Raw genomic sequence first — 72,089 nt, forward strand, 5'->3', positions numbered from 1 at the left:
AAAATTTCATTAAACATTTTTTTTAATGAATGTTTGTATTTAACTTGGACCATTACTTACAGCTCGATTCATAAATGAAAGCCTTTTAAAATTTAGACAAGTGCAACTTTGGTAATTAATGAAAAAATTGTCAAATTTACAAAATCAGGTGATTGTGTTCACCCATCAATGTAAATGTATGTTTATGTAGAAACAAAATAATTAGGTTAATCACTGTCTGTCTGTCATGTATGCCTACTGTGCTGGAGTGAGGAGACTCGGAGATGTAGGAGATTCCAATAATAACAGAACTTTAATGAACAGGACACCATGAAAGCACATGTAGCACTGGGGTGAGATGAACAATTAATTAACAATTAAATGTGAACAGGAACACCAAAAATTGGCATAACGACACAACATGGAGCATGTGGGGGAGCAAAACATAAGACAGGAACAGGGTCTGACATTACTCCCCCCTCCTGGAAGGTGCGTCCTCACGCCTCACGATATCCAACAAGGAGGGAGGGGAGGGGGTGGATGGGCATTCTGGAGGTCCCTTGGGACAGACACAGGATGGCAGGCCCATGGCAGATCAAGCAGTTTGGGGCATCATTGCAGATCAGGCAGTTCGGGGCACCATGTCAGATCAGGCAGTCTTGGGAGCCATGGAAGAAAAGAAAAAAAAAACACATCTCTTTGGCCAAACATTCAAATAATGTATCTCATAGTTTTGGACTACAGTTATATCTGATCAAATGTGCATTATTATTATTTAGCTTGGGTTAAACTAATTAATTTTACTTGGTTGGAACAGTAGCTACGCTAATTATGTCTATATTTGTTTCTCTGTTTTGCTGATTTACACAAGCTTCAGTCTGGATCCAGAACACCTGAGAAGAGAAGATGTCACCCACTCAGAGGACCTCAGATGATGCTAAACCTGAAACAGCATACATAACTACCAAATTTTGAAACAAGTGTGATTGCATCATATATTTATTGCTGTTAATAGTGTTCATCATCCGTTTGACTACATCTTTAATATTTTTTTTCCAAAAAGTTCTGTGATATGCATATAGACTGACAGTCACAACTGATAAGCTACTACTAAATATTGTAGAAACTTATTTTATTCTGTAAAGTTTCTTAGCAATGATTTGTATAGTAAAAAAGCGCAATACAAATAAACTTGAATTGAATTGAATAGAAAATACAGCTTGTACAGTAGAAAAAAAAAACATTACGTCTTTGGTATGTCGTCACAAAACACGGAAACCCCATGTGCGTGTGAATAATTCTTTTTGTTTTTGGATCAGCAAAATGTTGTATGGAGCGCATGGGCTCAGATATTCAAAATAAATTATTCTACAGTTTAGAAAGTTGAACAACATGAGAATGCGTAAATGAAATAATTTTATTTTTTAGATTAACAGTTTCTACATAAATTTTAACTTGAGTCGTAACATAAATTGCAAGAATCCTGAATTACCTTTTACCGAAATGGTTTTGATATACTAAGCACATGAGGTTGATTTTTTAAGGAGTGTTCCCTTATTTATAGGAATGATCTACCAAGGTATTATCAAGGTACTTATGGGGATTTTCAAGTATCTTAGAAGAATATCTCTCTCACTAAAAGTCTGCTCTTTTTCTCTTAAAACAATCAGTGCTGCTTAGAAGCAATATATGATTATTAATGAAATATTACAAATAAATAAAATGTTTATTATCTTTCCCTAACACTAGTTCTATATGGATTAGTTCTAAAATATAACTCTAAAATATATATCTGTATTGATAGGCTTACTAAGAAGCATTAATTATGGGGTAGATCAGCATGTCTGCAAAGCTTCCAATGCTAACACTTAAGTCAGATGACTCACTGTTTCTTACATATTGGTCAGCTCTCTAATTTCGATGGTGGAGTCTGGGTGAATGAATCACTCTTTTGATTCTAAGGGTAAAACCAGTTTGTAAAAATGTCTGAAATTAATTTTTCAGTTTGATTCATTCTGACAGTTCATTTATGCACTGAATCGTCTGCAGTAGTTTCTCACATGGAAATAGTAACATGATATTTTATAAAATAGAAAAAAAAAGAATGCTGGATGAGGTGAATATTTATCTAAACCCTATTGAAAGTCTTGTATTGTTGGTCAATAACAAAGCAATTATTTGTTGTGTGTGCAACTTGTTAATGACTCAATGTTGCAGTTAAACATGATTTATAACTATTTAAATGTAAAACAAAAAAAACGTCAGGTCAGCTAACAGCCACAAGTGGCATGAGAATAGCACTCCTCTTTTAAAAGAACTCCAGGCTAACCAGGCTAACAAATTTATAGCAGAAATATGTTGCAAACATAAACACTGGGCGAAATTGAGAATGGGTTGTGAGACTTCAATACAGAGGAAAAATATTGCATTCAAGATTTCTAACTGGCATCATGGATGGACGGTTTTCATTGAGATTGTTGCCAGACACTGTGGGAAAACCTTGTTAATAATATATATATATATATATATATATATATATATATATATATATATATATATATATATATATATTTATATATATAAATAAATATATATATATATATATATATATATATATATATATATATATATATATATATATATATATATATATATATATATATGTGTGTATATATATATATATATATATATATATATATATATATATATGTATATATATATATATATATATATATATATATATATATATATATATATATATATATATATATATATGTGTATTGATGGCAGTTCATTGTGATGCTTTAAATATATATATTGGATTTCAGGCAATATTAATCTTCTTTTCACTTCTTCTTTCCTATTAAATTTACCTGCTCTAAAGACAATCCCAGGGGTCTGGACTGTTGTTTAGGTGCAGTTCTTAAGTGTAATTGTTGATGGCAGCCTCGTACCTGGCAGCAGAGAGTGCGCTGCAGAGATTCATTCATGCATTATTGTGTTGTCCTGCAGGGGGCAGGGAGCAGAGCAAGTGGGTGACTCACCCCTCAGCACACTGACTGGTGCTATGGAAGTGTGTCAGAAACGATCTGTCACATCTGGCCCTGTCACTTTCAATCACTTATACACAGACAAATGCGCAAATGCTATTGCAGGGAAAGAGGCTGCTCATTTAAAGCCACAGCATGAGAAGAAAGGGACCCCGGAGACACATGCACCACGCACGTCCGACACAGCCAGGTTCCCACTGACGGAAATGTGGTAGCCACATTCATCCAGATATAATGCATGAGGCAGATTGGTACGCACACTCTACACGCACAAACCATTTATTTAAAACTTCCCCAAATGGAGCATATTTCAAGTGTATTTCCAGCTATGTCCAAGCCAAACAGAACATTAAAGTGTTTTTTTTAGGGGGGGGGGGGGGTAATAATTAACCACAGTATTCAGACTTTATGTAAATTTGAATTGTGTAAACTAAATTTGTGTAAACTGAAATTGCATTTGTGTTAACTCCTGCAATTCTATAATTATAAGAAGAATAACAATAATTACCAAATTATGGCATCTTAGTTGACATGATGGTCAAACTTAAAGACATTCACCCCTCATTCAACTGCAGTGTTTTTTTTTTTTTTTTTTTTCTTATTTATTTTTCTGGAGACAGTCCAGAACATGGGCATCCATATACTGAAGGGTGAGAAAAACTTCAGCATTGGGTGTTTCCTTTTTTCCCCAGTGTCCTGGCTCTTGTTTCATGCTGTGGGTTGCTGAAAGATTAATTCAGAGACAGTTCAAGATAAAGGCAGAGGTGGTGCACAAGCGGACCAGAGACTGCGCTGATCATTGAAAATAATTATTTGCTGTGCAACTGGCAAACCCTTCCCTCCATTCATCTATGTCGAGAAACTTTCTTTGACAGGCACTGTGTGTGTGAAGACACTGGCATTGGATTACTATTAATGAAGAGAGGAATCTCACATCAAGATTTATGGATTAATCCCTTTTGGGTCTAAAAAATACCAAAGATCTATACTTGCTGGCGCAAGGTTGCAAGTTTTGTAATTTAAATGAAAGGGTTTAAAAGGTGACAAATGAACAAAGCACAGTTTCATTATGGACTGATTCTTATGTACATCTCTAAAGATTTATTGCAACAGAATACTTTTCTTAAAGAAAGGAGCGAACACTGAAATGATTAATCTCTTTTAATGCTGGTGTCTGAAACAGCCTTCTCTCTATTTGTAATTGCCAAGGAAGTATAGGCCCTCGTTTTTGGTTCGAGATGTTGCTACACTCTGGGAATGAAATTGCCAAAGGAACCTCTGATCTTTCTTTTTCTTTTTCTTTTCGCCTTGCTTTTCTTCAGATGTTTAAAACGACCAGAGGCTAAGTAACCGGCAGGCCCCAGTTAATGCTACCATTTGCTTGAAGTCATTTTCGGAAAAAATGGCAGAAATACCGGACAATAGAACAAGAAAACACAACAAATATAAAGGCTAAATTTTGAAACAAATTACACGCAGGGGCTGCCATGATGTATTAGGGTGTGGAATACCTTTATCCCCTCTGCTGGATAAGCACTTTAATGATCCTGTGCATAAACATAATTTGGAGTGTTGTCTACAAGAGCCTCGCACTGGTTAAGTTTTAGCCCCTGGCAAAATGGTTGCAATTATTCACAATAATGTTAAAGAATATGCAATTCTGTCTTCCGTGAAATGTCTCTCTCTCTCTCTGCTCATCATTAATATTAGACAATATGACAGTCAGTCATGTTGTTGTTAGAGATTGAATTGGGAACAACATCAATTATGCGTACATAGTCATGTTGACTGAAAGTAGACAAATGACCCTTAAAATTCCTTGAGACTTTGAACTCACACCCAAAATCTCCATCCCCCAAGTGCACTCACTTTTCTCCCCACTCCTTTGCTATAATTTGCACCTCCTGAAGGTAAGCAAACTCAGTGGAGTGCGAGTGAGATTGTGGTGGGACTCCACAATGACAGAAATGTTAGTCAAGTCAAGTCAAGTCAAGTCAAGTCACCTTTATTTATATAGCGCTTTAAACAAAATACATTGCGTCAAAGCAACTGAACTACATTCATTAGGAAAACAGTGTGTCAATAATGCAAAATGATAGTTAAAGGCAGTTCATCATTGAATTCAGTGATGCCATCTCTGTTCAGTTAAATAGTGTCTGTGCATTTATTTGCAATCAAGTCAATGATATCGCTGTAGATAAAGTGATCCCAACTAAGCAAGCCAGAGGCGACAGCGGCAAGGAACCGAAACTCCATCGGTGACAGAATGAAGAAAAAAACCTTGACCTCGGAATAAGAGAGAAACAGACTAATATCAGCGTAGATGCCATTCTTTTAATGATGTAGCAAGTACATCGGGTGATATGGGAAGTGTTCCCGGTTCCGGTTTACCTAATTACTGCAGCCTAACAATCCTTTAACGAATTTGGATTTTAAACTCATATTAGTATGCTATGTGTAAGCCAGGTTAAAAAGATGGGTCTTTAATCTCGATTTAAACTGCAAGAGTGTGTCTGCCTCCCAAACAATGTTAGGTAGGTAATTACAGAGTTTAGGTGCCAAATAGGAAAAGGATCTGGCACCCGCAGTTGATTTTGATATTCTAGGTATTATCAAATTGCCAGAGTTTTGAGAACGTAGTGGACATAGAGGATTATAATGTAAAAGGAGCTCATTCAAATACTGAGGTGCTCAACCATTCGGGGCTTTATAAGTAATAAGCAATATTTTAAAATCAATGTTTGGACCGGGCTAATATGATCATACTTCCTGGTTCTAGTAAGAACTCTTGCTGCTGCATTTTGGAGCAGTCTCAGTACTATTATATGGTCTAAATCCTGACTGGAAATCCTCACATATACCATTTTTCTCTAAGAAGGAATATAATTGTGAGGATACCACCTTTTCTAGTATCTTGGACAGAAAAGGGAGATTCGAGATTGGTCTATAATTAACTAGTTCTTTGGGGTCAAGTTGTGGTTTTTGGATGAGAGGCTTAATAGCAGCCAGTTTGAAGGTTTTGGGGACATATCCCAATGACAATGAGGAATTAATAATAGTCAGAAGAGGATCTATGACTTCTGGAAGCACCTCTTTTATGAGCTTAGATGGTATAGGGTCTAACATATACATGTTGTTGGTTTAGATGATTTAATAAGTTTATACAATTCTTTCTCTCCTATGGTAGAGAATGAGTGGAACTGTTCCTCAGGGGGTCTATAGTGCACTGTCTGATGTGATACTGTAGCTGACGCCTGAATGGTTACAATTTTATTTCTAATAGTATCGATTTTAGAAGTAAAGTAGTTCATAAAGTCATTACTGCTGTGATGTTGGGAAAAGTCAACACTTGTTGAGGCTTTATTTTTCGTTAATTTAGCCACTGTATAAAATAAATACCTGGGGTTATGTTTGTTTTCTTCTAAAAGAGAAGAAAAGTAATTCGATCTAGCAGTTTTTAATACTTTCCATCATCATTTTAATACTGTTACATCATCAAGTTGTTCTGAGGTTTTGGATATGCTAAGGAATTCGGATACATCAGGAAGATAACTTAAAAAGCATTTTTTTGTGGTAGAAGTGATGGTTCTTCCATACTTGTAACAAGAAGTAGAATTTACAATTTTGGCTATATGAAGTTTGCACAAAACTAAATAATGATCTGAGATATCATCACTTGGCTGCATAATTTCAACACTATCAACATCAATTCCATGTGACAGTATTAAATCTAGAGTATGATTTCGACAATGAGTAGGTCCTGAAACGTTTTGTCTAACCCCAATAGAGTTCAGAATGTCTATAAATGCTGACCCCAATGCATCCTTTTTTATCAACATGGATATTAAAATCACCAACTATTAAAATTTTATCTGCAGCCAGAACTGGATGTAAAATCACCAAACTCTTTAATAAAGTCAGTATGGTGCCCTGGTGGCCTGTATACAGTAGCCAGTACAAACATAACAGGGGATTTATCGTTAACATTTGTTTCTCTGGATAATGTTATATGAAGCACCATTACTTCAAACGAGTTATACTTGAAGCCTGCCCTCTGATAAATCCTGAAAACGTTGTTATAAATTGAAGCAACACCTCCCCCTTTGCCTTTTAGACGCGGCTCATGTTTATACCAGTAATCTTGGGGGGTGGACTCATTTAAAATAATGTAATCATTAGGTTTTAGCCACGTTTCTGTCAAACAGAGCACATCTAGATTATGATCAGTGATCATATTATTTACAAAAAGTGTTTTTGTAGAAAGGGATCTGATATTCAATAAGCCAAGCTTTATCATTTTATCCGTATTGCATCTGTTTTTTATTTGTTGAACCTCAATTAAATTGTTAATCTTAACTTGGTTAGGACGTTTTTTGTATTTTCAAGTTCGGGGAACAGACACAGTCTCTATAGCGTGATATCTAGGTGAAAGAGTCTCTATGTGCTGAGAATTAGCTGACCTCTTTGACGTGAGGCAGCTAGCAGACTGTCGGTTTAGCCAGTCTGTCTGCTTCCTGACCTGGGCCCCAGTTACCGTATTTTTCGGACTATAAGTCACACCTGAGTATAAGTCGCATCAGTCCAAAAATACGTCATGATGAGGAAAAAAACATATATAAGTCGCACCGGACTATAAGTCACATTTATTTAGACCCAAGAACCAAGAGAAAACATTACTGTCTACAGCCGCGAGAGGGCGCTATGCTGCTTAGTGTAGACTACAGGAGCACTGAGCAGCATCTCTGGCAGCATAGAGCGCCCTCCCGCGGCTGTAGACGGTAATGTTTTCTGTTAGTTAATTTCTCTTGGTTCATGTCAAATTAATTTTGATAAATAAGTCGCACCTGACTATAAATCGCAGGACCAGCCAAACTATGAAAAAAAGTGTGACTTATAGTCCGGAAAATACGGTAGTCAAGTATAAACACTAAGACTATTTGCCATATTTCTAGAGAGAAGAGTGGCGCCACCCCAGGAAGGATGAAGACCATCTCTTTTCAAACAGGTCCCAAAAGCTCGTCCAATTGTCTATGAAACCTATGTTATTCTGTGGGCACCACTTAGACATCCAGCTATTTAGTGATGACAATCTGCTATGCATCTCATCACCACGGTAAGCAAGGAGGGGACCAGAGCATATTACAGTGTCTGACATCGTGCTTGCAAGTTCACACACCTCTTTAATGTTATTTTTAGTGATCTCCGACTGGCAAAGTCATTAGCAACGTCATTAGCACCGGCATGAATGACAATCTTACTGTATTTATGTTTGGCATTAGCCAGCACTTTTAAATTTGCCAAAATGTCAGGTGCTCTGGCTCCTGGTAAACATTTGACTATGGTGGCTGGTGTCTCTACATATATTCACATTCCGCACAATAGAATCACCAATAACTAGAGCACTTTCATCAGGTTTCTCAGTGGGTGCATCACTGAGTTTGAAATACCTGTTTAATGTTTTGATCGGAACAGAAAAGCGGTGTTTTGACCCATGACTACGCTGCCTCACTGTCACCCAGTTGCCCTGCTGCAGGGGCTTTGTTGCCGGAACCGAACAATGTACAGGAATCCCTGAGCTTGACTCATCCAAAGCCGTATCTAGAGCTCTAACATTCTTACTGTCCTCAATTAAAGTTTGGATGCGTGTCTCTAATTCTGAAATCTTCTCTGTCAGCCTAACTATTTCCCTGCATTTATCACATGTGAATCCCTCATCAGCGACAGAGATAGATAAACTGTACATGTGGCAAGTGGTGCAAATAACAATAGCAGGAGAAGCCATTACTCACCGTGCTTGATGAAAGATTCTTATCACAGTTGTTTGATGAACTTGTGAAAAACTGGAGAGAGAGAGAGGAGAGGAGAAAAGAAAACAGCGATAGGTTCGAATGAAAACGCTAATGACAAGCTAACGAGTGCTAACGCAATGCAGGTGTACTGCACTCACGGATATAAAATAAAAGTGAACGATCAAAATTAATCTGATAAGGCCAGCAAGCAGGAAGCAGAGAAAACACTGTCCAATCATTAGTGATGATTAATTTTGTATGTGCCAGTTACAAAGCGAGATGCTTGGCTTAGATGACTGCTCTGATCACTGTATCTCGGGTACTCACATTCTCACATTCTTCAGACAAAAGGGGAGAAAAAAAGACAATAAATCTCCACTGATAACTGGAGATGATCACAAAGTATTCAAATGAAGCTAATTAATTGTGAATAATTATACAGTATATTATGTTATTGCATTTTAACACAATTCCTTTTGGTTGGTCATTATATAAAAAAATTTATATACTTTATGAGCCCTCTTGAACATACAGATTTTCTGAATGCTCCAATGTCTCATACTTCACTGCATAATGAAAATACAGTAGTGTGTTTGTCTGCTAAATGTCCTCAGAGAAATAAATTCCAGCATGCAGAACTCAAACTGAAGAAAAGGGTCAACCTCTGAAATGTCACTGCAATTATAATCCTTCACATAATTATCAAAGATACAGAAAAAAATAATAAATCTGTCTTAAAAGAATGCATGCATTTAAGCATTTAGCAAAATCTTTATGGTATTTTCTTCAAAGCCCAAGCAAAAAGTAAGACATTTCCCCTATTAAAATTGTTACATAAAGATTTAATCATGGGGAAAGCAGGTGTAAAAACAAATAATAAAATAAAAACAAAATCCTTGATCATAAAACATATATAGAATGAAGCAGGTATGTCTCCTCTTTGCTGAATGAGTGAGTTTGACAGATCGTTGCTCTCTTCTCTGCTCGGCCCTGTGAATACACATATCCTCATGCTCCAAATGTTGGCTGACAGCTTGCCCAGAGAAATGAAGTTGGTAGTTTGGGGCAATGGTAAAGAGACTGAGCAAATAGGACATGCTATGTACACCCAGGATAACAATGAACATATGCTTTGTTTTTCTGATGCCAGCACGGAGCATTCGTGGCCTCAAGAGACTCCTGAGATTCAGGGACCAGTTGGAACGAACAGCCTGCTGGCTATTTTTGCCTTTTTTGACATAACGTTGTTTCTATTTTGTTTACACTACTGTAACTATTAGACTGTGCTGTTTGTTACATTGTGAATAAAGTCCCCATCAAACTTTAAAACATGACCTGAATGTCTGACCTGACACACTAACTCTGAACAAATAATTTGGACCCATTTTATATATTAACAACTGCTAAAAAGTGAATTCCTTGATTCAATATAAATATCGAGTCATAATCAAATAAAAATTTAATCAAATCATAAATCCAGTATTACATGATCTTTATAGTAAATCTCATAGTAAAGCAGTAGCAAACATTATATGATACCTAATATAGCAGTTGTTGTAGAATAAGACTTCAAATGTTTCACACTGCTATTCAGACACAGGCCTTTGACCATGAGATCATACCACCCAATAATCTTCTGTCCATTATTGTGATTTAAAACTATACTCCACTGATCTTAGGTTTTTTTTTTTTTTAGGATTTATTTATTTTTTAAATTAGCTCATTTGGAAAAAAATACCAAGTGACAAATAAAAGATCTTTGAAATACTTGAAGGAATGGTGACTGGTTGTATATCAAATATTTGTGTGACCACATCTTTGGATTCTGGTTTGAATGACCTCTGCTTTAAGGTGTTGTTCTGGATTTTATATTTTTATGGATCTGTGAAGATCTCAGAAGTAGATCAAGGGCATTACTGTAACAAGGAGTCGGAGGCGTTCGGATCCATATGCAGCATTTATTAAACAGAATGGTCATACAGGCAGAGATCAGGAATGGCGTCAGGTGTGTCAGGGATAACCAGAATCGTAATCAGAAACAAGCAGGGATCGGGACAGGCAGCGGAGAATCAGAGTCGGAATAAACTGTCCAAAGGTCAAAACACAGGAATAATAAACACAGGGAAAACGCTCGGAAATGTCAGACTGGCTAAACAAGACTTCGCCGTGAGTGTGAGTGAGTGTGCTGCTTTTATGTGTGTGTGTAAATGAGGTGCAGGTGTGGCAAGGAAATTGGCTGATGAATGAGGTGCAGGTGTGGCAGGGTGATTGTGATGCAGTGACTCATGGGTAATGTAGTTCGGGTGTGGTGCAACAGTATGAGAGGTGCTAGTGTCCAAGTGACATCTGGTGGTTGATGGGTGGAATGGTCCTGAGTGGAGTGCCCTCTACTGAAGCTCATGGGCACTCCATCTAATGATCATGACAATTACAGCTCTGACGAGTTTCCCTTACCACCTTCCAGATTTGCACAGACAGCCACTATATATATATATATATATATATATATATAAATGTAACTCTACAGTTAATTTCTAATGTAGTTCTTATTTATTAATTGAATTAATTATTTTTGAAGCTTGAGAGCATAGTCATATTCACAGCACATAAAGAAACAAAACAAAAAAACCTTTACTGTAATGTAAGTTCACATTATGCAGTAGTTAAGTTGAACACATCAGCTATTATGTTGCTTTCATATATATATATATATATTATTCACTCAACCTCAACCCATGTTGTTTCAAAACCAGTATGAATTTCTTTCTTCTGCTGAGCACAATATATTTTAATGAACCTGGGTAGCCAAGCAGGTGGCGGTAGCTATTTTTTTCTTTTCTTTTTTCTCAATGCTATGGCCATAGTCAATGACTACCATCAGACGTTTGGCCAACTATAGGGATTTGCAATATTTATCATCTATGATAATATCATAATTGTTGTTTTAATATGCGAGCTGACATTATAAAGTATGTCACCTACTTTGCCTGTCTTTAGAGTCCAAAAGCATTCACTGTGTCATAAAATATATTTGAATGCAGTTAGAATTCCCCTTATAATTCATGCTATTAAAAAAAAATGTCCTTGTATGGGTTCATATATTTATAAAATATTATATAGTTAATTAATATCACACAAGCAAGAGTTTTTTTCTGAATATTAGGTTAAACTAGATTAAACACTCTCTGTCTGCCTCCTGAACAATCCTAGGTAGATTGTTCCAGAGTTTCAGTGCCCACAGTTGATTTTGATATTCTAGGTATTGTCAAATGATCAAAGTTTTGAAGGACTGTAATGCGATAAGAGCTCACTCAAATACGGAAGAGCTAAAACATTCAGGTCTTTATAAGTAATTAGGAAGATCATACAAATGTTTACGATGTTTAATAGTGAGCCAGTGTAGTGTTGACATCTGCTCATACATCCTGGTTCTCGTAAGAACTCAAGCTGCTGCATTTTGGACCTGCTGGAGTTTGTTTGTCAAGCACACAGAACAACCACCCAATAAAGCATTACAATAATTTAACCTTGAGTTCATGAATGTACTGACATTGAAAGCATTTTTAAGATGGAAAAATGCAGTTTTACATAGCTACATGGAGTTTACACAGGACTAGATAATGATCCGAGATATCATCACTCTGAATTCTAGACAATTTCAACACCATTAACATCAACTCCACGTGATAGCATTAAATCTAAAGTATGATTATGCCAATGAGTAGGCACTGACATGCTGTCTACCTCAATAAAGTTTAGAATGTCTATAAATCCTGATCCCAGTGCATCTTTTTCATTATCAACATGGATATTAAAATCTCCAACAATCTTTTTCATAATGAACAAATCGATAAATGGATATTAAAATCATCAACAATTCAGCAAATTCCTGCCAAAAATGATCAAATTCTTTGACAAAGTTTGTATGGTGCCCTGGCACTAGCCAGTAAAAAATGTAATTAGGGATTTATCATTAACACTTATTACACTAGTTGATGTTAGATAAAGCACCATTATTTCAAACCAATTATACTTGAAATCAGACCTCTGAGAAATATTGAAAATATTACTATAAATTGTAGAAACACCTCTCCCTTTAATCTTGGAGGGCAGTCTCATTTAAATTAATATAATTACTTTAATCTAGTGTAAGTTTCTGTAAAACAGAGTACATCAAGTTTCGGTTCGTGATCATATCATTTACAAAAAGCGTTTTTGTAGAATGGGATCTTGTATTGATCAAACAAAGCTTTATTATGTGTTTATCTGTATTTTTTTATTTGTTGAACATCAATTCAATTGTTACCCTTAAATTGGTTTGGACCTTTTATTTATATATTTATTTGCTGCATTTGCTAGTTCGGGGAACAGACACAGCCTCTATAGTATGATATCTTGGTGAAAACATCTCTGTGCTGAGAATTAACTGATTTCTGTGGCGTGAGGCGGCAAGCAGTCAGTCAGTTTAGCAAGTCTGTCTGCTTCCTGACCTGGGCCCCAGACAGTCAAGAACCAACTCTAAGACTATTTGCCATATTTTTAGAGATAAGAGCGGCACCACCCCTGGAGGGATGAAGACCATCTCTCATCTCTTTTCAACAGGTCAGGTCTGCCCCAAAAACTCCAGGGCCCGTATTCATAAAGATTCTAAGAATCCTCTCAGAAAACTCTTAACTTAGCTTAAAAACTTTTACGTAGGAGTCTTAGCTTAAGAGTGATTCAGGACCGATCTGAGAGCAACTCTGAGTAAGGAAAAGATAAAAACTTTCATTTTAGTGAGGAGGCGGGGTTGACCCCGTTGCTATGTATGACACAATCTTTTGTAGACTGTGATTGGTTGGTTGTCCAAGCACTTTGAATTTACATGTGTCATTTTTCCTTTTTGACAGTTCTCTTTTTCTCTCTCTCTCTCTCTCTCTCTCTCTCTCTCACACACACACACACACACACACACACACACACACACACACATTATATGTGTGTATATAAATCCTTTTTTTTATTTACCATGGTTTTAATTTCCTATAAGGTATTTGATTGGCTTAGAATGATAAAAATTGTTCCACTCTTTCCAATTACAGTGATTGCTGTCCTATTAAGTGGCGGTTTGAATGTTGATTTTAATGTATCAAACATGGAATCAAAACCAAGAAGGGCGAGAAAGCCAAATTGGACAGAGGAACAGTGTTTACTGTTAGCACAGTTAGTGGATGAACAAGAGGCCATTCTTAAAGGAAAATTCGGGCCGGGTGTCACAGCAAGGGACAAGAAGCAGACATGGGAGCGTATAGCACAAACTATTAGTCAAGTCAAGTCAAGTCACCTTTATTTATATAGTGCTTTAAACAAAATACATTGTGTCAAAGCAACTGAACAACATTCATTAGGAAAACAGTGTGTCAATAATGCAAAATAATAGTTAAAGGCAGTTCATCATTGAATTCAGTGATGTCATCTCTGTTCAGTTTAAATAGTGTCTGTGCATTTATTTGCAATCAAGTCAGGGATATCGCTGTAGATGAAGTGACCCCAACTAAGCAAGCCAGAGGCGACAGCGGCAAGGAACCGAAACTCCATCGGTGGCAGAATGGAGAAAAAAACCTTGGGAGAAACCAGGCTCAGTTGGGAGGCCAGTTCTCCTCTGACCAGATGAAACCAGTAGTTCAATTCCAGGCTGCAGCAAAGTCAGATTGTGCAGAAGAATCATCTGTTTCCTGTGATCTTGTCCTGGTGGTCCTCTGAGACAAGGTCTTTACAGGGGATCTGTATCTTGGGCTCTAGTTGTCCTGGTCTCCGCTGTCTTTCAGGGCAGTAGAGGTCCTTTCTAGGTGCTGATCCAACATCTGGTCTGGATACGTACTGGATCCGGGTGACTGCAGTGACCCTCTGATCGGGATACAGACTGGATCTGGTGGCCACGGTGACCTCGGAATAAGAGAGAAACAGACAAATATTAGCGTAGATGCCATTCTTCTAATGATGTAGCAAGTACATCGGGTGTTATGGGAAGTGTTCCCGGTTCCGGTTTACCTAATTAATGCAGCCTAAAAATCCTTTAACGGATTTGGATAATAAAAGCATATTAGTATGTTATGTGTAAGCCAGGTTAAAGAGATGGGTCTATAATTTTAACAGTAAACGCCCAAATTTCTAAGAATTTTCTTAGAATTTTGTCACTAGGAGCTACTTTTTCCATTAAGATTCTTTATGAATACGGGCCCAGTTGTCTATGAAACCTGTGTTATTCTGCAGGCAACACTTAGACATCCAGCCACTGAGTGACGACAGTCTGCTAAGTATCTTGTCCTAGGGGAGGGGACCAGAACATATCACATTGTCTGACATCAAACTTGCAAGTTCACACACCTCTTGAATGTTTTTTTTGACGATTTCCGACTGGCAAAGTTTAGCATCATTAGTGCTGACATGAATAAAAATCTTACTGGCTTTATGATTAGCATAAGCCAGCACTTTTAAATTTGTGATGATGTCAGGAGCTCTGGCTCCAGTTAAACATTGGACTATGGTGGCTGGTGTCTCAATTTTCATGTTTCGTAGAATAGAATCACCAATAACTAGGGTTCAAAAGGTTTCTCTGTGGGTGGGTCATTGAGTAAGGAAAATCTGTTCAGTGTTTTGATCCGAATGGAAGAGTGGTGTTTTGTCCCACAATTATGCCTCCTAACAGTCACCAAGTCACCCTGCTGCACAGGCTTTGTAGCCGGAACTGAAACATGTACAGGATTCGCTAAGGTAGTTGCATCCAAAGCCGTATCTATGGCCCTCACATTCTTACTATCCTCAATTAAAGTTTGGATGCGTGCCACTAGTTGAAATGTCCTCTGTCAGCCTAATTATTTCCCTGCATTTATCACATGTGAATCCCTAGCCACTGACAGAGAAAGCTACACTAAACATGTGGCAAGCAGTGCAAGTGACAATGACAGGAGAAGAAGCCATGACTCACTGTGTTTGCTGAATGATTAAGATTTACCACAATTGTTTGATACACTTGTGAAAGGTGGAGCAAGAGAGAGAAAGGAAATGGTAGGCCTGAATGATAAACTACAGGCTAATGGGATTCTTGGAGCCATTTAATTCCTTTTTAAACTGAAGGCCTGTTTATTAATTACCCTTACAGGTATCTACTCCATATATTACAGCCATAATACATTTTTAGCTGTAATTGAAGAAAGTTTTGATACAAATGGTAAATCAGTGTCAGTGGGTCCAAGGTTAAGTCTCATTTTAGAATATGATCACCTATATCTTAGAGGTCTGAGAGGTTTAGAGCAAATGCCCTACATGAGTGACAGATAGGTACAAAGTGGCCACAATGTGGATTGGGTTCCTTGTAGATGGTGCGAGTGGAGAAGGGAGGTTCTGCCTCATCTCCGGAATGAAGCACACCTGAACCCTGCTTTAAATATCAGAAGAGACGATGGAAATGTCACATACAATTAAAACTCATGATGCAAGATGGCACAAATCAAACCTAGATTCTCAAAAAAAGAAAGAGAGAGAGACAATGAGATACTGATGGTGGATAATTTTGGAGGAATTCATTATTTTACACAGGGAGGAACTGGAGGGCTAATCAGTTTAAACTATGTAATATTTCTGTCATTATTTACTTACCTTTTTTATTTATTTATTTTTACATTTACAGAATACTAACTATTTGTCTCCATAAAGTGAATGTAAACAAACCTTTTCTGTTAGGAAAACAATGTGTAATTTGTGCTTCTAGTGTCACCAGGGGCAGAGGTAGACATGATTACATTTTAGGGCTTAGAACAAAGCTCATGAAGTCACAGTAATAACCACCAATTTGACCAAGTGTTATTTTTTAGAACATTCTTCAGTTTACTTGCAAATGTTAAACTTACTTATATTTCTGCACTTATTACTTCTTCTTTATTTACTGATGTGTAGGACCACTCATGTTAAAGGTTCATGCTGCCACTTACTGTACTGGAGTGTGTAGCAAGCTTGATGATTGAGCTGACATTACTAAATTATACATGACACACACAAGACAACTACCTTACATGATCATGTTAGAGTGAAACGATAGAATGCCAAAATTTCCCCACCCCTAATAATACAACTTTTGCTCCATTATTTGCTGGACCAGTCAGAGAGACTGAAGAGAAACATTACAAAGTTTGTGTTATTTTAGAAGTCTACAATATTCTAGGCTTTTGTGAAGAAGAAGAAGAAGAAGAAGAAGAAGAAGAAGAAGAAGGAGGAGGAGGAGAAAGTGAGTGTTAAATGTCAATTAAATGAAATACACATGAGGTGAATGATTTGAACTTTAGGGTTTAGTATTTCTTTTCTGCTGTTGATTTTTTGCTTTTCCTGAACCTGAAGTGTTAAAGTTTTTATGCCAGAAAAGTAACAAACAAGTGCTTCAGTGCTGTCACACCTCAGGTGATCTTTTTAATATTTACAGCACAGTCGGCCCTGTGATCTGAATAGTCACAAGAGCATGCATCGTAAATCTGCTCCACTGCAGGAGTGTTATTTCAGTGAGAAATTTGCCAAACATATGAATATATCTGGCTATATTTGCCTAATGTGCTTGGTGCTCATATCCTGTACTTCTTTTCCCACTATCTGCTGAGTGTGCAGTCTCACTGTCTGCAGTCACACTAATTGGACCCCTCTCTGATTCACCTCCAAGACCCCAGTATGTTCAAACAGATAGGAAAATAAAACACAGCCCTAAAATAATGAGATTCCTCAGGTCGTTTCAAATGTAACAGAAAATGATGACATTTTGGTTTGAACCCAGCTGACTTTCTAACAATGTGAAGACAAAAGAAAGCCTGAATGCTTGAAATCGCCCCCTATTACTTTGATATAATTACTCTATATTAATCCCATCTTGATAATGACAGGGCCTCTCTCTCACATACTCTCCCTCTCTCTTTCTCTTGCCAATAAAGTACTCTGAATAATTTGAATCAAAGTTGCTTTGAGAGAGCGAGAAAATACGAAAGGGAGGTATAAAAAAAATATACTACGACTGATTCAACACGAACACGTCTAGACCTCTTTTGAATGAAAAATGATACGTGAGGGAAAATAAAGCAATATGACCAGAAGGACCAGGAATTCACCAGATGAGTGTCAACGGAGAGGTAAAAAATGAAGCATTTACCTGTTTCTAATCTAATTTCTTCATGGCTTTCTGTAGATATCGGACCCCGCCGTGAATACGCTTAGTGTTTGCGCTGCCAGTCCCGAGTGAGAAATCGCTCCGCTCTGCCAGGGCCGTGGAGACCGAGGGAAACCAGCTCCGGATCAACGTCAGCTTGATATTTGGCTACTTATTCTCACCACCACAAAATGTTTAGAATATATTACATATCATTTTCATATGCATCTCTCCTCTCGCTGTAACATGCTTTAAAGGCGAACCGGGGTAGGCTATATGAGAGGGCATTCATATCTCCATGGGAAACGGAATGCTTTAATATGTATGAGCACACACGTGACTGTTAAAATCTCTAAATGTTGAAATAATAATGTTTATCTGGAGGTTTCAGACTCCAGCTTTATTTTGCAAGAAGTGTAACTAGTTTTCACAGTTCAGACTTTGAAAGACTGCGAAGAAGCAGGAGGTAACGATAGACTGTTGTAAACGTGACACTCACGCGGACAAGCCTCTGGCATTTCCAGAAGATTAGAAGCTGCAAATCCAAAAATTCCGAAAGAAAGAAAGAAAGAATGAATGAAAGAAATGGATAAGGAGAGGGATGAGCGCGGTCCCACGACCCTCCTTTTTCAATCTTGCGTGCATTTTACAATAATGGACAATGGGAATTAATATACAGAACAAGTGAAAACCATATTAAGGAAACCTTGAGCTTCAGCATAGATAATTGAATTATGGAATAACAGAGAGACGATCACATGAAGTCTCATTTGGGACAGCCAGTGAACTATACTTCAGTGCAAAGATCAGGCTTTACCCTGCCACGTTGCTGTTTTCTGGAGGATGAAAATCCCTCTAAGTACAGCACTTCCGATGGGAAGGCCTCCTGAGGAGGAGGCTGAAGCCACTTAACGCCTGAGCCTGCGCAAGCAGTCCTGCAAGCAGTTAACACACAATGAGCTGCAGCGTTATGGAACAACCGCTCAGAAAACATCCGTCTACTGCTGCAAGTGGGTCTCGTTGAAAAAAGATTGCCGCTCAAAATCCTGCTCTCGGTGCTAAGAATAAGCAAACAGGATTGATACAAATTTCTCAAATAGGGAAGATTATAAAGAAAAGCATGGAGCGAGTGAAAAAAAGAAAGATCGCTAAAAGCTTTCATTGTGTTCCGTGAATTATATATGTACAATACTGTATGAAAATGTGTCTATGAGCATACAGTTAACTATAAGAAATGAGAATGCCATTACTGGTATTCCCTGTATATATTAAAAAAAAATGTAAATAATAATAATAATAATAATAATAATACAGTTAAAGACTCTATTATTGTGTTCAAGCTCGTTCAGACTTTTTTCAGTTTGACACGAATCACAGTGGGCCAACATGCACAGGCCTAGTCATATGGTTATCACTGTCCTCACAAGATTTATATAAAAACTAGTTAGTATAGCTAGTAGTTAGCATAATTTCCTAAAGTGAATAATAATAATAATAATAATAATAATAATAATAAAACATTAAATCAAACAGAAAAACAGAAAGTGTGTTACTGTGTTGTCCCTCATGGGACGGTGCCCAGTCTCACAAACATAAACACACCAACTAGCCATTCATTTCACATGACTTCAGGGGACACTATTCATTTATAAATGTGTTTCATTACAATGCAAGTTTTCATATCTTATATGATGGATTCAACAAAACACAAATCATGCATTTTTCTCAGAAGGATAGAGAAAAGAAAGTGACAGCAGAAAGAAATAAAGAATGATCAATAGCATGCTAATTTATTTACTTCCCCCACTCCTAACACGTTTCCAGCATGATTAATTATGAATATGCATGCCACATGCATATGACATTGTTTACCAAAATAATGTGACTTTACTGTTCTCCACAATACTCTGCTTGAATGTTTTCTTTAACAGAGCATTAATAGAGTAAACATGTTTCATTTTACTGTTTAGACATTCATACAATCGACACACATTGGAACAGATGAGCTTCACCCATTATTTAGAACACATACATACATCAGACTAAAAAAATGAATGCAAATGTTATATATAACTGAATTATAATTATAACTGACATTCAGGAAACACAAATAAGTCTGATTGCAATCATCACCATCGACACCCTATGCCACCTCACATAAAAGATCAAATACAATTTAAAGTAATAAAAAGATGTTTAATATCTCATATGATTTTAAAAATGTCTTTTACAACTTATCTAGATTTTAAAAATACATAAAAAATGCTTAGATTTGCAAAGATATAGTGTGCAAACAAAATATATTTCATGAATTTTTATATTTTTCATCAAACCCTTTTATCCAAGGTCAAATAATTTGAAATACTTTCATTAAATGTATAGCTCTATATAAGAGCTAGAAGTTAATAAGTTGATAAAATTAACACAACAGAAACAAATCCATAATATGTGGAAAAAACAAAAAAACTATGTCAGTTTTTAAAAATGCATACTGTATTGGCTGTCGCAACAGTCAAGATTCATGATGAATGATATAGTGTAAAGTAAACTGTTACAATTAGCAGAACATATGAACAAATAGTTGCTAAAGTGACTTTGCAGAAGCTGGAGCATAATTAACTAGACTAACTAGCAGCACTATTCATCTTCCTTTTTTTTATAAAGCACAATTCATCAATTAAATATGGCATAAAAGCCCACCTGAAGCTTGAGAATTCATTTTCACACAAGAAGGAGAGAAGAAAAGCCAAAGCCAATCAACACCCTTGTTTACAGTGGAACAACATTCCATTCAAACAATCAGAATTGAGATATAACTTTTCAGAAAATATCTGTTTTAGGCTTACAACCAGTGTCAGGTGCTTCTACACCCTTTTTAATAAACTATCATTTCCCACTAAATTTAGGAATAAATCATGGGTAGGGTTAGGTTTTGGGGAAAGGATTGGGTTAAGTATATATTTTTGGACAATAATGTTGATCCAGGATCATCAGAAGATATTGATCCAGGACCATGTCTTACTTGGCAAAATGGCAAGAACTCACAAGATGCCAGCAGACTCATTACTAATGTTACTGCCAATTACAAGGCATGTCATGAAACTGATTCATGAATATTCAACACTGACTGATCTTCATGCTCGCCACAATGTTTTACAGTCTTACTGAGGTAGAAGGGAAGGGACCTTCATCACAGCACAGAGGAATCGTCCAGCTGCTATACTAGCTGTTTCATTAGGGTTAAATAGTTAAATGTGTGTTATATAAAAGTACATTAAAATGATGGAGCACACCCTTGTTCGATGGAACTAACATTAAACCATATTAAGTAGACATTTAGTCCCAAAAAGAAGGAATCTTAAATTGGAAAAAAGACATAGACCATTGCCTTGGGCTAAAAGGGTTCTTTAAGACTGCAAGAAATATGGATTTTTTTAATTATTATTATATATACTGGGGAATTAGATCATGCAATCAACAACATCTTACCTTTTTGAACCTGCATGAATATCAGAAAGGTTTCATCATCTGAAAATCAAGTTCAATCACATCAAGTGTGCAGTGAAATTTTAAAAACCATAAAGTCATCTGTTGGCGAGTGACACCAGATTAATGCTGCTTATCTCACAGGGAGAGAGCTGGACACATATGATCTTTATCTAAATAGGCTCTGTAAGAGGAAGCTTGTCTAGGAGACAATGTCTAGGTTGGACAATGAGTCTACGTCACCCAATTTCAAATGTCTTTTAAAAACTCTACAGCCTCTGTCAATAAACATTTACAATTAGAGTTGGCTTACATCATTACTTAGCACATGAGTGTCGCAGGAACATGCAATAATAAGATAAAGCCTCCTTACTCACAAACATAAATTATTTAAAACAGTGCATTTGAATAATGCCTGTTAACATACTTTAACCTAATGTTCAGGCAACAGACTACACAACATCAATTCTAGTCTTATACATAGATGCTGACAGACATCTGATAGTAAATTTATACTACAATATAAGGAAAGACAGAGAAAAATATTCTACAGAATACAGTAACTAAAAATAATCTATAAAACGTTTAGGATTAAATCCTATTGTATCACTGGCTGCTTCAGGGAACGTTACCTGCCTCAAGTAATTTGGCAGCAAACTCTTCACATTCATCAATATATTTTGCATAAGGAAAACTATTCAAAATAAAATCACCACGTCATTTTTAAATCACAATGGCACTGCAGCTAAGATTTTATAGATTGACTTAAGACTGTCTTACATAAGAAATTTAATAAATTAATTTATTTAAAAAATGTGTGGCGCTGTCCATGGTGCTTTACCCGTCTCAATATTCAAATAAAAGTGCTGAATAAACAGCTCCTGTCAAAAAGTGTAGGAACCCTGAAGGAAGCATCAGCATTGGCTGTGCATTTGTGATTTTTTATTTGTGTTCTTGTTATTTGTACTTGTTAAAGAAAAGTAAGTAAATATCTTGTTGGCTGTTAACAGTGTCAGTCAGGATAGCTTTATACATAACTCTTTCCTCCACACACACACACACACACACACACACACACACATACACACATTATTCAGCGTGTCATAATTGGGAAATAACTTCAGTCCAATTTGATTGCTCTTCATTTGCTGCATCTTCTTCCCCATGAGCAGTGATTAAACTATGCATATATATAAGGCAGTTAGTAATTAAATGAGCCAATGGGCAATTATTGCTTAATTGTATGTAATTTCCCTTCATTAAAAAGGTAAATGAAAGCAGACCATATTGTGGATATAATACACTGCATATAGTAATAAACTCAATCAGGTGTTAAGCACATGGCTGGCCTGTTATTCATTATGTAGAACATGACTGACAGTTTTGGAAAAACATGGATCATGGACATCATGGGATAGTTTTGTCTTCAAATTTCAGCCTTGAATGGCTGAATTGCAGTGTATGTGGCTTATTGACATCTAATTTGTTCTGCATTAAGCTGAAATATATTAATCAGCACTGTATTAGCTTTGTATTATAACAACATATAAAACATAATCCAAAATTATTGTCCAGTGGGTGGTGAACAACAGTGTCCTCTAGAGGAGACTTTCACCCCAATTTAAACTTTGGTTTAGTTACATTTTTTGAAGCTGTATTATAAAAACCTCACAAACCTTAAATTTGTATCTATTTACATAGAAAATTGACTGGGCAATGTATTTTTTACATATTGTGGTTGCACCCATAAGGCCATGAAACTGTTTATGGTGGTTGGGTGATGCAGGATTTAGTTTGTGTAAAGAGGGTGTTCACATGATGGTTGAGTGAGACCTGTCTCAAATAACAGTAACACCCACCCATTCAGATACAATATGGCAAAGAGTTTTGAGGGGAAGTGACCTCTATTTCTAGACCTCTTCATGGTCTGCATCAGAACTGTTGTCTGCTTGTCACTTTTATTTTTCTTTTGCCAGTTTCTGATGCGTTTACCTGTCTTTGTCAACCTTGAATTCAAATGACTGTAAGAATCCCATCCACTGCCACCTGCTAATGAATGTCTTATACAAATAGAATTTGTACCGTTGTTTCGCATTATACAATGACCAATGACTCTTAGATTTTGTCCCCCATATTACTTGTTGTTTAGCCTTAGATTAACCAGCATTACCAAAACATCCTAAACAAATAGTTTTAATAGAATGAGAAGGAATAAATACTTGTAATTGTATTATTGTTACCATTTTTTAATCAGTGTTTTATGTCTTTAATCAAATTTAATACTTTGTAATGTGCATACTGAATTATATTAAAAACAGAGGTAAATTGCTGTTCGACGATGGGGAATATAAACAACAGCAGATCCCTGTGAAATCACAGTCATGCACCAGCTGTCAGTCAGTCCTCAGATTGGCAGAAGTGTCTCGCAGCTGATTGGTTTTACTCACATATGACGCAGATGACGTACTGAACTGAAACACGTGGGTCTCGCATAAACAAAGACACATTGGCAGACTGAGCTCTACATGCCAGTGTTGAGCTCTGCGCTCTTCGAACCACACTGGACATTTACACACCGCATCACATGATTATGGATACAATATAGTTTTACTGATGGTCTACTAAGGTATGCAGTTGCTTTTCTTTTTATTATTCAATGAGAAGTGCGAAAAAATAGCATGTTTGTTTTTAATCAGTCTCTGTTATGTGTTGATATTTGCAGGTTTTATAGAAACTGATGAGCGTTTTTTTTTCTTTTCTTTTTTCTGTAGAGCTGAATTGTAAAATGAGCTTTTATTCAGTCCTTGTATGAGAACAGAGACCAGAGCATGCTTGTGTGAAATGGTGTTTCTTCAGATATGCATTTACTGAAAGAATTAAACTAGAGAGTAAAAAAGATAACAAACGTGGCGCGCAAAACCGTTCGCCCCATCGCTCACTTGTTCTGATACGGCGCAAGAAAGTGGGTTTTAAATTTCAAAGTTTAAGTGAGCGCTATAATTTTGTAAAGTTGTGTAATAGAACTAATAAAGTGTGATGCAAAGTCAAGTGAAAGTTGTGTGTTTTATCAGAGGGAGAATCCAGAGCTGACTCGTTTGTCTTGAACCCCGGTATTAAATTTCACCGGAAATTATCACCTGTACAACGATCTGCAGAGGAACAGTCCCACGACTGAAGGTACTTCAGCAGAAAAAAAGTTCTGAAACAGTGCTAAAACATGTTTTGATGGGCATGTGAATATTATTTTCAGGCTTTCTTAATGTCTTTATTTTTTATTTTTTTGTTTTTTTATTTGATTGCTGTGTTGTTTCCAGCCATGCCCTGCGTCCAGGCTCAGTATGGCTCGTCCCCGCAGGGCGCGAGTCCTGCGTCTCAGAGCTACAGTTACCACACCAGCGGAGAATACAGCTGCGATTTCCTCACGCCAGAGTTTGTGAAGTTCAGCATGGATTTGACCAATACCGAGATCACCGCAGCCACCACATCTCTGCCAAGCTTCAGCACCTTCATGGACAACTACAACACCGGTTATGACGTGAAGCCGCCTTGTCTTTACCAGGTGCCCCATTCTGGAGAACAGTCCTCCATCAAAGTGGAGGAACTCCAGATGCACACATACCATCAGCAGAGCCATTTGGGCCCGCAATCAGAGGAGATAATGGCTCACTCCGGGCCTATGTACTTCAAACCGTCCTCACCTCACGCTCCAGGAACGGCCAACTTCCAGGTTCAGCCCAGTCATATGTGGGATGACCCAAGCTCCCTGCACACTTTTCATCAGAACTATATGACCACGCATATGATAGATCAGCGCAAAAACCCAGTGTCCAGGCTCTCCCTCTTCTCCTTCAAGCAGTCTCCACCCGGAACCCCTGTTTCCAGCTGTCAGATGCGCTTTGAGGGACCTCTCCATGTGTCCATGGGGCACGACAGTCCTGGAGCGCACAGAGCACTGGAAAGCCAGAGTTTCGCAGTGCCCAGTGCCATCAGGAAACAGGCGGGAATCGCTTTCACGCACTCCCTGCAGCTCAGTCACGGCCATCAACTGATGGACAGTCAGGTGCCGTCACCCCCGTCTAGAGGATCTCCGTCCACCGAAGGTTTGTGCGCGGTGTGTGGGGACAACGCGGCTTGTCAGCACTATGGAGTCCGAACGTGTGAAGGGTGCAAAGGATTCTTCAAGGTATTTATTTGTATTTTTATTTATTTATTTATTTATTATTACTATTTATTTATTTATTTATTTGCTTATTTGCTTGTTTTATTGACAGTTATATCGGTTTTCTCTCATCTTTAATGTAAAATGATACTTTATCAGACATTCGAGCTGATGGGGTTGTTTATATTTAATTAATTAATTAATTAATTAATTAATTAATTAATTAATTTTCTTTAAATCTTTATTTTGCTCACTTGTTAGTTGCATATCTGATTAAAGATCATTTACACCACAAACAAACAGAATATTTGCTTAGGGGGAAACAAAATAAAAATGTTTTCTGAATTTTATGTCATACAAATTTTATATAATGTTGTCCACATTTATTTATTTACTTATTTATTATTTGTTTTACTTTTTGATTTAGAGAACAGTACAGAAGAATGCCAAATATGTCTGTTTAGCCAATAAAAACTGTCCTGTGGATAAACGCCGGAGAAACAGATGTCAATATTGCCGATTTCAGAAGTGCCTGGTGGTCGGAATGGTGAAAGAAGGTAAATCGCTTTTTGTCCACAAGTCTGTGCGCCTTTGTAGCACTAGGAAAACAGTCATCGGTAACTTATTTGTATATGCATGTTACAACAAGCATAACAGCCACTTGATAGTCTTGTGTTGTTTTGACAGTTGTTCGGACCGCCAACTTAAAGGGTCGGCGAGGCCGTTTACCCTCCAAACCCAAAAGTCCGCAGGAGTCTTCGCCCCCCTCTCCGCCCGTCAGTTTGATCAGCGCTCTGGTCAGGGCTCATTTGGACTCCAACCCTTCTATGAGCAGCATCGACTACATCAGAGTGCGTTATACTACAGTCATCTATAATTATACCCCTCATTTTAGGCTTTAACACGAAGAAAATCAAAATGTGCATGTGACTCTTAATGCTCTTCCTGCGCCATTCTGACACAACCAATATTAGGAATTTAATATCATACAGTGTTTCATTATAAACTTTCAACACTTTAAGGGTGGCATATTTTACTCTCTAAATTGCTTTTGCAAGAAAGAAGCCAGTGAAATACAGACAAAAGTTAAATTAAAGAGGGGGAAACTCTCCCCCTTCTAGAAATGGGCTTTGCAATTTCACGGGTTATATATTTTAAGGGAGCTCATTAAGTCATGTTTAAATTAAATTCCAGTTCCAAGCCAACCCGGACTACCAACTGAGCGGAGATGACACACAGCACATCCAGCAGTTCTACGACCTCCTCACCGGATCCATGGAAATCATCCGCGGATGGGCAGAAAAGATTCCCGGGTTCACTGAACTGCCTAAACCGGACCAGGACTTGCTGTTCGAGTCTGCCTTCCTGGAGCTCTTCGTGCTGCGCCTGGCGTACAGGTACCAAGGCCTCTGGAGAGGTGGCTTTGCTGCTTCAGTTTTATTGGCTATGCAATAATAGGAGCCGCTTAAATCCCCATTTAATGCGCACGGCAATTAATGGGTGCTTTGCCATTAATTTCAGGTCCAACCCGATGGAAGGCAAACTCATCTTCTGTAACGGAGTGGTGCTGCACAGGCTGCAGTGCGTCCGTGGATTTGGCGAGTGGATTGACTCCATAGTGGAGTTCTCGTCTAATCTCCAGAACATGAATTTAGACATATCTGCTTTCTCATGCATCGCCGCCCTAGCCATGGTCACAGGTGAGATCCGTTTTATATACCGTTAAGAAAAGTGTAAATTATTTTTATGTTATATTCTAAAATAAGAATTATTATTATTAATTATTATTATTATTATTATTATACAGAGAGACACGGACTGAAAGAACCCAAGAGAGTGGAGGACCTTCAAAACAAGATAGTAAACTGTCTGAAAGACCAAGTCACCTTCAATGGAGGCGGCTTGAATCGTCCAAACTATTTGTCCAAACTGTTGGGTAAACTGCCCGAACTGCGCACACTGTGCACACAGGGTCTACAGCGCATCTTCTACCTAAAACTAGAAGACCTGGTCCCACCGCCAGCAATAATCGACAAACTGTTTCTTGACACTTTGCCCTTTTAAACCGAGAGAAAACGATTTCAAACAACATCAGAGCACTTCCAATGACTCTTTTGAAAACTGAAAGCCGTTTTTTTTTCGTCAGTAATTACCAAATGACCTGCGCCTGGAAGAAAACACGCAAAATAATAATATTAACTTTTGCCATCGGCAAGTAAGTTTGACTCTTTACACTACTGCAAATAAAGATGCTTCGCAATGCCATAGAAGAACATTTCTGTCTAAACGGTTCCATAAAATAGCCTTTAACATCTGAAGAACCTTTCTGTTTCACAAAATCTACTTTGTGCTGAAATGAGGTTCTTCGGATTATTAAAAGGTAAGAAAAATATGGTTCTTTAATTAACCTTTGACTGAATGGTTCTTCGTGGAACCAAAAATGGTTCTTCTATGGCATCGCTTGAAGAACCTTTCGAAGCACTTTTGTTTAATGAGTGTATCCCACCAAAACATACCGCTACTGAGTATCTCAAAACAGAAAAAAGCAAAAATAGGTAAGAAGGTAATAATTATCAGAAAAATTATAATAAAAGACATTTTTTTTTGTATTACTATGCCTGATTTTGAACAATGAAAAATACCTCGCCACTACTAATCATTGCTAAATGCAAACGTCGGTATTTATGTAAACTCACTGAGCAGAATGTATTATACACCATTTCTATATACTTATTCGATAGATTTATGTGATTTATATGACGTGTATATAGCTTGTACAGAGACATTTTTTCTTTATTTTATAACTTTTGCCTGTGTATATGTCAGGTGGGAAGGAGACGCATGTTGTAGAGGACTCTTGTCTCTATTACACACTCTATATTCCGGACACTATGTAGTCTGTTAGATTTTATAAAGATTCGTAGTATTGGGGCAACTTTTAAATATGGCACATGTGGATACAATACCAATATCATCTGTATAGGTAAAAAGGAACCCATAGTGTTTGTAAAATTGTCAGACATTCCTCGTTTGTATGTGTTGTATATATTGTTGTTGTTTAATATTAAAGTTTATATATTTATTTTGAGTTTGCCGTTAAAGCATGGTGCAGTTGAAATTATTTCAGACGCATCACTGTCGTTTTTTTTTTATTGTCTTACATGTGATTTTATTTGCCATCTTCTATTCCTGTAGGTGTGTATAAATCATCACTGCCTTTTTCTATGGTTTAACTAAATATAGTACAACTCGTTCGGTTCCGATTCCAAATCAAACTTCTTGAAAAGGAATATTTAATGTTTACAAATAAAACTTTTAATTAATTTCCATGCAGGAGCCATGTCTCTTAATTACATTTCATTATTTTGTGGTCAGAAAATCTCTCTCTCTCTTTCTCTCTCTCTCTCTCTCTCTCTCTCTCTCTCTCTCTTTCTGTCACGTGAATGGATTTATTATTATTATTATTATTATTATTATTAAGAAACATTGAATATAACATTTAAACTGTAGTTAGCATGCAAACGACGGATTTCGGGGGGAACTGCGAATTTCGTAAATATCTCTTTCATCAGGTTGTTTAATTTTTTTTTTTTTTAAGAGTAAGAATAGACAAAGTAAAACTATATCTCTTCTCGGTATGTACGGGAGCATTTTTAACGTTTGCACCACAGTCAAAAATATAATATTTATTTTAAAACGTTATATTTATTCCCATTTATTCTAAAGACTAGACCTAGTCTAAAGAATTCGTTTTTCAAATGTCTGCATTTGTTTTAAAAGACAGAATTGAATTTGTTGAACGTGTGATAACTATAGGTGTCTAAAAACCATTCAATCCTTTACATTAAATGGGTAACATGAGAGCGATGGATGAAAATGTAATAATGCAATAATAATACAACTAAATTCACTGTGTAAAATGTGGAATTCCGCTTTACTGTTACAATTAGAGTAATCAAAGCACAGCTTAATGGTGTTTCATTTGGGTAAATAAATTAAACTTTTTGACTTAGTTTTATATTTTTAAACTTTAATTCAGGATAGAGAAATGAAGCATGCCTATGTGTTTGTATTCGAAATTAAATGTTGGAGAAAAAATATAAGTGCGCCAGTCATATAGCGCATTTAAAAACAACAATCATTTAAATGTATCTGAAAATAACGAAGCCAAACGTGTTATGAATGCAATGAACATGCATGTGTAGTAAATTCTATATTGGTTTAAAGTTATCAATTACAGATGAATGATCACATTTGGCGTCAGTATTTTAGGTTGTGCTAAGAGATAATAAAATGACTTGGAATTAGCGAATGAAAATGTAAATAGCCTTTTGTTTATATTATGCAACGTAGTGTTTTCCTTCTTCTTCTTCTTTTTATTATTATTATTATTATTTATTTTTTGTTAAACTCTCGTTATGTCCAGCACCATTACAAGGTTTCTCAGGCTGTCGACCACACCAGATCATAATGAGCTTTATTATAGGCTATAGAAAGCTCCCATTTTCAAAATTATTTAAAACAGTACGGATTTGAACAATTCAAGCGTGCGCATAAGCTCACAAAGAGTATTATTTCATTTGCAATTCACTCATTTCAAACTCCTGCAGGCTATTTGCAGTAACATCTGCTTCCTAATGGTCACACACAATGGCATACAATCACAATTTAGATTCGCGGATTTTTTTTTTTTAATCTTTATATATATTTATTTTTAATAGTTATATGTATAGCCTACACAGACACACACATACACACACACACACACACACACACACAGTAAGCATGTATAGACCATAAATCAGCGTAAATTGCATTGTCACTTGGGACTTTCTTCTAAAGCTTCGGATAGCAGTTAACTCCGAAACATTTTTCCTGAAATCAGAGCCAAAACAGTCCTGATGTAGCATGTGTGTCGTCTGGCCGATAAGTCAGTTACTGGTAAGATAAATTAGCCTTACGATTTCACTTTGCAGTAATACAGTATTATATACTGTACAATAATGTGTACTAATTATTATACATTAATCTAAATTAAATTGCATTGTAAAGTGAACATTCATGCCACTTTTATCTAAAACCTATATCCAGAGCGCATAAAAAGTAAATCCCATTCCGTTCTTTCTCACTATTTCTCAGACAGCAGGATGCCCTTCATGCACGCGTTCAGTGTGCCTTACTGTAGAGTTCTTTACGGAATTCTGTCATTCTCCATTCATTTCCGTGTAGCTCAGAAAGGAGATGAAGGTGCCTCTGGGCAACGTCTAGGAACGCTCACTATCGCGTAGCTAATCTCTCTTTCTTTCTCTCGGCTTCTTTTGGTCTCTCATTCTCTTTCTCTCATCAGCCGTGGCGTGGCTGATCTTTTCCTAAAGTTCTCACAAGACAAAAATTGTCTGAATAATTAGATCTTCACAGCAAAAAGACTAATTCCAAGTCAAATTAAGATTACACTCAAAAGCAGTTTGCTGACATTTAGCAGATCAGTTAGAGGGACGCTCTGCGGTGTCACAAGCTTGCACCGTGTTGACTGAAGTAATCATTTAGGTTGGCAATGGCCTAATCTCTGCACAAAGAGAAAAGCATGGAAGCAATGTCGTGGCAGAGACAGAGACACGCTCGCCCTACACATTATAGGTATTTTCACTCAGCTCTCGCGCACTCAAGTTCTGCACGTTTTAATAGAGACGAATCACGGAGCATTTCACTGCTTTTTTATCTGTTCTGACAAAGGGACGAACATAGCGCCATGCTCTTGGTCTGTCAATCCGCTGTCTGGTTTCTGCTTAGCACTGCAGGTAATACAAAAGCAGACGGAAAAGGATGGAAATAACACGCTCCGTCTGCACGTGGAGAGCTCAGAGGCGCAGGCACTTTGTCTTAAGTGCTAGAGCAGGAAACCTAAGAGGAACTAAATTATAATGCCATGCTCCACTTGGACAGATCTGTCCGGTCTTTTTACTGTGGGGCTGGTGGGATAGACGCCCTAAAACACAGTCATTAAGCAGTGCAGGACACATTCTACCTTCTTCATAGATGATTTGAGTAACTCACAGAGACCTCAGTAAGGAGGTCAGGCAGAGGTAGCTGCATCATGGAACTGAACCCAAGCAAAAGCTCCTCTCTTGCCACCAGGAACCCAGAACCCAGTCCGTTGCTTTGAAGAATTCTGTTGTGTGATTTACATTTGCTTTGCAATCTTGCGAAAACATACTTTAAATAGCAGTTTCCGTACACCAGGCAATGGCATCCTCTGTGAAATGAGCCCGCAAACACATTGCAAATCTGTGCAGAGCTAAAGCAGATGCCGTGTGTTGGTAAAGTGCTCTGCTGGGTTTACAGACAGATGCTTACTTCACAGGCTTTAATGCAGACCAAATCTACTGACAAAAAAAAAAAAACCTACAGATCCTAAAGGTGATTAGCACAATGAAAGACAACGTATTTCTGTCCAAGGATCTGACTGGATACAGCACTAATACATTACATGCAAGTATTTAAACACCTTTGAGGACATCAGTTTGGTTCACTTACTCATAGTTTCAAAAACACCAGTAATGCCCTTTGTGACATCTGGCCTTTGCTGACAGGTCTATGTCTCAGAGCAGAGAGTTTGCAGTTTGTGACATTACTTTTTATTATTTTCAGGCAATGAATGGGAATAACTGTGTCTCTTTGATTTACATATGGGAGACTGAGGCTAGTTGTCAGGAGATCTATATTTAAGGTTTAACGTTTCAAGCATCTAATTCTAATTCGTGCATTATTGTTTTATTTTATTTGTTTTGCATTATTCTTTTAAAGAGTTTTTCTACAAACTAAAATTAAAGTGCCATCTTATTTTTTCTAATGGCTGTTGGGTTACTAAAAATGTGTATTAAAAGCACACATTAAGACATTATTAAATTATATGACGTTAGAATTTTTAGACGTTAGAAGTTTGTGTGTTTTTTATTTATTTATTTATTTATTTATTTATTTATTTATTTTTGTCAATTTCAGATCAGAACAAGTATCATGCATTTTATTTAAGTTATTCATTACAATAACATTTTTGGTCGATTAAAGTAGAGAGTATGTTTACATTTTTGCTGTTTTATGAATATATGAACTTTCATAATTTTTATTCTTGTGTATGTGTGTGTGTGTTTGGTGTTTATTTATTTATTTTATTTTTATTGTAACAAAATTACGAATGAAAATGACAGAAAACTACAATAAAACAGAACAATGAAATGTAAATTTATAAAAAATATTTTATTTTCACAGTGAAGTTTGACAATAAACATTGTATGTAATATTCCAGTTATTTTTCCTTCAGTTATAGTAGATTTTGTCTGCATCTAAAAAAAGGAAGATGATTGTGATGAAGGTGCATCTTGTACGTCCTGGTTTTTGTAGTCAGTAAACAACAGTTCATTATGATGTTAGAGTAGGCCTATGTATCAGTAAACTGGGTCAGAGAGTAGACTTCTCATAATCCATACCGCATAGAGCTCACAGCACATACATATACACACAAATGTTTTACATATGATGTAAGAGTGACAAATAGAAGATATTCTACTAATTCAAACATTTCTGCTTGCTTAATTAGAGTGTCTTTTTAAGCATGATCACACATTTTCAATAGACAGCTTCCCTTCACTGCAAATGACAGTGATCAATTGGACACATTAAGCACGTCTCTTTGACACAAACAAACACACACACACACACACACACACACACACACACAGATCTCACTCTTTACACGCTGTTCTATCATTCATGTTAGTAAAAAGACAACAGTCTTTCAGTCATGTGAGAATGACCAAATGACAAGCAAATGACTGCATGTGGAAATGAAAGTGCTGTCCCTCTGTGTTCTAACAGACGTTATCACAGACATCAGGCTAGTAAAAGACACTAATTATTTAAGCATCCACTTTAAAGTGACTGACTGCAGCTGTAGAAGCAGTCACACCGCTCATAAATATTTAGCTCAGACACAAGTTGTGGGCTGACCTGCTGCTGTGCATTGATTCCTGATGAACAATGTCAAATAATTATTTGTAGTGTGGCCAGCAACACTGCTCTGCATGGGTGACTAATGCAAATCAACAGATGAGGGGGAAACGAGGATGAAAATAAATTCCCCTCAGTGACATTATTTTTAAAAAAGTATACAATGATAATGGGCATGCAATAACATAAAACAAACAAATCTTATATTAAATAGTCTATTCAATATAATATTTGTTTGTATTGTGTTTGTCACTTTTTTATGTTAATCTTCTATAGTTATTGAAACGTTTACTGTACGTCTCTCCAGGAGTGGTTTCAGGATCAGTGCATGGCTAGATTTTGACACTTTCAGCTTTCAATAGCCTAATGCACATTGGATGCTGATGAAAGTTCTGTCACTGAAATTACTGAATGAGTTGAAGAAAAAAATAATATAAGAATTACGATCGCATCTGGTGCCAATAAAGCTTGTGAAAAATATATACACTGATAATTATGAACTGAAAACTGAAAACTCATTTTGAAGTAAGAACTTGGCCACTGTATTTACTGTAATGCAGACTGCAGTCTCCTGTGGGTATTGATCTGCAGTCCATGCAGCTGTTATTGAAGTACTGAACAGGGTCATTATGTCTTCTGATCTGATTGATAAACTAAAGCGCTAATTTCTCTCAGCAACATGCGGAAGCAGTTAATGTTTTCCAGGGCAGGCATATTTCCGATTCAGTTGCTTTTAATGAACCTTCCCTTGCTGGTCAGTGGAGTAGGAAAAAAAAAAAAATAGGAAAATAGACATAAGGAGAGGCTTAGTTAGATCAGAGTTTAAGGATGGTAAACGGTACAATACAAATGTCTGGGTGTGACAGATAACTAGGTGATTTGTGGAATCCTTTAATAATTGGGAACAAATAATGGTAATTCGTATGACTAATCAGAATAATTTTGTTAAATAACTGTGTTCTTAAAATATGATGACCACACAAACAAGGGTACCGAAGACAACACAGGCATACAAATTATAGGCATATTTTGATGACTAAATGTTTTAAAATTAGAGTGCATGTTGGCCATGATGCCATGATATAAAATGTCACAGTGATGGGTAACATTCTCCCTGTCAGCATACTTACACTGAACCTGCAAAAAAAAAAAAAATAAAAATAAATAAATAAATAAACCACTGTCTCTCTCAGCCTCCTTTCTGTCTGTCACGATCTCTATAAGACAAAAACATGCACGAGTAATGTGTTCATGCTTGCTAAATTGCACAGGCTTTTGTCCTGAAGGAATACACATTCAAGACTGTGCATGTCTCATTTCTGACATTTGGCATTTGTAAATATTCAATTTAAATATGAATATAATATAATGTAATATAATACAATACTGAATGCATTGTTTTGTTTTTTACCTTTTCAAGGAGAGTATTTTCAGGTAAAAAAAAAATAAAAATAAAAATAATACAAATAAACCATAGGATATGACTTGCATAGCTGAAGAAAACCTTTTCTGTATGTGTTAATACAACCATTTTTCTGAACACATCAATAGTAGCCTTTTATTTATTCACTATAGAGTTGTGACATACTGTTATCAAACTATTTTTCATAGCATGAATTACTTTTCAAGGATGAGTTAGAGTCTTCTCTTTTCATGTGATTATAACATTGTCATAATGATTTTGTAAAAAAAAAAAAAAAAAAAGTAAAACTGATTTAACTTTTTTTTAAATGTAACATCAGATGATCAAGTAAGAAATGACTGGTGTCAGTACTGGCATTATTAGTTATTGCTAATTTAGTGAAGCAACACTGATAAAGGTTATAATGTATTCTTTCCCTCAAATTTGAGAAATTTAAGTGTATTGAACATACAATTAAATTGTGACAAAATGTTCAACAACTGTGTATCTTCAACTCATTTTAGGATCGTTTCTCTAGTTTTATGTCCCCATGACACAATACTGCATTTTTTTTTTCTTGTCAACTTTCATACAGCATGGTTTGTCATGCATGGATGTACCCCATTACCACATCCATATAGTAAAAAAAACAAAAAAGAACTTGACATTCCCATGCAGTTTTGAATATTAGCTTTGCTTATACTTTTTTATATTAAATAGTATAAATATAAACATGAATAAATAAATAAATAAATATATATATATATATATATCATGCAAATAAATCTAATTAGTTTATGCTACTTGGCATATTTAAGCACCCTAGCTTATTAACCTAGATCATATGACTTTCTAGAAGTGACATCATTTCCTCGGACGAAAAAGCATTTCCAAGAATAAAGTATTAATCATAAAATGTTCTCTCTTGGCAACCCTGTAATTATCAACACTGTCACATTTCTGTCACGCTGTCTGGTCTCTTGTTACCCTGAGTCTCCACTAGTGGTCTCACTTCCCCATAGGCACCTCACCGTAGGCACTACAATTCCCACAAAGCCTTGTCCCTTCATCACAGTAATTGCACTCCTGTTAATTGCACTCAGGCGTCTTCACTTGATAGTCATTACCCTGCCTATATTAACCTGTCTTTTTCTGTTTGTCTTCATGGAGTCCTTTCATTCCTTCACCCAGTTTCCTCGCCTTCCGAGTTTCCACGTCTTCCGTGTTTCCTGTTCCAGTTCCTATTCCTGTTCCTGTTCCTATCCCTAGTGTTTGTTTGTTTGGATTGATTTCTGGTTTTGACCCCTGCTTGTTGGATGCTGATTTGGATTACCCATTAAATACCACACTGCATTTGAATCTCTCGTCTCCTGCGTTTCTCTGGGTTCCGACCGTGACAGAAGGACTCCATCAATGTCGAGATCCAGCGATGTCGGACTTCATTCCCGTTCCCCAGTCAGTATGGTGGAGCGGAGGGTGAAATATATAAAATTAACCACCCTCCGCCAAGAGGGGAATGAGGTGGGTGCTATGGCACATGTGGTCTGGACCCTGGCGGATGGTATGGGATACAATGATGTGGCCCTAAAGGACATTTTCAACACCGGTCTGGATGAGCCGGTGCCTCAAAGGGAAAAGGACCAGTTGGACACTTTTAATTTCTGGGAGTTTGTGTTCAACCTACAACATCGGTCTCCGTGGAATACCCCAGCCACACCTGTCTCTCCCGGTGGGATGGCCGATTCTAGACCAGAGTCAGGTTAGGTTCCCGTTGACCTTCCAGAGTCAGGTCAAGTCACCGTTGACACTCCAGAGTCAGGTCAAGTCACTGTTGACACTCCGGAGTCAGGTCAAGTCACCGTTGACACTTCAGAGTCAGGTCAAGTCACCGCTGACACTCCAGAGTCAGGGCTAGTCACCGTTGACTCTTGGTCTTCTGCGCCACCCTGGTGGGCTTCTGTCTCGACCGCATGGATGTGGTGGTCTTCTGCGCCACCCTGGTGGGCTTCTGTCTCGACCGGAGGGATGTGGTGGTTTTCTGCGCTGCCCGGGTGGGCTTCTGTCTCGACCGCACAGATGCTGTGGTCTTCTGCGCCGCCCTGGTCGGCTTCTGTCTCGACTGCATGGCTCCAATTCCACCTTGATCCTCTCTGGATTACTGCCCTCTCGGTTCAGCCCTGGGCCACTGAACGTTATGTTCCTTCCTGGACTTGTGTTTTGTTGTTGTTTTGTTTTTGTTTTTTGCTCTTCTTCTCTCTGTTTCCCTCCATGGACCTGGCCCTCCGTCCCTCCCCCTGATCCTCCGCCGGTCCACCTCCCTCCTGGGCTACTTGTTTTTGTTTTTCTCTCTGTTTCCCTCTATGGACCTGGTCCTCCGTCCCTCCCCCTGATCCTCCGCCGGTCCACCTCCCTCCTGGGCTCCTTGTTTTTGTTTTTTGCACTTCTTGTCTCTGATTCCCCATTTTACCTGGCCCTCCGTCCCTCCCCCTGGTCCTCCGCCGCTCCATCTCCCTCCTGGTCTCTGTGTTCCTTGGTCTCTTCTGGTGTTCAGGTGGAGCATCTGGTAGCTGCTCCATGGAGGAGGGGGTAATGTTACGCTGTTTGGTCTCTGTTTCCCTGAGTCTCCACTAGTGGTCTCACTTCCCCATAGGCACTTCACCGTAGGCACTACAATACCCACAAAGCCTTGTCCCTTCCTCACAGTAATTGCACTCCTGTTAATTGCACTCAGGTGTCTTCACTTGATAGTCATTACCCTGCCTATATTAACCGGCCTTTTTCTGTTTGTCTTCATGGAGTCCTTTCATTCCGTCACCCAGTTTCCTCGCCTTCCGAGTTTCCTCGTCTTTCGTGTTTCCTGTTCCAGTTCATGTTCCTGTTCCTGTTCCTATCCCTAGTGTTTTTTTTTTTTTTTGGATTGATTTCTAATTTTGACCCCTGCTTGTTGGATGCTGATTTGGATTACCCATTAGATACCACACTGCATTTGGATCTCTTGTCTCCTGCGTTTCTCTGGGTTCCGACCGTAACAATTTCTGAAGCTATAACTGTGTCTAGATACACACATGCACCATATATTAACATGTTTCAATTTAACTTAAGAGGACACAATACAGTTGAAACTCAAATATGTAATTTTTCTTATAGAATAGTAAGTAAATAAATAAATACTTAAACAAATAAAGTGCTCTTCATCCTTTACTAATTTTTCATCCTGACAGGGAGACTCAGCATTCAAGTTTAGGACATATTTGTGAATAGACATGGTCGGACATTGCATACTGAAGCAAAAAATAAATTATTCCTCTGCTTTTGCACACCTGATTTTGAAAGTTCAAGCAGAAAACCAATTATAATGAGCTATACGGACCCTGAAGCCTGTCCATCCACAGCACACATGAAATCCAAAAGAACATGCAAACAGAGAGGTGCAATGTGAGCACAGTAAGCCATCTGTCTATATGAAAAGAGCATTTTCATGGGTTATTCAGTTTGCATATCAGAGTGACCAGATGACAGACCTTATGTATACTTCACATATCTGATAACGTTTCCTGTTATTTATTTTTATGATGAATCCTCAAATTTATGAAATGAAAAATAAAAAAAATTGACTTTTAGTATATGCTAGTTTTTTGGCCATCTGTGTTAGTTTACGATTAAAAATAGACAAAATATAATATGGCATATCAGCTTACTTTTACACATTTATAACTTACAATGTGTATCTTATTACGGTCTTTATTTGTAAACAAAACGATACACTATGTATGTATGACATCATTTTCAATCCAAAACAAGATTTTGGAACTTTTTGGAATGAAAATAACATTTGGAGTAGTAGTTATCAGCTGATGGGTCACAACACTGTGCAAAGAAGTCACAGAAGGAAATAAACAATAAATAAAAGTCTTTATATATTCCCTTTACATTTTTAGGTTCAAGCCAGATTCTGGGTCAAGCCCCAAACTTCAGTCATCATATTTATTTTATGTTATCATGCAGAATTATAAACAAGATCAATAATGGAATCATTTAAATTGGATGCTTCTTTTTCTGTGTGGTGTGTCATGTCCAGCACAGGTCAGAACAAACACAGAGACAAACCTTACATTGCATGCACTCAGACCCAAAAGCAAAGCCACCATGTGTCACAGCAAACCCTAATATGACCTGCAGAGTCCTGACTAACAAAAGTGTGATATTAACAAATTATGTAAACAAAGAGTAGAAAACAATGTGTCTATGAAGGAGGTTTACAGACAGAAAGCAAGAAAAAAAAAACACTCGGAGAGAACGAGGAATGTAAAAAAAAGTCAGTAACCCTTAAACGGAGAAAGAAAGGGAGTAAGATGGGGGAGGTCGGGAGGGAGGGAGCAATGATTCTGTGATAAAAGGAGGAAAATAAGTCTGATTATCACAGAGTTGGAAGACGTCAGACAGACAGGCCGGAGTCATCTCAGTCAACTCAGGAGGAAAGGAAGAAGACAAGAGGTCGCAATTATCCTGGGCAGATCCTGCACTACCCGTTACACATGGCCGTAATGTATTCCAACAACACCTGTCTGTGGCACACAGGGAAAATTCTAATTAAGGGAGGAGGGAATTTTGACACATGTGAGTAGCAGATCAATATTTAGCGGTCTGTGGTCTTCTTAACAGTCCATTATAACGGGTGTTTTCCCCCCACCAACTTCAACAGAGTAAATTAATCAAATACTCATCTTTCGTCTTCATTTATCCAGAGAAGACCACAGAAAGAGAGAGAAATAGGAAGATGTTTTTATTCTTAAAGGCATTCTAAGACATTCCAATGCCTGAGTCTCAGATAACATACAATAAAAGGGAACTTAATTGCAATGCTTTCGCTAGCTTTGAAGATGTTTGATCATCAACAAAGAAGTTTCCAATATGAACCCACGTACAAAAAACAAACAATGCTATATAATTATGGCCACAGGGGCCACAGCATAAATGGCTGCCCACTGCTCTGGGTGTGTGTTCATGGTGTGTGTGTGTGTGTGCACTTTGGATTGGTAAAATGCAGAGCACAAATTCTGTGTATGGGTCACCATACTTGGCTGTACAGTATGTCATGTCACTTTCACTTTTCATATGCTGAGTTTGCATTTCACTGTTTTAATTAATTTTGATGAATACTAAATCTGGAGACAGGAGACTTGTTAGTCAATAAATGGAAAAACAAAGTAGCTGGTGTTACATTTTTGAAAAAGTAACTCAGATATTTTCTTGTAAATTAAAAAGTGAAGTGTTACTTTACTAGTTACTAGAAAAAAGTAATCTGATTCTGATTATGTAACTCGCATTACTTACATTACATTAATGCGTTACCCCCAACACTGGTCACCATGGAAAATAGGAACTTTGGCTCATACATTTGCGTAACAGTCTATATTTATCATACCTCTTTACATCTCTCTGGGTGCCATCATGTTTGTGTGATGTTTGCACTCAAACCAAAATAAAGGTTTGAGTGCAAGATTTCCACACAAGTTTCAAGATCAGACACCAAGTGCTCTATGGCATTTTCAAAAGTTGAAGCAATTTTAACCCAGCATTATTGATATAGAGTTATAACTTTTGTTAATACTTAGAATAAGATTTTTTTTTTTACTATTAAATTTTCTGTTTTCATTTTGTTAATTAAAAAAACCTTTTGTTTATTTAGATTTAGTTATTTTAGTGCTTCAACTTAAACCAAACAAAACAAAAATTAAAAATGCTGCCTTAGTTGAAATGAAATTTAAATTAAAATTCTAAATGTTTATATATTTACAGTGCCCTCTATATGTATGGGAACAGTAAAGACAAAATTGCTTTCTCTGCTGTGGAGTCAAGACATTTGCAAATAAGATTAAAATATAAAGGACAGTACTTTTAGAGTTCATCCCACTATTTGATGTGGGCATACGTATTGGAACAGTTCAATTTACAACAGATGTAAAAGATTGAAAGCTAATATTTAGTTGCAGATCCCTAGCATGCAATCAGAGCAGCGAGTCTGCAACCCTTAGACATCACTTGACAGACTCTTGGTCTTATGCTTTGAAATGCTTTTTCCCCAGCCTTTAATGCAGCCAATTCCAACTGTTGCTTGTTTTGGGGAGTTTCTGCCTTTAATCTCCCCTTCACATGGTGAAATTAATGTTCAATCAGATTTAAATCTGGAGATTGATTTGGGCAATCTAAGACTAAATTTCTTGCCCTAAAAAAAGTCCTTGACTGAACTGGCAGGGTGTTTTGGGTCATTGTCCTGATCTAATATGAAGTGCTTTCTAATGAGTTTAGTGTCATTTTCTTGAATATTGGCAGCCAAGATGATTGTGTACCCTTCCAAATTCATTCTGCTACTGCCATCATACATGAAGTCATTATTAAAATGAAGAGGTCCTGTTCTAGAGACAGCCATGCATGCCCTTGCCATGACACCACCTCCACTAAGCTTTACAGATGAGCTAGTATGCTTAGGATCATTTGTAGTTTTCTTTTTTCTCCACACTTTTGCTTTCCAATCACTTAGATAAAGGTTAATCTTTGTCTCATGGGTCCATCAACTCACTTACAAAACAAAATCTTGCCTTTCTATTTATGGTGCTGATCAGAGGTTTGCATCTTGCTGTGTAGCTTCTGTAAGTCTGTGTCAAATTACTCATGCGGACTGTAGATTGACCCAGCATCACCCCAGGTTTCTGGAGGTTGTTGGTGATTTTACAGACATGTATTTTAGGGTTCATTTTATCAGCTTTTATTATTTGTCTGTCATCAATTACTGTTGTTTTTCTCAGCCGGTCATCATTGGTAGCTGATGTTCCCGGTAGTTTCCAAACTATTGATTTCTCCATGCCCTTTGTTTTTCCTATAGTTCTAATTGACTTCCTCTTTTTTTTAGCATCCTATTTGCTTGCTTTTCTTTCAGAGTTGGCTTCCCCGTCTTCATCCTAAGTTTGTGTGTGTCATCATCGAATGCAAGACTTAGATAAAGCTGATAAGACACATTCCCTGCTTTTAATATCTGAAGAATTAAAGCAACAGGACAAAGCTGAACATTTAGAATGACATATAAGGAAACTGTTCCAATACTTATGCTCATCAGATAGGGAGATGAAACTCTAAAAGTGCTGATCTTCTTAGCTGGTAAAACATGTTTCTGTTGAATCACCCAATAATAAAACGTGACATTCTGTAGTTTTGTCTCATATTCATCTTCATCTTTTAATCATATTTAGAACAATTTTGTCTTTACTGTTCCAATACGTATGGAGGGCACTGTATACTTGTGTGACTCACTGGGCACTTTATTAGATACACCTTGCTACTACAGGGTTGGACCCCCTTTTGCCTTCAGAACTGCCTTAATTCTTCATGGCATATATTCAACAAGGTTTTGGAATTTGGAATTTTTGGAATTTGGAAACATTCCTCAGAGATTTTGGTTTGATTTTTGGTCCAGTGTGATTGCATCACACTGTTGCTGCAGATTTGTCAGCTGCGCATCCATGATGCAAATCTCCCGTTCCATCATATCACAAAGCTGCTCTATTGGATTGAGATCTGGTGACTGTGGAGGCCATTTGAGTGAGCTCTTTTTTATGTTCAAGAAACTAGTCTGAGATGATTTCAGCTTTGTGACATGGTGCATTATCCTGCTGGAAGTAGCCATCAGAAGATGGGTACACTGTAGTCATAAAGGGATGGACATGGTCAGCAACAATACTCAGGTACGCTGTGGTGTTTAAATTATGCTCAATTGGTACTAAGGGGCCCAAAGTGTGTAAAGAAAATATCCCCCACACCATTACAACACCACCAACAGCCTGAACCGTTGAAACAAGAGAGGATGGATCCATGCTTTAATGTTCTTTACGCCAAATTCTGACCCTACCATCTGAATGTCGCAGCAGAAATCGAGACTCATCAGACCAGGCAATGTTTTTTCAATCTTCTATTGTCCAATTGTGAGTCTGTGTGAATTGTAGCCTCTTTTTCCTGTTCTTAGCTGACAGGAGTGGCACCTGTTGTGGTCTTCTGCTGCTGTAGCCCATCTGCTTCAGGGTTCGACCTGCGTTCAGATATGGTATTCTGCATACCTCTGACATCAACAAGGCATTTTCTTCCACACAACTGCTGCTCACTGGTTTTTTTTTCTTTTCTGGACCATTCTCTGTAAACCCTAGAGATGGTCATCTGTGAAAATCCCAGTAGATCAGCCTTTCCGCATTCAAAGTTACCTAAATCCCCTTTCTTCCCCATTCTGATGCTCGGTTTGAACTTCAGCAAGTCGTCTTCACCACTTCTAGAGTAGATGCCTAAGTTGTAGTGATGGCCAATTCGTGAACGAATCGTTCAATTTAACCGGCTCTTCTTAGTGAACCGGTTGAACCAGTTCACCAAATCGAACTGAATCGTTTGAAACGGTTCACGTCTCCAATAAGCATTAATCCCCAAATTACTTAAGATGTTAACTTTTTTAACGTGACTGACACTCCCTCTGAGTCAGAATAAACCAATATCCCGGAGTAATTCATTTACTCAAGTAGTACACTGACTGAACTGCTGTGTAGACCGAACTGAAGATGAACACTGAGCCGAGCCAGATGACGATCGAACACGCCCTCTGCTGGAGCAGTTCTCGTTCTCGAGTCAAGAGCCGGTTGCATCGGTTTTCGGATCACCAGTACACTGAACTGAGAATCGTTTCTGTCGGACGCGTCCGATTTGAGAACCGATGAGCTGATTCTCGTTCTCGAGTCAAGAACCGGTTGCATCGGTTTTCGGATCTCCAGTACACTGAACGAAAACCGTTTCTTTCAGACGCGTCCGATTTGAGAACCGATGAACTGATGCTACTGCGCGTGCGTGTAAAGTATTTCGGAAAGTGTGATAAAAGATATATATACATTTTTATTATTATTATTATTTTTTTTTTTTTTTAAGATGAATGTTTCTAATCTGTATATTGTAGATTATGAATAGGCCAGAGGGGGTTTCAGGGAAGTTGGACAATAATTAAGAACTCTAAAGACTCTATGTTTAATAGGAATAAGGGATGATTTATGAAATATGTGTACTGTATTTATAGTTAATGATGACACATTCACAAATTGAGTTTGTAGTAAACAGAACATGAACACGAGTAGAGCCGCTGATTATGCTGAACTGCAGCACGTGCCGGTTAGAGTGATTCTCGTTCTCGAGTCAAGAACCGGTTGCATCGGTTTTCGGATCATCAGTACACTGAACCAAAACCGTTTCTTTCGGACGTGTTCGTTTTGTGAACAGAGGAGCTGATGATACTGCGCATGCGTGATTCAGCGTGAAGCCGACTGACTCACAGCGCGTCTGAACCGAACTGATTCTTTTGGTATTTGATTCTGAACTGATTCTGTGCTAATGTTATGAGCGCGGGTAAACCGAGGGCTTGAATGAAGGGGCAATCTGGCGAAACGTAAGTTCATTTAATAACAAATACAGCGCAATGGTTTATGTATAGTGGTTTCTGCGCTGATGACACCTAATTTATTTACTTTATATCTTCAAGACTTAAATCCTCATATGCACATTATTGCTGTTACTGTATTTGGTTGCGTTGTTGCAAAACTTAATTGTAAACTTTTCATGATTATGAGGTTTTTAACTGACTAAAGTTATGATTACTGACTTTATATATTTGAATGTTTGATAGACGTGACGCCATTACGTCATCGCCAATGACGTCATTACGTCGAGCGTAAAAGAACCGGTGAACCGTTTTTTTCAACCGGTTTATTGAATCGAACCGTCCGAAAGAACCGGTTCACGGAAAAGAATCGAACTTCCCATCACTACTAAGTTGCTGCCATGTAATTGGTTGATTAGCAATTTGTGTTACCAAGCTATTGAACAGGTGTACCTAATAAAGTTGCCAGTGAGTGTATGCAACGAAGAATTAAGGCAGTTCTGAAGGCAAAAAGGGGTCCAACCAGGTACTAGCAAGGTGTACCTAATAAAGTGGCCAATGAGTATATATATATATATATATATATATATATATATATATATATATATAATTTTAGTTATTTATTTATTTTCTATGCGTTTAATTTCAGTTAATGAGAATAATTTTGTCTTGACATACATTTAAAAAATGTGGCTCTCGTAATGCAACAAGGTGAAAAACAGAGGAACAGAACAGTGATCAAAAAAATTTGTCTCACGCATATGTGGGTACACAAGTACTTAAAAGTACTTAAAAAAATACTGCAGGTGGTACATAATGTGTTATGACACTAGTTATGAAATATGTATTGCACATGCACAAATGCACAGCAGATACCATACAGACAAATTTTAAGCAAGCAAAGTAATAACTTTGAATTTCAGATTTTTAATGAACAGACTAAATAATGGAGAGTCCAGTAACAGTGATAATAATCCTAGGTGTGAGGTGGAACAGAAATGGAGGAGGGGGTGAGATCAGTAAGCAGGATGTCCCCTGCCTGACTCTGTCAGCACATCTACATGTTCCTGTATGTAGCTGACACCAACACCACTGCTTTCTAGCCCGAATCACTCCAATTAAAAGCCGTCCAACTGCGCTGCCAGACACATACACCAGTGACACCCAATGGTCCATGATCTGTCTCTACCTTGGCATAATGAAGGAATTTTAAAAACATGCACACCCTGGAAAACAGGATGACTGTAACCCTAGAGCATACATCTATCTATCTATCTATTATTATTTTATTTCTAAATTCTAGATTTTTCAGAAGGTATACAAACTACATAGGTATACAGGTATAAAGCTATATTTAAGATTTTTTACTTTTAGAATTCGTGTTCAGGTTCCAACTGAGCTAAACTGAAGATCAGTCTAGACAGCTTTTTAGAATTACACAATGGCTTGGTAAGCATAAAAAACACTGCGCGCGCACACACACACACACACATACACACACACACACACACACACACACACACACACACGCACACATACGCACACACACACAGTTTTAACCTATAGTATTGCTTTGTACTTTTGGAGGAAATTGTGACTTTTGGTTATGTACCACATCAGTATGTCAGTTAAAGGGAAAATTAATAGTTATTACTGCACATAAACATGGCACTCAGAAGGTGATATGATCTTACAGATACAAATGTGTAATAGAGCAGCACATATATTGATTTATATTTCAGACAAGAGTGGATATTGAAACTTGATATCCATTGCAACAGTATAAAGCCCATCACAAAAACGTGACCCCTTATTGATTGATTCAGGCTATGAGTGGCCCACCATTTTTTACCCGTATGCAGTAACATTATCTCATAAGGTCTTTAACTCTGTAACTGAATTCCTGCCTGGCAAATTCAATTGTACTTTGCCATTCCCAGCCTGCAATGCAATATGTGCAATTTGATTTGATTTGTTCCTCAAAATACATACATATACATATTATTTATTCGGTTTCCTAGAGGTAAAAAAGTCAATACTTTTCAGAACGTCTCAGAAATCCTAAATGCACCACGAAACAGTAAGGTAGTTCTTTAATCTAATAGAACAAGAGCACATCAGTTGTTAATTCCACACAATTAAATATTTCCAACATTGACAATGTCTTATTTCCTCTTGTATATCTGTCATTTGTCCTGTTGCGGGGGAAATGGTAATATTTTAAATCTACTGAAATCGAATTTCAAAAGGTCAAAATCTCTCAACAAATTGAGATGAATGCAAACCACTGTGTGATCATTTCCCTACAACACTAAAGATACATTTTACAGGTGCAGTCAACGATCTGCTTTTGATTGTTCACTCGTTTTTATTTGTTTAGTCATTGCTTGCATGAAATAAACCCACTAATAGTAATGACAATGCTGCCGTGTTTAAATTTAGAAGGATATCTAAATATATATAAACTATATGCTATTATTTATGTAATTGCGACACACTCAATAGCAGGTTCTCATATTTGGTATACTGTCTGCTGGAGACCACTGTGTGGGACAAGCACCAGGGTCAGATCACTTATCTCCCTGGATCTCTCACTGCATGTTATTATATAGAAGGTGGCCCTTATCCAGTTCTTAATTGCTGCAAATGATATATGTTGTGCATTCGAAGAATAACCATTTTATTGCAATTATTCACTTTCTCTTTATTGACTGACATTTCTTGGAGGAATACATGTAAATACAGTCAATATTTAGCTTAGTCCTTAAATCCATTCACATATCACACAAGCAGGCACAGTTTATTTATTCTAAAATTTATTTGGAGAAATAATAATAATAAAAAAAAAAAAAAAATATATATATATATATATATATATATATATATATTAACAAAAAAATATATTTTCTCTTATTTTCTGCATTTCACTTCATGATCTAGCTTGTGTTCTAATCAAGTTTGTATGCCTGCTTTAAAAATTGGTTCTGTGTTTGATTGTCCTCCTATAGGTGAGTTGTCGGTTAAAAGCATGTGATAAGGGCGTGATGTAGTGCACAAGACTTCAACAAACTTCTTCAAAATGACTGAAATCATCACAACTGTGCTTAGCTTAAAATGTATAAGGGAGTTATTAGGGGTTGAGATTTTTGAGAGAGATCTAAACATTTTGTAAAGTGAAGTTAAAAAGGAGCAATTTGATTGGTCATTCTATTTTTTCAACATTAGGAACAGGAGATCCAAAAGTCAGAAGACAGGAGATACATCAGAATTATCTTGAACGTGTGGACATTGCAAGAATGTCAGAGAAGATAGATTTCTGATAGAGAAGATAAATTAGAATGAAGCATCATTGGCTGAGAGAGAAAAATGGATCTCAAGGAGGGGGAAAGAGAGTCAGAAGCTCTATTTTAAACGCTAGTGAGCTGCCTGTGTACTGTCTAGAAATGGAACCTCAGAATGTGATGAAACACTACATAGTCAGCAACTCCACCTGATTCACAGTTGATTCCAATTTAATTTAATGTTAGCATGCTGCTAAGCTCACAAAACTGTTTTTTTTTTTTCATACCTTTTGGAACAGCATTCTCATCGACAGCAACTACTTCTGTTTGGGTAGGCAGCTCACTAGATTTTGGAGTTTGGAGTTGTTTTTGTGTGTTGCTTCTTGTGTAGTGTTGCACAGTACATCACTGTTGGGGCACCAATGCGATTGACAAATTGCCATGGTGTTGTGTGTCACACTTTTGTAACATTTCTGTCATTCTGCTTTAACGCACATGCTCCAACACCTCCTGATGTGTGAGAGAGAGAGACAAAAAGAGAAGCATGGCTTTTAAAAGAGAGAATAGTACTTCCTGTCTCAGAAGTATAATTTGCAATAATGGCCCAACAATAGCAGAGTTTTTCTGTGGAGAAATTATAGTGAAAAGTGCTGCTGAGATATCTTCACTGGCAGAAACATATCCACAGCAGAAAGAAATCTTGTTTACTTGGTAAAATAGCATCAATTAGGCAAAGATGGTGGAATTAGCATATGCTCTTAATGGACTGGCCTTTGCTGAAGGTTCTCGGGGAGCTGCGGCTGTGAGGACAGGGACATGTTCTGGAAAAAGCAAGAAAAGGTCATGTGTCTGCTGTGTTCAGGTGATCACATTTTCCTCCAAACACTTGCATTTTCTCCTCGATTCACTGTCAAATATCTCACAATAGGAATGTTTGAAATGATTTATGAGAGAAGGTTCATTGCATGTGCCATTAGTGAATTATTTTTTTTTTTTATAAACAACATAAAGATTCAGCAGCATTTTTCTGTAATTATTCTAATTTAGTTTTGTGTTAAGCATATTCCATGCTTAAAACCCATTAATGGGGTAGTTCATCCAAAATGTAAGATTCTGTCATCATTATCATCATCATCATCATCCTGTTCTTGCAACACTGGCCTTTCATTATTTTGTGAAAGTATGAACATTTATATATTCAAAATATGTTTGCATACTTTATTTCTAATGTCTAATTACATTTTAATAAGTCTTTATGTGTCTGCATACCCCACATGTTTACTCGGCGATGTAGAATGTGCAAAGATCTTGTTCTCCTTAAATTGTGCATCAGTGTGGCTGCACTGAAATGTCCACACATTTGTGCAGCACAAATACAGAATGCTGAAAAGAGAGAAGACAAGAACTGAGGTGACAGACAGAAAGGCAAGATTGTATATACTGTATGATACATCAGGCTTTGAGGAACATTTATTTGTATATCTCTCAATCATCACTGTATTGAACAATTAAAAAGTATAGATATTTTATACTAAAACTAAGCATTTAAATATCACTTAAAAATGCACAATTATAAAAAATGTATAAGGTTCAAAATATTTATAATATGGTTTTCAGTACACTGCTCTACACATTTTGTATGTCTTCCTTTAACACACCTGATTACATCATCAGTTCCTTAAGAGAGAATCCATAAAACAAGTGTATCAGATAACAGAGACATACAAAATGTGCAGAGTGGTGGCAAGAAAGTATCAGATCTGGAAAAGATCAGTTTGGACATCTTGCCAAATATCCATTTGTATTTTACAGGATGAAAATGCAACGCAAGCCAGTTGTGGAGTGACATGACTAAGAAATGGTGGGGAGAACATTTTATTTAAATTCAGGCAAGACACTTGCCAAATTCGTTAGAATGCTTACAGGAAATTGTCCCTAGTCTTCGTGCTTTCAGAAAGTTTTGATTTCAAAAAAAAAAAAAAAAAACATTAAAAAAACACTTTAAGACTCGTTAAGAACAAAAAGGAAGAAATTAGCAGTCAGATTAGTTTTGTGGTCAATATTTCTCAGTACAGGAGAGAGCTAATCAATCAAAACAGATCACCAATTCATTTTAATTATTCATCAGTTACCACCCACTGGCACACTCTCCAATTCCCTCCAAATATGCTATTTCATCATTAAGCAGGAATAATTATGTCTGTTTGGATAAGTGGAGAGAGAATTAATCGGCTCTCTCTCCTTTCAATATCTCTCCTCCATCTGCAACCTCTCAAATTGACTGGTCTTGCACAGTTGCAGCCAAACAAGAAAGAGAATTGTTGGTGTCAAGCCACAGTTTACAAATATGACTTCTCCTCTGGTACGACCGCAGATATGAAATATTGATTTATACGCAGTAAAAGGTCTTATAAAAATGATCACATACACATGAGGGATTAATGCCTGAAAGATCGATAGAAATTTCATTCCTGACGCCGGACTGTCACCTACGGTGAAATGCTAAAATAAAGAAATCAATATTATCTATGAAATGTCAAATTTATTATAATTATGTGGATGAAAGCTGGCCAAGTGGCTCCCAAGAGGCCAGGAGGGATAGGTTACCCTGTTCAAGCCCCCCTCGCGGTTCACACGCTCCGCCTGCCAATTTGAGCGCAATATCGGAGTAGAGGGCTGCCGGCTGCTCTCGGAGGCCAAATTCCTGCAGGAATATTTAACGGCGTGTTTGGAAAGGTGTTCTCAGGGTTGTGCGGGTTGTAACATCTGTAGAAGTGGAATGACAGTTCTCTCCTTTCCCGATTGAGACCTGCTTGCTCTCCTGCTGTCTGTCTCGCAAAGATGATGTCACGGAGGACAAAAGACAAGAACGTGATGTCATAAGATGTCAGTGTTGAAGACATATTCCCTTTTAACACTTATTGATTTCTTTCTTCAGAATGACACAACCTCTTTGTCCTCCTAACAGTACAGGATTGATGGAAATCCTGATTATTAAAAGCACTTCATTTTATTTTCATATTTAGATTCCTGGTTAAAAAAAAAAAAAAAAAAAAAAAAAAAATATATATATATATATATATATATTTTGCATGTAGAACCAAAGTACATAAAGTATAGACATCTTGGGGAAATGAATTAAAACTAATAAGTCTATTTAAAGCTGTTGTCAGATTTGATAACACTTTATAGAAAATTAGCATTGCATTTTATTGGCTGATTGTTAGTACTTATAAAGCGCATAATGTTATATTCTGCATGGCCATATTCCAGATATCTTACCCCATAGTTCATCTTAACAACTACTACCCTACTTATTGTTAATAAGCAGCAAATTAGCGTTTATTGAGGAAAAAGCCATAGTTAGTGAGAACTGGTCTCCGAAGTGTAACCCCAGAATTATGTTCTCACAATGATGCTAAGAGCATAACAGCCCAATATTTTGGTTTATTTGCTGAAGGTTTAGGAAGTATAGAAAAAAGGCAAAGATTTGAAAGCTGACACCAGATGCACAAACAACTTTTTCACAGCTCTGACAAAATTTTCTTGAGAAAACTTTTTTTTCTTCAGTAAATTAAATCTAATTTATTTTTGTTGAGTAATCTTTTTTCTTTTTTATTTTGAGATAATTTTATGGTACTAGTTAAAATGTAAGTATAATAATTATAAAAATTGTAAAAAATAAAAAATAAAATAATAACAATATATATATATATATATATATATATATATATATATATATATATATATATATATATATATAAATCCAATTTTTGGAAGACAAAATAGCACCTCCTGGTGAGAGCAGATTACAGTATAGGACTCATGTCAACTCCCTAGTTTATTTTATTTATTTATTTTTTATTTATTTTTATTTTTTTATACAAAATTGTTTAATTTTATTAGGTTATAAATTGAAATGTATATTAAGGCTTTCTCATTAGACTACTACATGATCGTCGTTGCTAGGAAAGTTTGTTTTATTTGCTGTGTGTCAATACGTGCTGAAGTGACGCTTGGTTTTGCATTTACCTATTGCGGGACTGCCCAGTTTCGGTCTGCTAAATAGTGAGGCGTAGCCAAAGCCAGTGAAAGTACTTAATTAGCTTGTCAGAAGAAACAGTCGAGCAACAGCTAAGGACAACAGTTTGTAAGTAAGATTTGTAAGATTGCGATCAAATAGCACACCTAGGTTCCTAACTGATGACGAAGAATTGACAGAGCAGCCATCAAGTCTTAGACAGTGTCCTAGGTTATTACATGCAGAGTTTTTAGGTCCTATAATTAACACCTCTGTTTTTTTCAGAATTTAGCAGTAAGGAATTACTCATCATCCAGTTTTTTATATCGACTATGCATTCCATTAGTTTTTCAAATTGGTGTGTATCACCGGGCCGCGGAGAAATATAGAGCTGAGTATCATCAGCATAACAGTGAAAGCTAACACCATGTTTCCTGATGATATCTCCCAAGGGTAACATATAAAGCGTGAAGAGTAGCGGCCCTAGTACTGAGCCTTGAGGTACTCCATACTGCACTTGTGATCTATATGATACATCTTCATTCACTGCAACTGAAGGTTTTGGGGTCATATCCTAATGACATTGAGGAATTAATAATAGTCAGAAGAGGATCTATGACTTCTGGAAACACCTCTTTTAGGAGCTTAGATGGTATTGGGTCTAACATACATGTTGTTGGTTTAGATGATTTAACAAGTTTATACAATTCATCCTCTCCTATAGTAGAGAAAGAATGGAACTGTTCCTCAGGGGGTCTATAGTGCACTGCCTGATGCAATACTGTAGCTGACGGCTGAATGGTTACAATTTTATCTCTAATAGTATCAATTTTAGAAGTATATATATATATATATATATATATATATATATTCATTCCAGATGTATGTGTGCCCATATATTTAAATGTCAATCTCTTGTATGCACTGGACCTCTGTAAAACCATTATTGTCTCAGAGCTCTGTGCAGTTCACCCCAGCAACCTTCTTTTCCTCTCCCCTAGATTAGGGTCACCACCCAGACAGTGTGTTAGTCTCTCCCTTCTGTAATGCTGGAACTGAACAGACTCACTCTGATGAGGACGCTCTTCCAATGTGCTGCCTGTACGCTTCCATAAACAGGTCAGTTCAGGGCTTGGCACAATATGGTTGCATTATTCCCCATACTAAACTTCAAGGGCTTTTGTTCCTCAGGGTAATTTCCTTGTGCGTCTGTTTTCTCCAGGACATTGTTTCAGGGTTATTTCACTGTAATGGCCTGAAGGTTTATGTTATACTAGAGACAAGGTGTCATAATAGACATTGTAAAAAATATTAACTGTAATTTTCTTTCTATGAGTAAGTTAATGTTTTCTCCCTTCATTTTACATCCTAGGTTTTTGTTTGTTTGTTTGTTTGTTTGTTTAACTCTAAAATAAATAAAGTTTAATGATGTGTTCACCCTTGAGTTTGGTCCTGTAATAGGAGTTGTGTTCGGCATGTTAAAGTGTCTGGACTCTACAAATTGCAGAAATTGATTGTGTCACACACACACACATATATATACATAAGCTTGATGCTTAGATCTTTATAATGACATATAGTTTGTCAAGATTTAATTTGTCCCGTTTCATTTAATCTATTCGTAAACACTGACACGTGTGAGGTGAGGGGCGTTGAGGAAACCCGTGTTGGGGTGCTGGCTAACAGGTTTCAAAGCATGTGTCTGAGTATTTTGTATAAAAAATTCTTGCTTTTGGCCTGTTGCAAAAATCCAGACAAAAAGTACACAAATGTAATACATTCATAAACAAGTAATAAACAGTAACAAAGAAAATATTATTAATAATAATACAATTAAATAAATAATGCTCTTTTTTACCTGAGTTTGTTGGTATAAAATAATGTATTTAGATTGATTCAGTGATGCTAAATAATATTTTATTATTTTATTATTATTATTATTATTATTATAATTTTGGTCGCCGTGATTTGGTCAAGTAAGATATGTTCCTGGATCAACATCTTTTGATGATCCAGGATCAACATTATTGTCCAAAAATATAGACTTAAAGGCACAATATGTAATTTTTCTGCTTTAAAAATAGCAGAAATCACTATATCTATGTTATATATTTTATTTAGTTGTGTACTTACATTATCCCAACAGTTTCCACAAACTTTCAAATTGGAGAAAATTATAGTTTAATTAGAAGACACGGCACATTTCTTTATTTTGTTTTGTCGCCCGTCTATGGCGTCATATAACCTTTGACCCCTCTAGTTTATCTAACTTCCTGCGGAACCCGGCGGAACGCCAAATACAAAGGTGAACAGAAGCAAAGAAGAGACGAAAAAGTAGTAGCTGGCCTTTGGGACAAGAGAAGAAACAAGACACGGGTAAATATTGGAGCTGCATTTCCAAGATGGACAGAGCTTTGTGACAAGCTGAAACTACAGAGAGATGCCGAACTCGCTTGCATTCTAATAAACAGGTATGCATCCATTCAGCTAACTGTATCTATCCGTATATTTTGTGAAACGATGATGTATTGTGTAAAACGCAGATGGACTAGCTCTAATGTATAGTATAATGTAAATCCACATTTGTTCTATATCTAGCTGGATAAAGTAGCTTCAAATGCAGTCCACTATCTTGTTCGATATCATAGTATAAACGTATTTATAATTATTAACGAAAGGCGACCGTGTTTTTTAACATATATTACTACTAGCTAGATGGAATATTGATTTGATAGGGGTCTGATAATTCATATATCTCTCCGTTCGAAAAGACGTGATTGTCAAAATACTAAGTTAGAATGAGTGCAGAATGTGGGGAGCAACAGAGTGCGTGTTCCAATGACAACAACTCCCATGAGCCCACACTTTTTCCTGACGTCATCAAAGTACCTCTTATGTTATTATTTTGATTGAGTGACCCCTGGTGGCCAAAAATACCATACTGTAAGTTTAACCCAATCCCTACCACTTAACCTAACCCTAACCATAATATATTCCTAAAATCAGTGTGAAATGATAGCTGGTTAACAAAGGTGCAGAAGCACCCTTCCCTGATTGTAAGCTGTAAGGTTGATTGAAATGTTGTTCCAGGATCAACAAGCATGATGATCCAGTAACATGTTGTACTTGGTGAAACCATGCTCACTTATTTTTTTTAATTGTTTCAACATGTTTTACTATTTAGAGGCTAAAGTACGGTGGCAGAGAGAGCTCATGCACATGCAAATAGAATAAGCACTAGCAAATCAAGAAAACATACTCATCAGTTTGACAGCACACACGCTGTGAATGCTCACAACACAACCAAATAAAGAAATTTTGTTTCATTATTTGGTTGTGTTGTGAGCATTTGCAGCGTGTGTGTGGTCAAATTGCTGAAGTTGTTTTCTTAATTTGGAGGTGATTTTTTTTCTATTTGCAGTGAGTTTCTTTATTTGGTTGTGCTGTGAGCATTTGCAGCGCGCTTGTGTTGTCAAATTGATTAAGTTGTTTTCTTAATTTGCAGGTGCATTTTTTTCTATTTGCAGTGCATTTTTTTTTCTTTTTTTGTGAAAATATTGTGAGAATTTGCAGCATGCATATAGTCAAATGGATGAAGTTGTTTAAATAATTTGCAAGTGTTTTTTTTTTTTTTTTTTTTTTTTTTAGCGCGTTGAGCTCTTTCGGCCACCGTACTAAAGCTTATCAATGCTTCTACAATTCAGTAGTTATATTTATTTACTTTGCATCTACATATATAATAGTTTACAAAATTCTTGTGTGTTTAACACACATACACACATACACAAAGCACTATTTCAACTGAACAGAGATGACATCACTGAATTCAATGATGAACTGCCTTTAACTGTCATTTTGCATTATTGACACACTGTTTTCCTAATGAATGTTGTTCAGTTGCTTTGACGCAATGTGTTTTGTTTAAAGTGCTATATAAATAAAGGTGACTTGACTTGACTTGACACACACACACATCCACACCAGGATCCATTTAGAGGGTAACCACAGCAAAGGTCATGCTACAGCATGCCAATCTCCTACTGTAATTGACCAGTGATGTTTAGTGATCATTAAGCCCCCCCCCCCCCCCCTTCCAGCATAGCATGGGGGACCCATCATTCGTTCACCCTCACAGGAGGAGAGTCCAATGAGACACAATTCACAGCAGGGGAGGAGGGGGGGGGCATGGATATTTTATATATGATTTCATAATTGGCAAGCTTAATTGGTCACAGTTGTTATGAAGAGAAGGGGATTGGCTGAAGGTATTAGTTGAATTGAGAGTTCAAAGTTCAGGCCAAAGCTGATTGTGTGGAGACAGCTGCCTTAACTGTCAACTGACGTCTCCTGTTGGTCCAATTAGACACTACCTCAGTAAATTACAGGCCCCTATCATTTTGGTCAGAAAAAAAAGAAAAAAAGAAAAAAAAAGTGTTCCTTCATAATAGTATTTGTAAAGAAGTTAACTGGCTGTGCTTAAATACAGTTAATTTAGTCAAAAGGCAATCGCATATAGTAGCATTGCATAAATACTATGGAGAAGGCAATCCCACAATGCATAGCAACAAGCTTATCAAAGATGGTGGACAGGATAAACATAAAAATAAAAAATAAAAATAAATAAATAAAACCTGTATTTGTGTAGACAGGCAGCAGGCAATAATAGAACAGAGCTCACTGCATGACAAGACTAACCAAAGTACAAGCTGCTCATGCTGGGCTTTAATATCTGTATTCCTGGTTCTGTTATAGACATACAGTACAGTCATGTCAGATGACAAAATATAGATAAATAGGAAAATCCAGCAGAGCAAACTTGGCTGTTTGTTTATTTGATATCACACATTACTTTTCTGTCCATCACATATACAGTGAAATAGATCAACAATACAGTGCATGTGACCCGTATGCGTGTTTTTCGTCCTGTCTAGAGATGTGTTCAAGTCAACACATCAAGTACAACTGACACCACAGATTTAGATATAGTAAAGCAACAGCTGCTGAACGGTTTACAAGGTTAAGAGATATGGACAATACAACATGAAGTGGACTGAGCAGGTGTTTTTATTTCCAAGCTACTTTTATTATTATTATTATTATTATTATTATTATTATTATTATTATTATTATTATGAGGGATCTTTCTAAAATAAATTTCTAATTATTCCAAAGAATTTCCAGAGCTGCAGTTTTTACAAGAATTCCCATATTGCACCATATTGTACATTAGTAATCAATCATTTTATATCTAAGATCAAGGAAAAACTGGATTCCTCATAATATTACCTATTTAATTCCACATTCTGAAATCCCATCAAGCACATGTTTAAGTGGAATCAGCTGAGATTGGAAACATGTGAGCATGTCTTTTTAAGTCTGTTAATAAACGGCCCACCTCATCAGAGAATATGTAATGCCTTTAGGGCGAATGAGAGACACCATTCACCCATGAAGAAGATGAGAGGAATAAGAAGCAGAAAATGACCGGATAGCTTTTATGTTGCTCGCCGTCCATCAGCAGCAGAGAGAAAGGATTTTGCAGCCATAAAGACAGAGCCCGGGAAAAGAGCAGGCGAGCTTGTGCTTGCTGGAATTAATCAGTTTGGGTTTTGGGCCTGAACTTAAATGTCAGGCGCTGCTCTCTCAATGCTTCTGGGCGATTTCTTAAAGCAGGAAAACACGTTAAGCTCACTCACACACACTCATGCACACACCGGAGGTCAAAGTTGGTCAGTGAGCCAAGAAATACCATATCAGAGCTGCCTTCCTCTGCTATTGCCAGCAGTATAAATTGCAGAATTAGTGTATTGATTTGGGAATGTAGCATCCAACAATCACTTTTAGAGTCCTGACAAGATTATTTTATCCTTGTTTTCCTGTATGATTATGTGTTATGTGTGAGTTATGCTCTCAGCATGGGAACTGACAGACTAAATTTACTCAATAAAATGGGGCAGTTAGTGAAGGCAGTCAGCCACAACAGAGATATCTGTTACTGTTAGCATGTATGCTAGCTCGAAGGACTGCCAACGGCCCCCCAAAAAGATCAATATACCAAACCATGCAACTTACCTGCATGGAATGTGTGGGGGAAATGTGCTGCCCTCAGAAATATGACATGAGAAACTTGTAATGCACGTAAAAATTGTTCTGTTAAGAGATTTCTTTCTTTCTTCCTTTCTTTCTTTCTTTCTTTCTTTCTTTCTTCCTTTCTTTCTTTCTTTCTTTCTTTCTTTCTTTCTTTCTTTTTCTGAAAGATATCATTTAGGTAATTGGATATTTCAGGGATTTAAGTAGATCAGGAGGAAAAGTAACATTTTAGTGCAAGTTGAATAAACTATGCGAGCGTGCGTACAGTCACTCGCTCACTCACTCACTCTCACACACACACACACACACACACACACACACACGCGCGCGCGTGCACATGTACCATCTGTTGTCTCATTTAGCTTTATGTAAAATGTCTAGTTTGCTCCAGATGTTTGTGAGCTGATCCACACCATGTTCAAAACATTATCACATACAGTACTAAACATAAAAATACAACATTAATTCAGCCACAGTGAACCAGCCAATAAACTCAAGCATACATATATATTGTTTTTCTTAGACAAAAATGCCATTTTTATCATTGCATTAAAAAAAAAAAAAGAAAAGAAAAAGAATGGTGACAACAACTGTGACACAGAAAATGTTTATTTAATAAAAATTATTTTTATGGCACCTTTGGAACTTGACATCCACTTGTACACATACATTTTAACTGAAAGTCATCACAACTAATTCCTGATCATGGGGGGGGGGGCATAAATATAAATACAGGCTTTGAATGACATGAGGGTAAGTCAAGAGATAATATAAATATTTTTGGATGAGCTGTACATTAAAGATAGAATTATATTTATTTTTTGACAAAAATACCCTTTATAATACAGTTGGAGTGAAGCATGTACATGTGTAACCAACCAGCAGTTTTCCATTGCTAAAACCATATATATGTTCTCTTGCACAGCAGCATCTAGTCATGGGAAAAAGGCAATATCATGTCTGCGGTCTGACTGATGAACTGCGTTTATAATCTCATTTGGAATGGCTTTCTCACTCTCAGCTGTATATGTGTCAGTCTGCTGTGAGGATTTCATTACAGCTGATTGATATTCCCCTAGTTAAACAAAATTTCTCTGCAAAAAGCTTTAATCTTTGATAAGATGACTCATTTTCCTTAATAAAGGTGCTTTATGATTAAATTTGTCACACAAATGCTGTGGCAGAAATACTTTAGAAAATACTTTTGGACCACTGTGAGTATTTCATTTCTTGATGATCAAGTGTTCCTTCAAAATGCTCTAAAGCAATAACCATGACAGTTGTGTTAATCTGATCAAATTAATTTCCTTTAATCTAAACTACAGTAAACATGCAGTGCATTAAAGGTGAGGTTTTAAGTGTCTAAGGCAGTGGACCTCGACAAAACCTACAAGACGGCCCTTTTTCTTTCAAGATAATTGCCAAATCCTTTAAATTCCCTTTAATTTCCTCATAGAAATCAATGTGTAACATACTTTTCCAGTGACAAGCCACTGCACCCCCCACTTTTGCATATTCGAAAATAATATATATATATTTTATATTTTTGTCAAATACCTGATGGGTAATGCAGTATAGAACATCTCCACGATTATGATCCTTCTTCAAAGTGACACATGTCAAGAGTCAATTCAAAGTGTCAATTGTCAAGAGGCACTGGCCGAAGGGGAGCAGTTCAGCAGGACTGCATCACTCTAACACACAAATTCACACATGAAACACAAAAGACTGCTTTTTAAGTTATCTTCCTGATGTATCCAAATTCCTTAGCATATCCAAAACCTCAGAACAACTTGATGATGTAACAGAAACTATGGACTCTCTCTTTTCTAGCACTTTAAATAAAGTTGCTCCTTTACGCTTAAGGAAGGTTAAGGAAAACAGTATGACACCATGGTATAATGAGCATACTCACACCCTAAAGAGAGCAGCCCGAAAAATGGAGCGCAGCTGGAGGAAAACAAAACTAGAGGTATTTCGTATTGCTTGGCGGGAAAGTAACATATCCTACAGAAAAGCATTAAAAACTGCTAGATCCGATTACTTTTCTTCTCTTTTAGAAGAAAACAAACATAACCCCAGGTATTTATGCAATACAGTGGCTAAATTAACGAAAAATAAAGCCTCAACAAGTGTTGACATTTCCTAACACCACAGCAGTAATGAGTTTATGAACTACTTTACTTCTAAAATCGATACTATTAGAGATAAAATTGCAACCATTCAGCCGTCAGCTACAGTATCACATCAGACAGTGCACTATAGACCCCCTGAGGAACAGTTCCACTCATTCTCTACCATAGGAGAGGAAGAATTGTATAAACTTGTTAAATCATCTAAACCAACAACATGTATGTTAGACCCTATACCATCTAAGCTCCTGAAAGAGGTGCTTCCAGAAGTCATAGATCCTCTTCTGACTATTATTAATTCCTCATTGTCATTAGGACATGTCCCCAAAACCTTCAAACTGGCTGTTATTAAGCCTCTCATCAAAAAACCACAGCTTGACCCCAAAGAACTAGTTAATTATAGACCAATCTCGAATCTCCCTTTTCTGTCCAAGATACTAGAAAAGGTGGTATCCACACAATTATATTCCTTCTTAGAGAAAAATGGTATATGTGAGGATTTCCAGTCAGGATTTAGACCGTATCATAGTACTGAGACTGCTCTCCTTAGAGTTACAAATGATCTGCTCTTATCATCTGATTGTGGGTGTATCTCTCTATTAGTTTTATTGGATCTTAGTGCTGCGTTTGACACAATTAACCACAACATTCTTTTGCATAGACTTGAACACTTTGTTGGCATTAATGGAAGTGCATTAGCATGGTTTAAATCGTACTTATATGACCGCCATCAGTTCGTAGCAGTGAATGAAGATGTATCCTATCGATCACAAGTGCAGTATGGAGTACCTCAAGGCTCAGTACTAGGACCGCTACTCTTCACGCTTTATATGTTACCCTTGGGAGATATCATCAGGAAACATGGGGTTAGTTTTCACTGTTATGCTGATGATACTCAGCTCTATATTTCTTCGCAGCCCGGTGAAACACACCAATTTGAAAAACTAATGGATTGCATAGTCGATATAAAAAACTGGATGACGAGTAATTTCTTACTGCTAAATTCTGAAAAAACAGAGGTGTTAATTATAGGACCTAAAAACTCTGCTTGTAATAACCTAGAACACTGTCTAAGACTTGATGGTTGCTCGGTCAATTCTTCGTCATCAGTTAGGAACCTAGGTGTGCTACTTGATCGCAATTTTTCCTTAGAAAGCCACGTTTCTAGCATTTGTAAAACTGCATTTTTCCATCTCAAAAATATATCTAAATTACGGCCTATGCTCTCAATGTCAAATGCAGAAATGTTAATCCATGCATTTATGACCTCAAGGTTAGATTATTGTAATGCTTTATTGGGTGGTTGTTCTGCACGCTTAGTAAACAAACTACAGCTAGTCCAAAATGCAGCAGCAAGAGTTCTTACTAGAACCAGGAAGTATGACCATATTAGCCCGGTCCTGTCAACACTGCACTGGCTCCCTATCAAGCATCGCATAGATTTTAAAATATTGCTTATTACTTATAAAGCCCTGAATGGCTTAGCACCTCAGTATTTGAATGAGCTCCTTTCAATGTCACCTTTATTTATATAGCGCTTTAAACAAAATACATTGCGTCAAAGCAACTGAACAACATTCATTAGGAAAACAGTGTCAATAATGCAAAGATGATAGTTAAAGGCAGTTCATCATTGGATTCAGTTATGTCATCTCTGTTCAGTTAAATAGTGTCTGTCCATTTATTTGCAATCAAGTCAACGATATCGCTGTAGATGAAGTGTCCCCAACTAAGCAAGCCAGAGGCGACAGCGGCAAGGAACCGAAACTCCATCGGTGACAGAATGGAGAAAAAAACCTTGGGAGAAACCAGGCTCAGTTGGGGGGCCAGTTCTCCTCTGACCAGACGAAACCAGTAGTTCAATTCCAGGCTGCAGCAAAGTCAGATTGTGCAGAAGAATCATCTGTTTCCTGTGGTCTTGTCCTGGTGCTCCTCTGAGACAAGGTCTTTACAGGGGATCTGTATCTGGGGCTCTAGTTGTCCTGGTCTCCGCTGTCTTTCAGGGATGTAGAGGTCCTTTCTAGGTGCTGATCCAGCATCTGGTCTGGATACGTACTGGATCCGGGTGACTGCAGTGACCCTCTGATCTGGACACAGACTGGATCTGGTGGCCACGGTGACCTCGGAACAAGAGAGAAACAGACAAATATTAGCGTAGATGCCATTCTTCTAATGATGTAGCAAGTACATAGGTTGTTATGGGAAGTGTTTCCGGTTCCGGTTTACCTAATTAATGCAGCCTAAAAATCCTTTAACGGATTTGGATAATAAAAGCATATTAGTATGTTATGTGTATGCCAGGTTAAAGAGATGGGTCTTTAATCTAGATTTAAACTGCAAGAGTGTGTCTGCCTCCCGAACAATGTTAGGTAGGTTATTCCAGAGTTTGGGCGCCAAATAGGAAAAGGATCTGCCGCCTGCAGTTGATTTTGATATTCTAGGTATTATCAAATTGCCTGAGTTTTGAGAATGTAGCGGACGTAGAGGATTATAATGTAAAAGGAGCTCATTCAAATACTGAGGTGCTAAACCATTCAGGGCTTTATAAGTAATAAGCAATATTTTAAAATCTATGCGATGCTTGATAGGGAGCCAGTGCAGTGTTGACAGGACCGGGCTAATATGGTCATACTTCCTGGTTCTAGTAAGAACTCTTGCTGCTGCATTTTGGACTAGCTGTAGTTTGTTTACTAAGCGTGCAGAACAACCACCCAATAAAGCATTACAATAATCTAACCTTGAGGTCATAAATGCATGGATTAACATTTCTGCATTTGACATTGAGAGCATAGGCCGTAATTTAGATATATTTTTGAGATGGAAAAATGCAGTTTTACAAATGCTAGAAACGTGGCTTTCTAAGGAAAGATTGCGATCAAGTAGCACACCTAGGTTCCTAACTGATGACGAAAAATTGACAGAGCAACCATCAAGTCTTAGACAATGTTCTAGGTTATTACAAGCAGAGTTTTTAGGTCCTATAATTAACACCTCTGTTTTTTCAGAATTTAGCAGTAAGAAATTACTCGTCATCCAGTTTTTTATATCGACTATGCAATCCATTAGTTTTTCAAATTGGTGTGTTTCACCGGGCTGCGAAGAAATATAGAGCTGAGTATCATCAGCATAACAGTGAAAGCTAACACCATGTTTCCTGATGATATCTCCCAAGGGTAACATATAAAGCGTGAAGAGTAGCGGCCCTAGTACTGAGCCTTGAGGTACTCCATACTGCACTTGTGATCGATAGGATACATCTTCATTCACTGCTACGAACTGATGGCGGTCATATAAGTACGATTTAAACCATGCTAATGCACTTCCACTGATGCCAACAAAGTATTCAAGTCTATGCAAAAGAATGTTGTGGTCAATTGTGTCAAACGCAGCACTAAGATCCAATAAAACTAATAGAGAGATACACCCACGATCAGATGATAAGAGCAGATCATTTGTAACTCTAAGAAGAGCAGTCTCAGTACTATGATACGGTCTAAATCCTGACTGGAAAACCTCACATATACCATTTTTCTCTAAGAAGGAATATAATTGTGTGGATACCACCTTTTCTAGTATCTTGGACAGAAAAGGGAGATTCGAGATTGGTCTATAATTAACTAGTTCTTTGGGGTCAAGTTGTGGTTTTTTGATGAGAGGCTTAATAACAGCCAGTTTGAAGGTTTTGGGGACATGTCCTAATGACAATGAGGAATTAATAATAGTCAGAAGAGGATCTATGACTTCTGGAAGCACCTCTTTCAGGAGCTTAGATGGTATAGGGTCTAACATACATGTTGTTGGTTTAGATGATTTAACAAGTTTATACAATTCTTCCTCTCCTATGGTAGAGAATGAGTGGAACTGTTCCTCAGGGGGTCTATAGTGCACTGTCTGATGTGATACTGTAGCTGACGGCTGAATGGTTGCAATTTTATCTCTAATAGTATCGATTTTAGAAGTAAAGTAGTTCATAAACTCATTACTGCTGTGGTGTTGGGAAATGTCAACACTTGTTGAGGCTTTATTTTTCGTTAATTTAGCCACTGTATTGAATAAATACCTGGGGTTATGTTTGTTTTCTTCTAAAAGAGAAGAAAAGTAATCGGATCTAGCAGTTTTTAATGCTTTTCTGTAGGATATGTTACTTTCCCGCCAAGCAATACGAAATACCTCTAGTTTTGTTTTCCTCCAGCTGCGCTCCATTTTTCGGGCTGCTCTCTTTAGGGTGCGAGTATGACGAGTATAAACCGGAACCTTTTACATTATAATCCTCTACGTCCGCTACGTTCTCAAAACTCAGGCAATTTGATAATACCTAGAATATCAAAATCAACTGCAGGCGGCAGATCCTTTTCCTATTTGGCGCCCAAACTCTGGAATAACCTACCTAACATTGTTCGGGAGGCAGACACACTCTTGCAGTTTAAATCTAGATTAAAGACCCATCTCTTTAACCTGGCATACACATAACATACTAATATGCTTTTATTATCCAAATCCGTTAAAGGATTTTTAGGCTGCATTAATTAGGTAAACCGGAACCGGAAACACTTCCCATAACAACCTATGTACTTGCTACATCATTAGAAGAATGGCATCTACGCTAAAATTTGTCTGTTTCTCTCTTGTTCCGAGGTCACCGTGGCCACCAGATCCAGTCTGTGTCCAGATCAGAGGGTCACTGCAGTCACCCGGATCCAGTACGTATCCAGACCAGATGCTGGATCAGTAACCTAGAAAGGACCTCTACATCCCTGAAAGACAGCGGAGACCAGGACAACTAGAGCCCCAGATACAGATCCCCTGTAAAGACCTTGTCTCAGAGGAGCACCAGGACAAGATCACAGGAAACAGATGATTCTTCTGCACAATCTGACTTTGCTGCAGCCTGGAATTGAACTACTGGTTACGTCTGGTCAGAGGAGAACTGGCCCCCCAACTGAGCCTGGTTTCTCCCAAGGTTTTTTTCTCCATTCTGTCACCGATGGAGTTTCGGTTCCTTGCCGCTGTCGCCTCTGGCTTGCTTAGTTTGGGACACTTCATCTACAGCGATATCGTTGACTTGATTGCAAATAAATGCACAGACACTATTTAACTGAACAGAGATGACATAACTGAATCCAATGATGAACTGCCTTTAACTATCATTTTTGCATTATTGACACTGTTTTCCTAATGAATGTTGTTCAGTTGCTTTGACGCAATGTATTTTGTTTAAAGCGCTATATAAATAAAGGTGACATTGACATTGACATGCACAAACTGTCTATAAATAAAAAAAATAAACATATATATATATATATATATATATATATATATATATATATATATATATATTTTTTTTTTTTTTTTTTTTTTTTTTTTTTTTTTTAATTTTTTTTAATTTTTTTTTTGTCACAACAGTTCTGAAATTGGGCAAATGTATTGCAGACATAACTGAGAGACTACATACGATATTTCTACTTTTAAAATAGTCCCTGTGTGACACTTGACTTACGGTGACTTTCTCATCCCCTTTTTGTTGGGTGTCAGTATATTATAAAGATACAAAACAAATATTAGTACTTCAGTAGGTTGGTATATTAACATTATATCAGTTAATTAAATTTATTTATTTATTGTATTTTACAATGTAATTATTTAAAAGAAATAAAGAAAGAAAGAAAGAAAGAAAGAAAACACTGTTTATAAATATATTTACATATCCCATAACACAACATATTTCATGTTTAGACCAAAACTTTTTTGCACCCATTTACCTTCAAACCTCCAAATATAAAAGAAAAATCACAAACAAACAAATAAGCAGCTTTAACACCAAGGCTACAGACAAGCATTTTGTGACAAATCAAAGTTCTATTGACATGGTGATTTATCAATGTGTTTCTTCAGTCAACATTCTCATAAACATCTCTGCATGTGCCAGAACATACAACACCTGTCACATCCCTGATCAATACACTCTTTAAGAATCTGAAATGTCTGTAGGAAAATCCATACATGCGTCCGTCATGATTTCAAGACAAAAATCATGTGTCATGCTGCATTTCTGCAGGATTAAGCTGCAGGGAGAAATTGCAGCGATTTCAGAGCAATTCAGCATTTTAATCACATTTACTGTAGATTACCTACTGTAACATGTTATAGAAACATGTTGGAAATTACCTAAATAGAAAAATAAAATAAAAATACAAAATAAATAAATAAATTGGTGACAAATGATGAATGATGCCAATCAATTATGAACTGGCTTTAACTGTCATTTTGCATTATTGACACTGTTTTCCTAATGAATGTTGTTCAGTTGCTTTGACGCAATGTGTTTTGTTTAAAGCGCTATATAAATAAAGGTGACTTGACTTGACTTGACAATCAACAAACTTGTCTTTTCTGTTTCTCACTGCCACACATATAAACATATTTAGATATTTTTACATTAACACAAATAATAGATTGTCTTGTTTTAAGAACTGATTTGAATATTTATTGGCTCCTCATTTTAAAATCAACAAGTGAGAGATATGCTGAGCTTCTAAAAGTTTTCAAACATTGATAAGCCTGCTGTTTTTATCGTAATAAAAGGCCTTTTAAAAGCTGCTAAATCCCTAGTGATGATTATTCACTTCTGGGCGTCTGATACCAGTGAAAGCAGCACTTACCTAATTACAGATTAATACATAAATGTGCTTTTAATCATCAGAGGTTTTGAACAGGATGGTCTCATTTCTTGGCGACAGCTGGAGACGCTTTCTTCTGATTTGTTGTAATCCACTTTTTATTATGAAGAAAATTGTGCCGTTTCAGATACAGACGGCTGCTCAGTATAAGTAATGGAGAAGGTGGCATGGGGCAGGGGAAAGAGAGGAGGAAAATACTCTCAATGTAGCAGCACACTGATCTCCTCATTTTACAACAAACATTGAAAAATAATTATATGTAATTTATAATGTGAAATTGCTTACATTAAACACATGACCACACATTAAAAAAAGACAGTCTTAGTGTGTTTTCTAATTGTTTTATTTAATGTCTCTTTAGTAAGCCCTCACTCTTGAAAGCACTTTAATGTAATGATTTACACAACAGTCTATGAAGACAAATGCATTTACATTACAACCAAAATACTACATTTATATGAATTATGCACATGATGAAGCAGTTGCTGTTTGTTGCTATGACTTTTTTATTATTATTATTATTGTGTTTTTATTATGTGCACTGCTATGCAAATGTTCCTGACCCAAATCTGCTTGGTTTAAATTAATGTATTTTACCTTTGAGATGAGGTGCTGAGCTCTCAGTGGGTCATTTGTGTAAAGTGTTCACAGGGAGGTATACAGTATAGATTTAAGTGCTTAAACAGTGATATCTATTACACACAATCCCATAACGGTAAAGCATTAGACTTACTAAATGATATATTCAAATTATATCAGTAACACAGCCTTGTACACACAGTAATACTTCATAAAACCATCATTACTCTTGTGAGTTGCAACATAGGGCTTTCCTCTTATTAAAGATTTATTCACTAACACTGGAGGAAAATAACTGCTCTGTTTGTGCAGTAACACTTCTGGGGCCATTTCTGTGCATGACTTTACATATACACAGTAAAAACTGTTTATATATATATATATATATATATATATATATATATATATATATATATATATATATATATATATATATATATATATATAAATATTCATATACGCACACACATATGCATTTATAATCAGTCTTTGCAGTGTTCATGTCACTATTTTAATTAACAGTATTAGGATTTGCTTGTAATTGAAAACTGTATTGTAATTTCATGGTAGTCATATTTTAATAAATATGTAATGGTCACTGATGTGTTTTCCGAGGACATATTTATTCAACAGCTTGTTATAAATATTGTATAAGTGTTCATTTTTTAAATGTTTTAAAGTGAGATTGAAATTTGCATTTTATTATTATTTTTTTTTTTTTTGTGTGTTTTTTATAAAATTCTACAGTGAGGATTTAACCAGGTTAAACCATACTAGCAAATGTATCTATTAAAAATTAAACTGTTCTAAATGGATGAGTCTTCACAAACGGATTGGTTTTGTATCTATATTCTGTTAAAAGAAAAACTAAATAATGGTGTCTACGGCAGGGGGTTAAGACCGTTACAATACCCAGCCATTAGACACAACAGTACAGGACTATGACTGAAGACACCTTCTTTTTATCTGCTTCCACTGCAAACAGTGCTATGTTGATTAAAGTTTAATTAAGAATCACATTTGGCTGAGTGTCTAGCTCCACTCTACTGGAACAGATTTCTGTGGGCTTAACTCTATAGCTGGCAAAATCCTCTTTTATTACATTCAACCTGTTGTGGAAGCACGGGGCAGGAGGGAAGCCAGCCAGCTGCTGAGACCTTGTTTGCTGTCTGAAAAATCCCAAGTCTCCTGAGATTCCCCTGCAGCGTCCTGACTTAATATCAGCACCATCGCTGCACAACTATTATTAATTATACTCTTCATTAGTTTCTTGTTGGGCTGATGTTATTTATTAAAATATTAAAGAAAACTCCAGGGACACACACACACACATGCAATGAGGAATGTGTTCCCTCTCCCCTCTCTCTTTCAAACTCTGTTTCTCTCTGTTGCTCTTTCTTGTTCTTTATGGATGGAGTGTGGAAATACACATGGAATCTGCCATCTCTCTCTCTCTCTCTCTCTCTCTCTCTCTCTCTCTCTCTATTAGCTACTCTCTTGGGCTGAGTGACACCATAAATCCATTCTACATGTGGCCCATAGCTGGCCACACAACTCACACACACATACAGAGAGAGAGAGAGAGAGAGAGAGAGGGAGAGAGGGAGAGAGGGAGAGAGGGAGAGAGGGAGAGAGGGAGAGAGTTCTTCTCTCTCATTAATGAGGCATCCACATTAGAAATGAATTGACTACTGTCCGTCCAAAATGAGCATCCGATGTGTCGGGCGACCACAATCACCCAGCATGTAGATTTGGGTCATGAGGTGACACCCTAATTCTTCATTAGGGATATATGGTAATGTCACTCCTTTGATCATGCTAGTATTCCAACACACATTCCATACTAATGCATAAGAGTATTTGATGGTACTGCAACATTTGACTGTATCATTAAATAAATAAATGAATAAATACAAGATCATCATATTACAGATTGTATGTAAAATGTGTGTTCGTTTTTTTTTCATTTATTTATGTTGCATATGAGCAGCAGTCATCCTGAAAAAGTGAAAACCATCATGAACACAATTATTAATACAAACAAAACATTTTAAAAATGTACTACAAATTGCTTTGTAATAAAATGTAAATAGCTAATATTAATAATATTAATTTAATACTATTAAGCTATTTATAAATTATACATATAATTTGTACAAGATTAATAATACAATTGTTAATATAAAAATAATAACTACTTAATATAATAATTGTTAATAAACTAATCACAGTTCACATTTGTGCTCAATGCCACTGATGGTCACTTTGGTTTTCTGTATTTGTGCAGCTGTTTGTCTGAACTGATGTGGCATTAGATGCTCAGACATCTTAAAGACTGAGAGGTGGAGCCTTTAATTTGTCCCACCTTCAGTTTTTCTCAGTCCCTCATTTGATATCTGCTGTATTAATGGCTGTGCCCACAAAAGTGTTCCCCTATTAATCATAGTAATTAATCAGATCCAATTATATCATATATATATATATGTGTGTGTGTGTGTGTGTGTGTGTGTGTGTGTCTGTGTGTTTGTGTGTGTGTGTGTGTGTGTGTGTGTACAAATTGCAGGAAAAGTAAAGATCTGTCAAGAAGGAACTGTAAAGAAAAAGAGAGTAAAACTGAAATTAGAAGGGGGGATATTATAACAGTGGTGTTATGGTGCAGTTTTTAAAAAATACTATGATGATGTAATTAGTGTGTGTGTGTGTGTGTGTGTGTGTGTGTGTGTGTGTGTGTGTGTGTGTGTGTGTGTGTGTGTGCTTTAGCAAATCTCCTAATGCACGTCTGGTGAATACAATTTTTTTGGTTGTTGTTGTTGTCTGTTTTTTTGATCATGGTTGTTCATATGTTTGCCGGGCCCTCTGAAGTCAGTTCCTGAAATGCAATTACATTTCGTGCTTTACCTGTGCAGGAGTTTGAGGTGAAGGGAGCAGCGAAACAAGACTTAATTATCTTCATTATGAAAAATAATGCATCAAACCCCTTCCAAAACAGTACTTTGTCTCTTTCTATTTACTTATATATTCATGATGCTGTTTGCAGTACTATCTACAAATTAGCATGACTGTATTAACTACTATATCAGATTTATATGGTGCAATCCGAAAGCCTTGAGGAGTTAAGATGGCCTACACCCTCACAGTTGTTCTTTCATCTCGATGTTGTGGCAGCCACAAAGAAGTTAAACCCTTATCATGACAGTTCCAGAATCTGTCAGCATCACTCGACGGCAAAACCTCATCCACTCAAACCGCATTTATTTCCCGTGTCAGAGATAAGAGGAGGACAGGAACAGGTAAATCCCTGGACATGAAACAAACCCACTCCAGCATAGCTGGCCAAGCCAACAGATACAGACATAAATCTACTTTTCGTTCTTCAAATGGACCATTTTCCATTAACACTCCAGTAAAGCCATAATGAGAAAATAAATCAGAACATGTATTATCAAATTATAGCTTCAGTCCAGAATTCTTTCAGAGCAGCACAAAAACAAACAACCACACCAAACCTTGTATATGAAGATAATAAAAACATATTGCTAGGACTGTATATTTATAATTCTTTATTATTGGTAGAATTGTGTTTTCCAATTATTTTAAACTGCACTTTGCTCATTGTTTATTGTGATAATGCATGCAGTTTTATGATACTCATACTAATTGAGAGACTGCATGAAATAGTGACCAACTGCAGGCCCTAAAATGTACACTTTCTTTACACAATCATATATAATTTAAACTAAAATCTTTATTAGCATTATTATTATTTTTTAATTGCATCATCCACTCCTCTGTTTCCAAAGCATCCATTCCTGTGTCTTATTATGAGAGGCAGTGTTGTTTTCCTCTGAGAGCCGGTATTAATCACCCCGCTCATGTGACCTGGGAACAGGCCTAATAAGACAGACCCTGCACTACCGGACCAAGGGGAGGAATAGTCTCCCCGCCTATGCATATGCAAATCTCACGCCTGCATATTTACATATTTATTTATTGCCTTCGCTCGTGTGGCTGGAGAGGGTGTTAATATCTGTGGGGCAGCTTTTAGAGAGAGCGCTGGGAAAATTGGTGGGAGGTAGAACTCGGTTCACAGAGGAGATGCAGCGGTAATTAAGGGCTGTTTTACCGAGCATAAATAATGCTGTTTGTACTGAAGAGACAGAGACAGGAGAGAGAGAGAGAGAGAGAGAGAGAGAGAGAGAGAGAGAGAGAACAAGAAAATAGATGGCAGATGAAAAGACAGAGAAGGGTGGGTCTGACTAGGATTAAATGCTCTCTTTAACGAGGCTTTTGATGTCTCTTTATAAGCAGGTTTAAAACGTACTTTGGCACCAGCAGCTGCAGGCTGTGAAAGTTATCCTGTAGAATTGTTCACAGAGGAAGTGATTCCATCTGGATTTTTTTTTTTTTTTGCCTAATTTCTTCTGTTTACAGAGGTAAAATGTTATTAGTGATGTTTGCTAGGGCAAGCTTAACAATTACTGTTGCTTAAACTGAAAAGTTGAAAAAATCCACCAAAAGACTTTAAATGGATATTGAAATGAATTTGTTGTTGGTCTTTGTTGCTGATCAACTGCTGTGATCTCATGTGAGTGAAATGTTGCTGAAGAGGATGGACTGAATTTCAGCTGACCATTGATAACCAAGCTATTGCTCAGTCTTTGCACTGGAATACATGCCATCTGACAAGAGATGTCATAGTGAAGGGGATGGGTAGGAGGTTTTGATTAACATTTACAGTTCCACTTGATTTGAAACATGATTTTTAGCTCTGAAGACTTGAGCTGTTTATCTTGCTTTCTACATTGTGAAAGCATAAC

At 36.9% G+C, this 72,089-nt stretch overlaps 1 protein-coding gene across 1 annotated transcript; it reads left to right on the plus strand.

Annotated features, from left to right (window-relative positions):
* Positions 1-24,536: 24,536 nt before the first annotated feature.
* LOC132152360 (nuclear receptor subfamily 4 group A member 2) lies at positions 24,537-27,787 on the plus strand. Its single transcript, XM_059561126.1, has 7 exons — positions 24,537-24,644; positions 24,782-25,650; positions 26,054-26,183; positions 26,314-26,477; positions 26,821-27,023; positions 27,148-27,326; positions 27,434-27,787. The coding sequence occupies exons 2-7, from the start codon at positions 24,784-24,786 to the stop codon at positions 27,688-27,690; spliced, it is 1,800 nt and encodes a 599-aa protein (XP_059417109.1). The 5' UTR covers positions 24,537-24,644; positions 24,782-24,783; the 3' UTR covers positions 27,691-27,787.
* Positions 27,788-72,089: the final 44,302 nt, after the last annotated feature.

The sequence above is a fragment of the Carassius carassius genome, chromosome 11 (genome assembly GCF_963082965.1).
Source record: "Carassius carassius chromosome 11, fCarCar2.1, whole genome shotgun sequence".
Lineage (NCBI taxonomy): Eukaryota > Metazoa > Chordata > Actinopteri > Cypriniformes > Cyprinidae > Carassius > Carassius carassius.

Excerpts from the sequence above, each read along its gene's own strand:
- LOC132152360 (XM_059561126.1), top strand. The coding sequence starts at position 24,784 with ATGCCCTGCGTCCAGGCTCAGTATGGCTCGTCCCCGCAGGGCGCGAGT. Across the intron at positions 25,651-26,053 it reads GGTGCAAAGGATTCTTCAAG|AGAACAGTACAGAAGAATGC; the intron begins GTATTTATTTGT and ends TTTTTGATTTAG. Across the intron at positions 27,024-27,147 it reads GTGCTGCGCCTGGCGTACAG|GTCCAACCCGATGGAAGGCA; the intron begins GTACCAAGGCCT and ends CATTAATTTCAG.